General features: G+C 38.4%; 2 protein-coding genes across 5 annotated transcripts; one reads left to right on the top strand and one right to left on the bottom strand.

The window, feature by feature from the left end:
• Positions 1–2,254: 2,254 nt before the first annotated feature.
• Positions 2,255–6,403, top strand: slc25a10 (solute carrier family 25 member 10). 2 transcript variants are annotated; one of them, XM_017425340.3, is made up of 11 exons: positions 2,255–2,519; positions 3,360–3,479; positions 3,561–3,675; positions 3,751–3,799; positions 3,948–3,989; positions 4,100–4,143; positions 4,394–4,461; positions 4,566–4,658; positions 4,751–4,828; positions 5,337–5,393; positions 5,498–6,403. In XM_017425340.3, exons 1-11 carry the CDS (start codon positions 2,385–2,387, stop codon positions 5,597–5,599), a joined length of 903 nt encoding a protein of 300 aa, XP_017280829.1. In that variant the 5' UTR covers positions 2,255–2,384; the 3' UTR covers positions 5,600–6,403. The 2 variants fall into 2 exon arrangements, with proteins under 2 accessions (XP_017280829.1, XP_017280828.1); XM_017425339.3 differs by having other exon boundaries at positions 4,391–4,461.
• Positions 6,404–32,653: 26,250 nt separating this feature from the next.
• gcgra (glucagon receptor a) lies at positions 32,654–70,444 on the bottom strand. 3 transcript variants are annotated; one of them, XM_025007860.2, is made up of 15 exons: positions 70,313–70,444; positions 68,001–68,119; positions 43,334–43,483; positions 42,873–42,969; positions 41,448–41,555; positions 41,233–41,336; positions 41,010–41,104; positions 40,715–40,901; positions 40,163–40,322; positions 39,978–40,038; positions 38,928–38,997; positions 36,262–36,350; positions 36,032–36,176; positions 34,893–34,934; positions 32,654–34,812 (listed from the first exon to the last, which is right to left on the bottom strand). In XM_025007860.2, the coding sequence occupies exons 3-15, from the start codon at positions 43,385–43,387 to the stop codon at positions 34,450–34,452; spliced, it is 1,575 nt and encodes a 524-aa protein (XP_024863628.1). In that variant the 5' UTR covers positions 43,388–43,483; positions 68,001–68,119; positions 70,313–70,444; the 3' UTR covers positions 32,654–34,449. The 3 variants fall into 3 exon arrangements, with proteins under 3 accessions (XP_024863628.1, XP_024863629.1, XP_017280954.1); XM_025007861.2 differs by lacking the exon at positions 70,313–70,444 and having other exon boundaries at positions 36,128–36,176; positions 68,001–68,216; XM_017425465.3 differs by lacking the exon at positions 70,313–70,444 and having other exon boundaries at positions 41,242–41,336; positions 68,001–68,215.
• Positions 70,445–72,089: the final 1,645 nt, after the last annotated feature.

The following is a 72,089-nucleotide window of genomic DNA, read 5'->3' as shown; positions in this document are numbered from 1 at the left end:
ATTTAAACTTGTCTTTTTAAAATTAATTTTTACCCTTAACAGCTGTTTTCTGAGTAACTATTTGGGAGAAAAGCTATTAAAATGGCTCTTTTTGCTGAATTGTAATGAAACAAAAGCAGCTTTAAGGGTGTTATCTTTTCACTCTTTCCAACTATTTTATGATGCTCCTCATTAGAGATCAGTAAACACTGTTAAATGTTTTACATCTTTGATTTAATTAAATTTGAACGCCTAAGCCTGAGTGCACACATTAAATTACAGCCGTGTTCGTGACGAGTTCTGCATGGTTTTCAAATCGCCACCAGGCGGTGTGTGTGCTCCACATTTAGACGGACAAAATGTGGCTGAAATGTTTAGATTCAGTTCGTGTGGGTGATCCAAAGAAACAGGAACCTTTGAAACTGGATTGATTTATTATGAACTCCTTTCAACTTTTTAAGATTCAGCAAAATAGTTTTTTAACTTAAAAGACATTAAATAATTATGTTTGCCTTTGGTGCCACACATTGGCCCACAGCTTCATTAGAGGTGGATGTTTTTTTATTTTTATTTTGGCTGTAATGTGTAAGGAACGTGAAGAAAGCATCACAGTTTAATTAAATCATGAAACGTCATAATAAATGTAAAAAATATAAGTAAATATTTTAAGTTTTAAAGATAGTATCTATTAAAAGGCAACAACTGCATTACAAATTCATCCATAACATTTTAAATAGCATAAATTTAAACTCAGAATAGCTTAAAATAATGGATAATAAAAAAATATTTTAGATAACTTATTCAGGATGTTAATGAAGGAAGATGAGGAGGAGGAAGATGAAGACCAGAGGGAGGATGGTTAAAAATAAAGCTGACAGTTATTTAAAAACATTAAATTGAATTTTCTGCTAAGTATAAATTTTAAAGTGTACATCCTCCTCCTTCAGACAATAAAACGTCTTCCTCCTGTTAAGTCAGTATAATTTTATGGCCACAGTTTAACTAGTATTACAGGGTCAAACAGGTGTTATTAATAAAAAGTAACAGTGCTCCTTTCAGATTCCTCCCAGTCTGTGAATTCATTTACATCTTTAGTTTGGTTTGACTTTACCTGGAGTGACAGGAGGAGGCCCCCAGCAACACGCCATGTCACTGAGCTCCAACCAAATGCTGAATAAGTGAAAAGAACCGAAGCAGGAGCGAAACTCGAGAAGACAAGAACCTCGAACGACATCAAAAACTTTTCAGAGAAACACGTATCACAGTCAATCCATTTCCTCGCAACCGAGAAAACTCAGAGGAGTTCAGCCGTGGTGAGAGGTGCTCTGACCGCCTGCTGTGATGGAGATGATGGTTTCACACTGATCTGTAGCATCACTCCGGAGAGCGGCGAGAAAGAATTATAAATTACAACAAATACAACACATGAATGTAGGATTTATTCTCCTTTTTATCATAACTATCTCTGCTTTGAGTTTGATTATTCCCAGTTAACAAATTAAGGTTTGGCCTTTCTTTCATCAGACTGTTGCAAAAATTCAGGACTGAATCATTACCTTCAGCTTTGTCAGCTGCAGATCAACTACTAAAGTTTGGTCATAAGGTTTACTCTACATCAAGTATTCTCTCAAAGGGAGGATTTATTTCCACCCCCATGTTGTTGGCATAAGTTTTAGCCAAAAGTCTTGATAAAATGAGTTTATATGATATCTACAGGACAGAAAGTGAATTCTGCAGCCTCTTGATCCTGCATATCTGAAGCGTTTGCTCACATCTTGGTTTGCTCGGACTCGGGGAAGGTGTCCAGTTACTGTTTCTATCATCTGTCAAGAATCCCCCTCCCTCCCAGGATACTCCTTAGTAAGCACACACACACACACACACACACACACACACACACACACACACACACACACACACACACACACACACACACACACTGCAATCTCAGGCTGCCCATTCATACTTTATTGCAGCACTCATTTCAGTCAGAAAAAAGTCACCAAACAAGTAGAAACTTCTGCTAAAAACATCTCTTAATACAAATGCATGCTTTAAAAATAATTAAAAATTAAGTCTTGCTTGAATTTAAGAACCTTACGACCTTTTTTACAACACAGGTGGTGCTTTAATTTTGACACATACTCTTTAAACTTTATTCCCAGGATGCTGGCACGCTGTATTCACAAAACTATAACAGCAGCCGAGCTATTTTTGTACGAGTCACATAGTCTCCCTCCCACAAACCAGCTGCACTCCTTTTCTTGGCTCAGAAACGTTGAGTAAGGACCGAGGCGGCTAAACTCGGCCATGTGATTCTTCCAAAGTGTCCATCTTTTAATCAAAAATCAGATTTCTGTAAAGATGAGCTGACACTGATTTCGCCTACCTGCACTATATTTATCATGAACAGCAACGTCTCACCTGCTGGAGTTTGTTTCTCCTACAACATGCAGGAAAATCGTATTTCTCGCTGGTATTTTGGTGGAGTCTCTTCTAGCGCAGCTGCTTGCTTAACCCACCCTCTGGATTTGATTAAGGTAAGGTAACAATAATGGCAGCTGTACTTTTTCAACGCACTTCTTTTGCCATCACAAGATTAAAAAATGGATGTTTGTGGGCCTCACTGATATGTGCTGGTGTTTTGGACAGAAGCATTTGGAAAATGATTTTAAAAAATGTAAATAGTATTACATTGTTTTGCCAAGGACTGTTTAAGCGCAATATATTTTTCCATTTATTTTCAAAATTTGCTGGATGATGTGTGAACGCAGTAAATACAGGAGGAGGCAGTCTCAGGAAAGAAAAATCAAACCTTTTATTAAGTTTACGAAGGCAAACAAATGTAAGCTAATGAATCTGACAGAAGAAGTGAGCTTATGTGCTTAGAAAGGTGATTACTGAACAACAACACATGTGCTGATTACTAACAAAACAGGTGGAGTGTGAGGAGCTGGAAGGAAGGACAATGAAAGACACCTAGTGGGAACGATGACACAAACAAAATCAAGAAGATAACTAAATGACCAAAAACTCAAAAATATAAAAACCAAATCAAGTATTTAACCTAAAATCAAAAATGAACAGACTGTGACAGCAATATCTCTACATTAGATGGATTATAATAAATGTTACATGTGGAGGTTTAAAGTTTCATCAATTAAAAACAAAAACAAACCAAAATCAGTTTCATGGGCTGGTATTGCTCAGTTGCAGCATTTTTTATTAAAAACTCTTTCAAGCTGTTTTGTTTCATTAACAGATTCTGGCGCCTGTTTAGGGCTGGGTCAGTGTTTTTCTTGTGAACTAACACCTGTACAGATGTGCAGCGGCTGTCGGTTCAGGTGCGACGGCCTCTCTGTCCTGTCTGTCATTTCCAGGTGCACTTACAGACGCAGCAGGAGGTGAGGCTGAGGATGATCGGGATGACCGTGAACGTGGTGAGAAGAGAAGGTTATCTGGCGCTCTACAGCGGCCTCAGTGCTTCCCTCTGCCGCCAGGTACAAAACACAGACTCAGACATGTTTTATTGCACCTTCCTCATACATTCATGTTTTCATTTGTTTGTTTTCCCCCCGTAGATGACATATTCTCTGTCACGGTTTGCCATTTATGAGACAATCAGGGACAGAATAAACAGAGAAAACAAAACTTTAATGCCTTTCTATCAGAAAGTCCTGCTTGGTGCATTCGGAGGTATGAACTATGACACATTTTAACCCTACTCAGTTTACTCAAAATGTTTATTTTGGGATGTATTTTCTGCACCAGGGTTTGCCGGAGGTTTAATTGGGACCCCAGCTGACTTGGTGAACGTCCGGTGAGCTAACAGGATTCATTTATGAAAGACATTCAGCCCATCTTAAATGTGCCATTCAACTTTAACTCAGAACCAAGATAGTCACTGTGAGGATAATTCCTGCTGACGCCGACTTGGTTTTAAAATCTTTCACTCTCCCATCATGCAGAATGCAAAACGATGTCAAGCTGCCGGCAGAGCTCAGAAGAAAGTAAGAACCTGTCAAAGTAGGACTACATCCTGTATCCTCCATAATTACAGACAATTACACAGCTTTTCATGTAAAAAAGCCACATTATTGGACGTTCTTTTAACCCACAGCTACGCTCATGTGCTTGATGGACTGCTACGTGTTTGGAAGGAAGGTGAGATAATTTGTCATTAAAGGTAAAGTGGTTTCCTTTCTTTTGTTCCTTCGCAGGAAGAGTTCTGCTAAAAATGAACAAAAAGTGATTTGTTTTCAGAGCTCTAAAAGATGAGCTGTTGCTAGGAAAAGAAAATCTGAATCATATGAGATATTTGGCCAAAAGAAAATCAGTGAATGATTATTTTTGGTTTTAAACTTTTAAGGTTTCTAATATTATCTAAGGATGTTCTCTGTTTCTGATATAGAAGGAATCTTTAAATTATTCTCTGGAGCTACTATGGCTTCAGTTCGAGGAGCTCTGGTTTCTATCGGACAGGTAAAGTCCAGTTTCACCTTTTTCAGCAGACTGCAGCATCACAACCTGCTGCTGTACCACAACACTGTGTGTATAAATACACTGTGTGTACTTTGACTCTGCAGCTGTCCTGTTATGACCAGTCCAAACAGCTGGTTCTGGCCACAGGTTATTTCACTGATAACATCCTTACTCACTTTCTGGCCAGTGTGTTCGCGGTAAGTGACTTCTATTTGTCACAATATGTATTTAAAATAAAAGAAAAAATGATAAAAATAAGCCTCCTCCTCCGTTTTGTTTCTCTTCTCAGGGCGGTTGTGCGATAATCCTGTGTCAACCACTTGATGTTGTCAAAACAAGAATAATGAACTCAAAGCTGGAATACAGAGTGAGTTTTTTTTGTCCAAATCATCCCATCATTTGTTATTCTGCTACAGTTTATTGTTGGAGGTTCACTGACCCTGGTTATAATGAGGAATATTATGGTATTATTATTATTATTTTTTGTGCATTTTTGAACAGTTTCTTTTATAACATTTGAGTATTTGCAGTTTGTTTTGTTTAAGGTTGTATGTATGTTGGTAACATAATGTAACAAACTCACAAGGGTTAATACATTTTCAGCTTTATTTGGACTTTAAAACTGTTTGTTAGACTGTAATTTTGTCCCACAAACTGTTTAATTAAACAACTGAAAGTGCAGTTTTGCCATGTCACACATTAAGTCAGATTGTAATGTTTGTTTAGTTTAGTTTTCTGTGAGGCTCAGTTAAGTTAAAGCGAATCAGTGGCTTCTCTTCTCATCGCTCTAACATGAATGTTTTATGTATTCGCTCTGGGTTCAGTTATTCAGCTTGTCAGGCCTCTTGTGTATTCCTTCTGTGTTTTTGTTACAGAGCGTGCTTCACTGTCTGACAGAAACAGCAAAGCTTGGCCCGAAGGCTTTCTACAAGGTAAATGTCATCCTTGATGCTCATAACACAAAGACACGCCGTCCTGCGTTCCTTTCCTTCGGTCACTACCGCGATTCTTTAATAAGGACTCCATTCCTGTCCAGGGTCTCGTTCCTGCAGCCATTCGCCTCATCCCCCAAACAGTCTTCACTTTCATATTCCTTGAGCAGCTGAAGCAGCATTTTGGTCTGGTGGTCGTCACCTAAGAACGTCGGAGGAAGGCCTCGCTCGACAAGCTGTGGCTCCTGTTGTCATCGCCGGCCTGCTGCTGTTGGACTGCTTGTTCTGTTCTTACTCAGAAAATGGATTTAAGGTCAAAGGGAGGCAAATGGCGTCCAAGACGAGTCACATTAACTTCATCCATGACACAAAATGAAAGGAACTTCTGCACAGATTTTCAAAACAAGACACAAAAATAAGTGTTTTCGACATTACAGATTCAGATTTTAAAAAAAATTTCAACCACAGTGTCTTTTCACCTGTCATTTAACCTAAGGAATTGCAGTCCAAATGTAGATTAATGAACTAAAAAGGAAACTGTCTCTCGATTTTATATCAGTTTATGCATTATGTCTCCTCCTTTCAGGACCTTCTTTTCCCTCTGGGGGACAGTGTTACACTCCTACACTGTCAGAGTCAGCTCAGTTTTAGACGCCTCGTAAAGTCTTCCATCATTCAGGCACAAACCATAACCAGGATGGGTTAACTAGTGTGGATTAAAATCTCCAAGACAGGAGAATGTGCTTCCACAAGGACAATGAGAAGGATTGTTTTAAAAAACAAAAAGAGTCTTTCCAGTGAGAAGAGTTGGCTTGTAGGTTTGTGGCTTCATGTTCTTTACTTTCAGGTATTATTCCCTCGTAGCATGATGTTCAATCCATCAGCTCTAAGAAAAACTAACATTTTATCCACGTTTGCTGGTTTCCTTACTGCATGGAGAAGTGGCAGCATTTGAGTCATGACTCATTCTGACTTCATGTTTAGTATAAAATAAAAATATTCCTGATGTACTGTCGTTCAGTTGACTAAATCTAAGAAATATCTTTGCTTTTGTGTGCGAATAAGACAAATGTGCCTAAGAATATCTCTAAATCAGGTCTTTTAGCAGACAAACAGAACTTTTTAGTTGTCAAATATTGCTCATATTATTTATAGATAATGATGATGTTACCTAATTGGGTTAAACGTGTCAAAAAGTCATCTTATTAGAGTCATCATCTGTGGTTGTTTTGGAGCAGAAACCGCAGCGTGACGGTATACTGCTGGTCGGTAATGACAGATAATGTATCATATAGGAGGCGTATATCTGAGTCCGACTGTCTTTTTATAGAATACATCCTGATTTAGATGTTTTCTCCTAATCACCTGGTCGCCACAGAGAGACAGGGCTGAAAACATCTATCAGGGATCCAGTTATTAACTTCACTGATGCTCGTTCAGTCCAGACACAAATTCATTCCCTTTCTCCGTTTATTTCAATTAAATTTTGGAAGGTTATTAACTATCAACATGACAAAATATTAGCCTGTCTAATGTGATATGAGCTGTGCAGTTCCAGTGCTTGAAGTTTGTGCTGACAACTGTTTGATTAAAAGACAACAAAACATGAAAACAACAAACACCCTGATTGAAAATTTCAGGCAAAAACATTAGGAACATTTTTTGGGTGACTGTTGTTCTTTAATGGAAAATCAGCAGGACAGAAAGAACAAGAAGATTAAAGGAGCAAAAAGTCAAACTTTTATTTAATTTTTTGATTTACTTTAATTCATCCCCCCAAAAAGGAAAATTTGAAGAAAAGCAAAAATCTTTTTAAAATTTTGAAACTAAACCCTCCCACTGAGTTTTACTCTGACATTTCTTTAAAAATAACGAGACTGGTAGAAATGTAATCCTTTTCAAACTCGAATAGCTTTATACTATGAATGTATATAAATAATTACTCCTTATGATCATGAGAATATCTCATGTTTGTTCAAAGCAGGTCTTTTTTGTTTTTGTAAAAATGTGCATCCATCATTGAAGAAACCTGTTTTCTCTGATTTTCTCTGAGCAGAAACAACAAATTCTGACTTTCAAGATGATCTGCTACGCTTCTGCAATGAAAACTCAGTAAAATGAAATCCTCCTGAGATCCACTCTCTCTCTCTCTCTGCCACCCTCAGAGACTGTGTGGGCCGTCTTTATGAACCTGTCTTATTAACCCACTCTCCGTCTCTGCAGGATTTCTGAACCGAGTCCTTTCATCACCTGCACCTTGGCTGCTCCGAGAAGGTTGCGCTGAAATTTTTAGGAGCTGCAAAACCGCTTTTACAAAGTGTTTTAAACGGCCCTCGTGACACCAAATGAGTACAACAAGGAAGCCATAAATCTGAGAAATTACATCTGAAAGGGAAAACAACCAGAATTGCAGATCCCAGGGTTTTTCTTAACAGAGAAGGCTGTTGCCAGCTTTTCACTGTGTGGTAACGGTGCTGATGTCCCTGGTTTGGAATGAAGACAGGGTTGAAAGAATGAGCGATGGGTTTACATTATGGAAAAGTTTGTGGGATGGAGAGTGGGAGCCAGGCTTTTCTCTTGAGGTCTGATTGTGGATGTAAGCCTACATGTTCCCCCCTCTCTGCTCCAGTCCTGCAGCAACCCTTTTTGCAGCCAGCCAGAACCTTTATTTTCACACAAACAGGAGCTAGAGATGTCATAAAAACATGCATAAGGGTGATAATGAGCTGGCAAACCAGAACAGCAGCTTTATTTCACTTTTTGTTCCAGAGGCTAGCAGGCACAAGAAAAATCAGAAACATCTCAACTTTTGTTTTTTTATTCTTTCGCAAAACCAACCTGATCAGGGCATCTGTTCCGTAGATGTAATTAGTCCAAACTACAAGCCGAAGGTGGTAAATTGTGTGCCCCAGTTTAGTGCGCACCGGTGGCGTAGCCAAAAAAAGAGTCTACAGGTGGGTCTGACAGACAGTGGGAGGGCCACCAAATTTAAAACAGCTTGTAAAATACTTGGAACAACATTTATATGTATGTTGACTCTGTTTCCTGCAAGAGTAGTTCCCAAACTATTCAGCTGATCCACAAAACCACGGTGTCAGAAGCAAATCAAGCGTGCGTTGGTCAAACCAAAGATTCAGAAGTAAAAAATAGATGCTGAATTGAATTCTGGGTACTTTTCTTAAACGTCATCACTGCAGACTCCCAAAATTTCAGCTCACGATAAATAAAAAGTTATTTTTGTCACTCAGCGGGGTTCCCAAACCCAACTTTGAGAACCACTGGTTTATGGGAATATACCTCAACAGTCCTTACAATTAAGACCATCTGCTGCTGAATTATGACACTAAACTGTTTGCAGAATATCGAAAATGTGCAATAAATTATAATATAGAGCCAGTTATTAAACAATATGAGGTTCCAAAGTCAAACTTGAACCCAGCAAAGTAGTATTTAAGTTATTTGTTAAGATTATTTAATTGGTAGCTTATATATATATACATATATATATATATTTATTATTATTATTAAAGTGTCATAAAAGAGAGGATAAAGAAAATATAGCCTATTTGACTCAGTAGGCATTACTAAAAAAGTGGTATAAACTCTCATAAAGATGCTGCTGCTCTTTGTCAGCTGCTAATAATAAACAGATCACATTATCTGATTTAAATTCTTTTGTATGATTAATTTTCTCACCTTCAGAAGATTCATGCTAACAGATGATTTTTTTCCTGTTTCTGTCATCCAGCTGTCTCAGACAGGTCAGCTGAAACTCTCCACATCTAGAACGACAACAGCTGCAACAGCGAAAGCGTGTTTTCTTCTTCTCCAGCAGCCTTAAAAGGTTGATTTTTTTCTCATCAGAACAACTTAATCTTTGCTTTAATTTTAGCTGCTTTTGGCACAGGAAGCGAGCCTGTGATAGCCGTGGAGTTAGCATCCATTATGATGCTTAACAACATCAGGAGGTGTTAACAGAGAACAGTCATCAGTTTGCTTTTCAGCCTCATTCAGGGCTGCACTGAATAAATGACAGTGAACTCATTTCCCTTTAGTTTTGTATTAGAAAAAAAACAACATTTCCGCAGTTATAGAAAGTGAAAATGAGTTGTTGAAAAACTTGGAACTACTGTATCATTAACATTGCGGTGAGGCGCAGGGATAAATCTTTTATTCTGTAACTTAAGTCTGTGGGAGAAAAAAACCATTAGCAGCTGTTGTTTCATGACTGGATAAAAAGTGTTAAATTAAAATGTTAAATGACCCGAACAGCGCTACCGTCTGATACATGGTTTTAGACATGAATTGCTTACAGATGTTTCATTCTGGCATCCAGCTTTTACTGAAACAGCTCCGGAGGAAATATTGTACATCTGACTTTTAATCCCATCACCTAATCACTACAAACACGGGAAGTTTTACAAAAGAAATAGCTGTTGAACTTGGAGCTTTTTTCCATCATCATTAATCATCTTGCTGGAGTGTTTGAGGCTTCCACGTTGGTTCCTGTTTCTGGCTCCTTCTGAAAAGAGCAGCTCTGATCTCTGCGTACTCTGGCAGCCCTCAGCTCAGCTCGGATGCTTATCTTTGCTACCTTTACAAAACATTTCCCCCCTAAAAAAATGTCTTCAGATCTGTGCAGTAAAGCGATCTGAAAGCTCAATAAAACACAGTGGTTTTAGGGACATGTTTAACTTGACATATCAATTGACAAACGATTGTTTAAATGTTGATTTTATCCTCATCCTGCAAACGTTTCTGTTATGAATCACAGTCTTTCTTTACCACCATGATGCTGAAATAGCAAGTGAACCAGTTCCTAACCAATTTTTGGAAACAATCCTATAGATTTTTAGACAGATGGGTTCCTTGTTTCAGACAGTATTTCACTTACACTGGCATGCTGCGTGAAAAATAACCCTACTCAGACTCGATTTCTGACAGGTATTCCATCATGGAGAATATTTTCTAAACCTGCTTTATTCTGAGGGTTGTGTGAGGACGGAGCCCCTGCCAGCCTGCACATGGGTGGAGCCCAGCCTTGAAGGATTTGGGAGGTAATGTGGTGGGTCTTTATTAACTTTTTGAAGCATTTTTTTCAGAGTAATGTTTAAGAAAGGGGGCAGGCTATCTATATTAAAGTGTTTGTGACATTTTTATGAAGTGAGAATCAGCGAGTGAATCGAACTGGGGGGGATGCACGAACACAACCCGGCTGCAGCTGAGAAATGCTCCCTGACAGAGGTAATAGGATGACTCATTGTTGTGACCCGGCGCTAATGGGCCAAACAAAAGCAGGACAAACTTCTGTGAACACTGACGAAGAAGAATGTATTAAATCGCAATGAGACCAAAATAAAACTCCAAATTAAATATTTGCAATATGAGGTGAGATGAAAATCGGTGGTGGATTGTTTACTAAAACATAAATGATGCCAGTCTGAGTCGAGCTGACAGAACGTTTGCTGTGCGTTTCAGACAGTCATCATCACTCGTCATGTTTGTACACCTCAAAAACAATATTTTGTGCTTCGAGTCAAGTCTCGACCAATTAAAATGACATACTGAGTAATCTGGAGTCGTTCCCGAGTTTTTCTTTTATTTGCAGAAAATTGCGGCTTTTTCTGCCGTATTTTACCACAAGCTGGCACGCCAAAGGTCTGTAACATTTACAAGAGAGGTAAAAATCTAATTTCACTGGTGGTAACTTGTTTCTGGTTCTGTGAGACGTGCCAAGAGGTAAGTGAAAATAAACTCAGCAATGTTTCCCTTGGTTTAAATGTTGTTTGTGGCAAAACTTGCTTGACAATAAACCCAAATAGATTTCTAAAATTAAAGCACTTTTCTCCGCTTCTGCCTGCCTCTAAATAAGTTTTATGTTTTGCATAGATGTGCCTGCAGATTGTTCTTTAACCATTAACACATAAGAACAGTCAGATATTGCTTTGTGGTCCTATTATAAAACAATTGCTTTCATTTCCTTACCTTTCATGTTTTACCCCTGTGGCCAAATTGACTTGATTTAAAAGAAACACTAGATTCACACACCAATGCATATTTAAGATAATGAGAATAACACCTGGCATTATAGTTCAAATGTTCCAGTGGGTGCACGCTGGAGCAGCTTGCTACTGATGTCTTTAAGTTTGTTATTACAAACCTAATATTGCGCCTCTATTAAAGAGCGGAAGAACAGAGTTAGCAGAATATTGTTTTGCTCACATTTTGGCCTCTGAGGCGGATGTCAGTCATTAGCAGAGCCGTGCGTTACTGACGGGCGGCTGAACATTTTCTGCCAAAAATGTGACAAGTCAACAGGTCAGATCGCATGTTGCACTGCGGCACGATCGGCGGGAACAACATGTTCAAATGTTGAATTATTCTGCATCCATTAGATTCAGACTTGTTTTTACACAGCATCGAAACACAATTTCTATCATAACCTACCAGCTGTAACACCTTTTCTTTAAAGCAGAAACAGAATCTGAGTACGTTATTAGCTTTCATGTTGTGTGCAGCTTTGTACAACTTTATACTTTTATACAAATTAAAATTGTACATCTAAATGACACCCAGTAAGCATTAAGGTATTGTATTATTTTTCAAAGAAAGCACATTTAGCCAGGGAATTTAGCCAGTTTCTGTTGCAAGTTAGGGTTTATTTATTTTTAGATATTTGTTGAGGATATTTCTGTTTATTTAGTCTCACTTTTCTCCCTTTACGTCCGTCCTTCATCTCCTCCTCAGCCTCATCTCCTAGATTTGTCTGGTTTTACTGTTCGCTCCCAGTTTTCCTGTTCTGTTCTCCTGGTGTAGTATTTAGGTTTTTGCTGCCTTGTCAGCCTTTTGCTTGAATTTAGATTCAGTTGTCCACCTCTGAGTCCACTCTTTTGGTCTGTGAAACATGTCAAATATACCCAGTGGTTTAATTACATGATCACCCACTGCCATAATAGGAAAAAAAAAAAAATTTTTTATTTTACAATTTATTTTTGTGATGCATCACCCTGCGTTGCATCTGCCGATAAATATAAAATGAAATTTTCCACTTCTGACCGGAACAAAAATCTAAGACAAGCAACTCGTGAAACTTTAAAGCTAACGTCAGGTAACTTCTGCTTACAGAGAACATCACTGCTGATGTGAATTTGCCGTTTACAGCAACGTGAAAGCCAACCTCTTGTTTCAGGGTTACAGAAATGAGGTAACTTTCCGCTGTAAATCCTTAAATCTCACAGCTGAGATAGTTCCAAATCTCCAAAGCCCCAAAGTGCCATGGCTGTATTTTTGTTTTCATCACCGTTTTAAGTGGTAGTTACTTCAGACACATAAATTCATGCTCCCTAACACCATTTTAAAATCGTCTTTAATGGTGAAATTAAGAGCTGATTTGGGAGAAACTGAGCTGCTTGCAACTTAATATTGTAAGAATTAAAAAAGCTAATAGCTGACAACGAACAGGCTTAGTCTGAGGTGTTTCTCAGATAACGTCAGAAGGAGATAATAAACCTGTTGAGGAGAAGCTGGACTCCAATCCTCGCCCACTGTCATCTGGGATCGACTCCAAACTCTGTGAGACCGAATCCACTTTTATTGCACTATTAGAGCTTTTACGAAACAAAATATCCAAGTCCTTATTTTCTCATCGTCAGCTCATGCTTTCAGTTAAACACGGCTGTTTATGCCAATAACAGGCGATTATATCTTTTAGGAACTAAAATTAGCCAAATGCTTGATTTGTATTTATTTAAGTTTACAAAGTGATTCATTACTGCATTTGGTTTATAATTCAGCACCAGCGTCTCATGTTTGATAGTTTAACTAATGAAGCGCGCTTTGTGTTGTAGCCAGATGTGGCCAAAAAAGGTGAAGGAATGTGGTGCCGGCTGAGTGCATGTTTCCTACCATGGGTGCTTGATGACAGTCATTCAGATCCAGGAGTGGCTGGAACGGAGGATACGTGTGATTGCTTCTGCTGCTGAAGCATCAGCCTCTGTCATCAGCGGGGTTACTCGTCTTTATGCTTGCTGGCTCTCGGATGAAAATGTCTCAGGGGGAGAGAACAGAGCAGGGTAAATGATGCACAGAAATGACACTTGTGAGATATGACGGGGGCTCTGAATGGAAATACTGCTGCTGCTTATCAGGTACAGCCAGTGGAACATGATTACTACCGACTGGCAGCCTAACAAGGTAATTTAAACACTGCCACCCGGATGCAATCTCATTGCGATTTTGCCTTTAGGCAGCATCTAACGGCTTCAGAGCCTCCAGTGAAAACACTCCTCGTCATCACATAAATGAGCCCATTAATCCCGGCCGGGAGAGGACGACAAACCTCTTACGTCTCTAATTGATTAATTATCTCTGTTGAGACTCACAAAGGACGTTCAAACAGAGCTGAGTAAAAAGCATAAAAAATAAAAAAAGCACCAAAAACATAAACAGAAGCCATTTTGCCTGCAGGTCTTATCTCTCTGCTCCGACTTGTGAATAGGACGCTGTTTCCCCAATATCCAGCCAAATAAAGAACAGAATCTATCCACAAAGAGCGTGTGAAGCAAATGTAACCTACTGGCCGCCTATTTCCAGCTTTCAGCAATGAATAATCATTTCCAGCAGGAGCCACAAGTTTTGTTTTTTTTTTCCTTTTTTGTGTGTGGTTATAGAAGCCGCTGGCACAGGCAGGACTTTTCACCTTTCATGGCATGAACACGGCATGTTGGAGCAGCCAAAACGACTTCCTTCAATTATTCACTGACATGCAGGTGGCTCATGCTAACACAGCTGACATTTACAAGGTTACTACCTCATGGGCTTTTTTTTGGAAATGTAACAACAGACAAGCAAAGATATCAAATGTAGTTTATTGTACACATCAAAGTAGATATCACAATGATTGTGATATTTATCTATTTTTAATTGAGAGGTTACTTACATTGATTAGGTCTTTACAAGTGCAGCTCAAAGGTTTTTGTTTTAAGCGTTTTAAGACACAGAGCACCTCACATGGTTGATGCACTTCCACAGGAGAAGCCTAATGCTGATAATAAAACACGTCCATGAAAAATATTTTTAATCACAATTTTCACATTTTTTTGCAGCAGGAAGAAGCCCATCTACTTGCCAGTAATCTTTCCCCTGCTGCTGTTTTCATCACCGTCTTTAGAGCGCCCCTGTTGTTTTTAATAGGCCCTGGGCACACCCAGTCACAAAAACGACCTCAGCACGGCTACAAGATTAATTACACTGTAGCAGCACCTTTCTCACCTCCGCATTCCCCCCCAGAGCCTCTCACCACGCATGGCACGGAATGAAAATAAAATGGAAACATGCATAATCAGGCCGAGCCTTTAGCTGACAGGATAATCATCCTGTCAGGGATAATGTCGATACCATGGCAAGGCCGGCGCTGGAAAACAAGCCCAGAGAAAATACAGCTCCAGTATCCATCCAGCCATTAAGGCAGAGAGGGGTTTGTAAGGGGTCTTAAGTGGAGGTGGGACAGGAACTGCAGAAAGCACATCAATTGACCTTCATATAATGAAATTCAGATAAGAAAGGCTGAGTGGTTTTGCAGGTTATCGTGGAAAAATAAAAGGTCACCTATAAAAGTGCTGTTCTGATGTTAGAGGCTGAACAGCCTCTTTGGTTGGGTGTGTAGAGCTTTTAAAATAAATTACATGTAATTTAAAATGTTATGTAAAATGGCTGTTTGTAAAATGGTAAATTAATTATATTATGTTCTGTTTATTATTATCATTATTATTATATGAATGCAGCTTTCATACTATTGTTTTGTTTGTCATTTTTCCTCATGTCGAGTTACTGCTGCGTACTTTATGCTATTTTATCAAAATGTCCATCTCATTCAAGAGGTGTGTGCTTTTGCTACATTTAGCATTTAGCTAGTGTTTTGCAACTTTTATTTAGTTTTTTGCTCCTTCTAGCTTTAGCTCCTGTTTTAGCTAACATGTTGCTTTCTTTAGGATTTAGTTAACATTCTGTTTCTTTTAGCTTTAATGACTCAGTTTCAGCTTTTCAGCTTATTTCAGCAGTCATTCATGCAGCATTTTCAAAGACAATTTATTTATTTTTAAGTAACTACCCATTTTATTCCAAAATGGGTAGTTTTAAATTTGAAAACATATCAAAATAAAAAAACAGCCAGGCAGCATTTTACAGAATTGTATTCCTGACAATGTCTTATTAAAACTCAGTTAAATAATAATATTTAATGTTTTAAATGCTCATCATCTGCTGGAAAACAAAGTTCTTACAATCTGTTATCATAAGACGTTACAGGCAACAAACGCTGCATTTTGAGATGTTTTCTACTTTTAGAATAAAAAAAAATGGAAATAGGTTAGTTTAATTGTGTTATTATAATATATTTAAAAATACACTTGTGAAAAAGTTTATGTTTTTTATGGATTCTGTGGTTTTTAAAGGAAGAATTGATCTGTTTCTGCGAGTGCTTGCTTTTATAACACCAAGGTGATCTCTGCCACCACTGGGACAATCATTAGAATCAATATTTGTATTTGAATAACTCCTAAAACATGTCGCTGAACAACTGTTCACCACGTCTTTGTGTCGGTCCTTCTTGTAGCGCTCAGTGTCGAAGGGAAGCTCTCTGGCCTGGAGCACCTTGTGGCGCTCTGTTGCGGCTGGATCTAATTTAAAGTGACTAAGAGCTGATCATGACCGATCGCACCACCGAGGTTAACATGCTAGACCTAAATGTAAGAGACATCTGCTCTTATAGTTGATGATGAGTTAGAAATCTTAGTTGTTTATCTGTTTCCAGGTCCAAGCACACCTCCAAGAAGTGACTATTTATACGCCTGCCTAATGACTGAAAACACGTTTAGACAAATTGTCATTTATATGGAATTTTAATCAATAAAAGGAATTAAAAAACAGTCTAGTGAACAAACTGCATTATAACAAATTAACAGTCGTGCTTTTATTTGTTTCAGCTCAACAAATAGCACATTACTGAAGCTGTATTCAGTATTTTACACCTTCTTTATTATAACTTAATTAGATTTAGGAAGTTGCCGATTCACACAGTTTTTATTTTTTGGTCAAAATATATTTCACTAAAGACAAAAGAAACAAAACGTCCAATTACTTCGCTTCCAGTTGTGACAGTGATGAAGCTCGACACTTCAGCAATGACAAGCGATGCTGACCTAAACCAATTAGCAACCCCAGAAGCTGTTTTTCTATAGAGAAGATGTATCATACATCATGAACAACTCGGCATTTCTGCTGCTAAATTTGTAATTTAGAAAAAGAAGAAAAAAATCAAGTTCCAAAACCGAGCTGTCAAATAGCAATATTTTAAGTTTAAACACCCATAAACCTTCAGGGTTTAGAGAAGTTTATGTTCTGAATGCCCGATGACATTTTTTATTTTAGGAAAATGAGAATAGCTGTTGTATTGAGAACACTGATAAGTCTCACTTCAGCTTTTAACCAGGAACTACCTCATAAAACCAGTGTCCTCATCCTGTCTTAGCATCTTCTTGTCAGTGGCAGTTTATAATGTACAAAACTTGTTAATAAAAAATGAAACTAAATATTGTTCGTCAAAGGAAGACATATCGTGCCAAAGTTTTCAGCAAAGTGATGAGTTACTACAAGGAGTATGTACTGAAGATGGACTCAGGTGCTACTACACTAAGATTTAGCTCAATACATGTAGAAGTGATGAGTTGTAGCCACTTTTCTGCACATTTTTAGCTGTGGCAGCCATCTTGAATTGTATTGACATTAAAAGTTAATCAGCAGGTATACATCCAATGATTGATGTTTGAGTTTTATGGTTTTATATTTTACTAACAAACAGACAGACAAATAAACATACACAAATAGACACAGGCGTTTACATTATTACCCTCCGCCATGACAGTTGGGTGTCACTGAACACAGAAACTTAACTATTTCGATTTTACACGTTTTTTCTCTTTATCACATTTATATTGGTTGTCTTAGACATCTGAAGAAATAATGTTGATAATAAGCAGATGGTATAGAATGATATACATTTAATATAAATTTTACTCTTATAAATAACTTAAACAACTTGAAGAGGAAACTTGAAGGCATTGTCAAAGTTGCCAAAGACACGAGGCAGCTGGGAACAAGGTGCAGTTGTCTTTACCAAGAATTTTATTTTTCTCAGCTGTTGAGCTGGTGGGAAAATCGATTGAATCTTTGAACTCACTGCATCTTTTATCTTTAGTGTAAATGCCAGTTTTTCAAGCAGTTTTCATTCCTTTCTTTATGAATTTGGCCTCCTGGCATCAGGCTGGAAAATGTAATCGATGAGACAGTCGAGACTGGGTGGTGATGTCAATTATTCATCGTGCTCAGAAACGACAGAATCTGAAGTCAGTTCTGCTAAGAAGTTTCCATCACAGGTGGCCGTACTGTTGTCACTGGAAATTAAGGTTCATGTGAAGGACTTAAAATCTGGAAAACTACTTTAACTTTGAAAAAAACTGATATGTGAAGCTCGAGAAATGTAAATACTCCAACTGGGCTGAGCAAAGAAAGATTTCATCTCCTACTTTTAGAAAAATGTTAAATGCACAAACCCTTCTGAATCGCACTTCAACCATCTGAACTGTACTGTATGTTTGTAAACCATAAAGACTCAGATGTGATTCAGCCTGCCTCCACTTTAAATGGATAGATTCCTCCGACATGAAGCCAATCTTCCAATTTCCAGAGATTTACTCCAAATCATTCACCTGAACACATCGTGTCTGCCAGCCCATATCTTTCAAATGTTTGCACAAGTGTGTGTGTCTTTCTGTTCATATGTCTAAACCTGATTTTATTGTTTTATCAGTCAGCATGTACTTACGGGACAAGATTGTGCCTTACAAATTGCTGTATAAACGACACATACTTAGACTTGCAGAAACCAACACAAACTGCAGCATGCACATGTATAGAAGCAGTTTTTTCTTGTTGTTTATTGCAGCAACATAAACTGAAGACTTAGGTTGGCTGACACAGTCACGACAGAAACCTTTTACATTTCGCTCTCCCTCACTTGCCATGTTTGATCAGCTGCCGGACATTATCCTGCTCTGCCTTTTTCATGCCACACATCTTGGACAGGCGGCTCAACCATTTCCACTCAGTCCGCAGCGAGGTGTGAACTGAGCCGGTTTCTGTGCCAGGGCTGACTTATTACAACCTGCCTTCCAAAGATAACTGCTGTTGTTTCCTCTCTCCTCTTGTCGAGCACTCATCACCACAACACTCCTACACACCTTGAAGCCAAGCTGAAGCTTTGAACTCTCCCGGTGTCAGCGCTCGGTGGAATACGGCTGACGGGAAATTGGTATTTTGTCAGGACGGGAATTCCTGGGAGAAAACTATGTCAGGCAGAAAATGAAATGCAAAAATACATTCAGAACAGGAACTTAATAGCACAATGTTGCAGAAATATGACCTTGTTTTTATCAAAGATAACAAGGTTATTTTATTTCTTGCCTTCTGCTGTTTTGTTTGTCACTAAAACATGCATTTTTAACTTTTAATACTTTTCAAACATGTTGCTACTTATGCAAACCACAGTTAGCTGCCAAAATTAACTGTTTGCACCAAACAGTCACTGAACTGTTTTGAGGAGATGTCTCTAAATCACTGGTTTCCAAACTTTTTGCCTTATGATCTAAAAAGTTATTGCAACAAACCTTCTGATGTCAGTTTAAAAATAGAAACTTTGCTAAAAGCCTCATTAAATGAAGACACAATGACAACACAAGCAGTCTTACATTACCCTTTTTATTAACTTATTACTAGTAATTTTACTCCTTGTAACAATTCTGGTGAAAATATGTCATAAGTAATTATTTCTGAACTTTAAATTGACACGTGGAGATTATTTAAGACCTTCCACTTGATATTATTGACTAATCTAAGACCAGAAAAATAGTGATGTTAATAAAAAATGTAACATTACTGTCAGTTAAATTAAATATAATCATCAATCTTTGGTTGTCATCTTCAGTATTTTTGCTGATTAGTGCAGACATAAAGTGCAGTTTTAAATTTTTTAAGCCAACAAAAAAAATAAAAAACATTATTCATAAGAGCACGTTAAGAGCACTGCAGAAAGAGAAAATGTCATTCTGGTTCTTCCTCTGAGTAAAACTGCAAACCTGTGCAGAGAACAATAAGAAGTAACTGTGTTTTAAAACAGGATTAAAATTTGAGAGAACTGCAAGGAACTAAAACTGTTTCTGAGTAATACTTTAAATTTCTCAATCCATCATTCTGCAAAGGAATGTTTTTTTCTTCTAATATATGATCTAATTTTTAATTATTATAAAATACATTTCTGACATATTCACTTTATGAGCTGTTTAACTGTACTCTTAACTGAAAAATAGATTAACTATCTGTTTTAATAATCATTAAAACAGAAAGTCAGACCTCATTAACAATGCAAACAAGCATTAAAGGTCATATTTAAGGGAACAGACGTTTAATATAAATACTTTCCATCCTGTGTGTCTCACAACATTTCATCCCAGATGGTTTTGCCTTGAAGAATTAAGATAAACGACCATTTTTATGAGAATATCACATCGGTTTCCAGGCTCCTGTGGTATAACGGGGAAAATGAAGCCCTCAGAAGCTCACTCAAACACACTCAGTCTCCTTTTGATTCAGCATTTGTTTTGTTTTAATTTGTTGCAATTAAGGCTCATAATACTTTAGCTTTTCCTGCCACATTAAAATGCAATTAAAAATGTCAGAAAATTAGAATTTCGGTGGTTAACTGTTAATAATAGTAAGCGACAACAACCCATTGTTAAGCTATAAACATTATGAGTCTAGATAGTGTTAATGATACACTAAGCATGTTCAACAGCAAGACTTCCTGAAGTCGTTTTTAAAAAGTAATTAGCATCACTCTGACAAACATTAACACAACAGAGCTTTAAATCAGAAACATTTCACTTCTCAGAGTGTCCATGATCTAAACGGAAGAGATTTTTGTCCCCAGTTCAAAAAATGAGGAACTCAAAATGTTTTTCAGATTATAGTGCATAGAAACAGCTAAATTACACTTTATATGTGAAGTGTTTTTGCACATGTTGTTCGTACTTTCTTTCATTGAACAACACAGCAACACTGATGAATAAACATCAGTTGTAAATAGCAAACACATAAACTTGAAAAGTTGTAACAAGAAAGAAGAAAATTTCCCTTTGAATCAGTTCAAATTATTCACAGGTTCACAACAGAAGTCAAATCAAGGCACAAAAAGCAAAAATTATATCAAATTAGATGAAATCCAATTCAGGTAAAAACAGATACAGATTCACCTCTAACTGCGTGCAGTCAGTTTAATACAATTATAATACAATACAGTCAGATTCAGCATATTGTAAAATGTCAATCTGTATGCATCAGAATCAGGACAGGAAGACATGAGTTTCAGCCAGCCGAAGTTTGAGAGGACTGAACTGCCTACTAATGCACATTCAGATTCAATTCAACTAGAATATATGCTTAAAGTGTAAATTCAGTATTAATTTATAATACTTAATAAAAGAGGGGTTCAGGAATTCCAGCTTTCTTCTGTACAGCCCCCTTTCTTCTTTTAAAAAAGTTAAAATAATTGAAAATTTGACTTCAAGCCCTCTTTGATTGACAGATGTGGGCTTTTCCTTTATTATTTCTTTGTTAAAGTGAAAATAAATGGTCTGCAGTTAATGCTGGAGTGCGGCTTTTGAATGTTGAAGCTGCTACTGAAGACCCAAGACTTGTTTATGTGTGCAGTCTTCACACATACTCATTTCAGGCGTCAACTGTCTTACTTTTCATTCACGTTTACCCTAAATCCAAATGCCAGGCCTCTCCACCGTTGAGTATTGAATCCTGCCTTAACCCCTCATCGGATGCAGATGGCATAATTATCATCATTTATGGCTTCAGTTAAGCCTTTCAGCGAAAGAACCAGAAGACTGTTTGTGGTTTGAGATTTATTTGAGGTATTTCAGGGTATTTTGCAGCTGGTTCTGATTAGGTTTTCTGGATTGTCAGCCGTAAAGCCAGCTTGCTTTGGCTTTTGTTTTAAGCCTGTAAGGCCATTTGAGTCATGCACCAATGCCCTGTTTTCTGTCGTTTTGACAGGGGATAAGGTGTCTGAACAGATTCAACCTTTAAGCAGCATAGCTGAAGGGACAGGGCTTCACAACACAGATGGACATTCAACCAAAACATAGAAAAAAGCAATTCAGCAGTTTTTGAATGTGAATATTGTCCAGCGGTTGAGTCAGTCACCTGGGCCCAGATTATTGAAGGGTTGACAAAACAAAAAGGTTCCAATTTATTTAAGTGCCTATAAAAGACAAATCTTTAAATAAAATTGATGCTATTATTTTAAAAGTCTTTTAAGCTTTCTTTATATGAGCATAAAATGTTTCCTGGTTTGTGTCGACTGGACTCACAGTAGTTTGTTTTGTGAAATTGTAAAACCTTTGTGATGTTTAAGCTGAATGTGCTTTTTTTTTTTTATTTTCACGAGGGAAACTCAGTAATAACTGAAGCACAGTGAGTGACTATGAGTGGGGAAACTTCTGTTTTTCAGGTTTTGGGGAGGATCGACCGACTCGAAACTGTGCAGAGTGGAAACACTTGGCCTCGGCGCAGAATAATTCCACCACATCCATACAGGTGGGCGGTAACTGGAAACACCCAAGTGAGAGAAGGGATACACAGTGCAGGTCTAATTCTGTTTCCAATTAAGCTGTCTGTTTTCATCCTATCAGTTTTTCTGGACCCTATAAACAGCACAACCTTATACAGACGACAGAAACTCTGCTTGATGAGGACTTCATCAAATATGAAGGCTAAGGGGTGTTAATGGTTTATTAATTTGGTTTAATTTATTGATTAGTGTTACATTCATTTTGTTTTATGAAGCCAATTCATAAGCATCTCTTCTACTGTCATCTAAAGGTCAGTTCTGATTAAGAGACACAAAGCACATGCAAATGAAGCCTCCTTTGAGCCTTTGTAAAATCTCATTTCTACTAATTAGGATCCTGGTTGTATTCCAGACAGTAAAGTGTGAGTGGCCTTCTCTCATATTTGGTTCACTGGCTAGTCCATCAAAAGAAGTAACACATTGCTGAAATAGGATAGATTGTGTTCAGAGACATTCAAGTGAAACATTGTGCTTCCTGTTCCTGTTGCTCTATTAACATGGTGTGAAGTAACAAATAAAAAAGTGTGAGTGTTCTTGGATTGCGAAGGTGCCTGACTGCCGTATGGTGATGATGGATAACCTGTCCTTAAATCCATCACAACAACTCACAGGAACTGTAAGACCCATGCTGAGTAAATAAATGGGTGCCTGTTCAGAATGGATGTTGTAATCAACAAGGTCCTTATGTAAGCTGAGACTCGATGTTCGCTTTTACTCAGAGGGTGAAAACCACGAAATCCCCTCAGCTCAAACGGCACATTCTTTTTCCTCCAACAGACATCTTTCTCCAGTTTTGTTTTCCAGAGCCTTGACACGTACAGACACGAGGACAAGTGATGAGGAAGATATTTCTTTTCCATATTTATCAGGAGACGTGGTGCCTAATAAATGTGCGCTGCATCACTGCTGCTCAAGCTTCATTGATTGTGCTGAATTCCAATTACATCCCCAATCAATCTTCAATCTGAACTCTTGCCATAAAAAAAAAAATAAATAAATAAAAAATTCTCATCTGGCAAAACAGTAGTTTTGGCTTTGGTTCAGACTTTTCTTTGAAACACGTGATAGTTGAGCATAATGAATGAATACATTATGTACAAATACTTAGAATATTGCTGGATAAAAGCAAACCAGTAAAAAAAAAAATCCTCCCAGCCAAGCAAACAAAAACAACTTTTGTCCAACCTGTCTCTAGTCCATTTACTTCTCTCAAGGTTAGATACACATTCACTTATTTATTCTTTACAACAGATAAGATAGTAAGTGGGTTATTGCAACCACCCCATCTATTTCCAAATGCTGGCATTAAAACAGTGAATGTCTCAGTTCAGCATGTTAATACCACCCTCAGAGAGGCTAGCTGCTGAGAGAGGAGTCTGTTCGGGGGATATGACTTTGTGGTTTGCTCTATAATCAGCAGACAGATATTCAGTGATTATATAGATTAGAATTACAGTCTCTGAGAGTAATAGTTTTTGCATTAAGAATCTCATATCTTCCCTCGCTGGATAAAACATTTGAAGCCACGCATGACATTTTAAAGAAACTTTACCTTGACACAGATAAAAACTTGATTTTTTTTTCAGTAGACACATTCGGGTCTGATCGCTCAGGACACAATCAGAGGTGGTTTGGGAAGCATTCAGTGAGCTCGGTTAAAGCTGAACACAGCTACCTGCTGATTTAAAAGGCTTTTTTATCAGGATAATATCACAGTGGCTTTTTGGTGAGTGCCTCCTACAGAGTACATTTTATTTTGACTGTTGTTGGAGGTCATTGCACCTTATCATAAAATGCTCGTTGTCAATGCCATTACATTACTACAATCGAGCTTTTTTGTTAGTGTGTCATAAAAACAGTTATTGTGTGCACAGTAATGTGTAGAAAGCAGCTCAAAGCCTGCTACTGATTCTGATCATCTGTTTTTTGTGTGTGAGATCTTTATACACATTTTATTTGTATTTATAAAATAATATTTAGAGCTATCAACTTGTGATTGAATCAACCAGGATGGTTGTTAGTTTTTCCATTTTTTAGAGTGCAAAGTGAACTTTTTTTTTTACTTTTACAGTTTTTCCAATAATTTCCACAGCACTTTAAGTCCTTCCCAAGGTCTTTCTGGATTACCTCATGTGTGACTGATCCTCAGGGGAGCAGTAAATAGATCACGTTTGACCTGAAACAAAGTAAGTGACCTGTAAAGCATCACAGTTAGGCTTCCACTGCCTGCAACACTCTCCTGCCCAGGTGGAGACCCCAGCCGAAGGGATTTAGTGCACTCATGGGACATGGTTCATGTGGAATGAATTAACGGGCAAAGATAAAGTCAAATGTTTCTCTTACTCAAAAACAACCCTTCTTTGCTGATCGATAGACAAGCAAAATCCCAAAAGTAGTAATTTGTGCCAATTTCTTTGCTTACATTTCCTACCTGGGGGAGTTCACTGTTTTGTTCTGCATCTGTACTCACCAAGCTGCTGAGTTAACGAATGCATACAGAGCTGCGGTTTTAATCTCCTGGCAGCTTCTGTTCACTGGACCTGACTCTTCCTCAGTGTGAAGCAGCTGCAGGAAGTGGATATCCCTGCAGCCGAAGTGTTGGGGGACAGCTTCACTGAGTGCAACAAGGCCATGAAATGCTAACTTCTCACTAAGGCCATCACTTTGGTCATGAAACCTTAAACAGGAAGTTAAATTTGGTCCTTCAGGCAAAGTCTGGAGTAAGAAGGTTGTAGTATGGTCAGAGAGTTCAATTAGGAAGGTCACACAAGTGTCAAGCTGTCTGCTTCTGGTCAAAAGGCTTATTGATCTCAGAAGTCAAGAAAATCCATTCAAGCCAAAGTGTTATTGCTCAGATTGTGGTTTTATCTCATAATGATTTGTCCTTCTATATCCAATACAGAGCTTTTAATGACGTAATCCAATTAACTCTTAGTTAGTTCTTATTCGTTTCCTCCACAGCGTTGACTTAAATAGGTTGCTAAGCTAACACATCATGCCTTTATGCTCGTATGAAACATAAATTCAGGGTTTATATATTTTATATATCATTATATATGCCAACAAAAATCTAGGCAACACAGGGCTTTAACTACTTATCACAAAATAAACCAAGTGACTGTATTATACTCAGAGGGTAAATGAGTTTTGCAGTCTTAACCTCAGGATGTTATGATTTTTAAAGTTTTAACAAGACTCAGGTTGCTGACCCCAGAGACCTGGGACAGATAAAGGCTTTAATGAAAAACGTGTGATAAACTGCAAAGAGTAGACTCAGAAGCTGGTCAGACAAGAGAGATATTTTGCTAACATCTTCAGCAGGATGGATGCAGATAGGTCAAAGTCCAGGAATTAATACAAATGGTTTACTTGTCTTGTGTGTGTTTCCAGACACACAAAGAGTGTGGGTTCTAGGAGGAGGAGGACACAAGGAGAAGAGCTACTGTCGCACCAATCCACATGAGTGGAGGTGATTTTAATCATCTGGTGATGAGCAGTTGTCCAGCTCAGCCTTTTCTGTTGGGTGGTGTTGATATTAGATGCACGTGTCAGTAGAAACCAGAATGATCACATAAAGAGGCAGAACTCAGAGCAGCAGGGCCTGCACACTATAATAATCATAATAAAAGGAAATGAGGAAAAAAGGAATGAAATGAGGAAAAAAGGGGAGAAGATTGAGACTGGCATCCTGATGCAACAGTTACAGAAACTGGATCTTTATTCAAACCAAAATTATAAGTTTTTACTCTCTTTTAAAGTTTGAATAGTTGCTATTTTTACTTAAACATCACATACATTTTGTGTTTTATCTCTTTTAGGCCTAATTTACATTTCTTCCACACAAACCTTTTGCAGCTCCGATGACATATTATGTAGACAAAATTAAATTGCTGTTGCTTTTTTTCCAATTTGGGCCAATTTTTAAAGTCTTTTTTACGAGATGTTAAATTTTACAACCTACTTTGCACTGCATTTTGTTAGTATTTAATTCATTACGTTTTTGCAATTCAACAACTATTAAAGGCTGTCTTCTGAAAGGCTTTGAATCTTCTGGTGAAAAGGCACATAAGGGTGCGTTTTTCAATATTTAATTTAATTTATTCCTCTCTGACAGGAATTTTAAAGTGGTTTTTTTTACATCTTATTTCTCTGGCAGTCAGTTTTCTGTATTTGTAATCAAAGTTTGTGTAGGTGGCTTTGTGAAGACATTAAAAATGCATGTCAGGTTTTAACACGTAGATTTTCACTCAGGTTTGCACTCTCACTAATGTGACTTCATTATTCTGGTGCAAATATAGAATTTATTCAGGTAAGCTACAGCCATACTTAAAAAAAAAAAAAAACAACAACATCCTTGTAGGTCATCAGAAACCAGTTGGTGTCCTCTGATTCCTGCAGCAGATGAAGTGGGCAGATATTTGACTCTTTCTTTTGGCAGAAAGTTGTGATTTTGTGAGACACGTTTAATCAAAAACGGCATTCAGGAAATAGCTGAAGACTAAAAGAATGAATCGTCTTTATTACCATCGCCTTCACTTTAAATTGTTGTGCTGACAGATTCATATTGTAACCGGAGAGAGAATAAAAACTTTATGTCAGGGAAGCTGACATGAAAACAGCCCATAAAGTCTAAAGTTCAAATGGCAACTAGATTCATCCCAATTATAAATCCAGACAGGAAAATGTATTAAATATCAACCTAACATTAAATTAGTTTCATCACCAATTATATCGTACAGATTTGTTTACTGTAAGTTGAACATTATTTTGTAAAAAGTCAAGATGATGAATAAATCCAGGGAAAGAAAATTTGCCCTCTTGCTTCGATTTTAGGGTTGAGGGTGAGAAAATTTCCCAAACCGTTCACAGAGGACCAACGTGTCTGCTGAATTTATTATTGCTTTAAGTCAACATAGATGTAAGCCAGAAGGCCTCTTTTGCAGTGAGGCAAAGTAAAAACAGCTCCTTATGCTCATCTGTTTGTTGTTTAGCAGTCATGCCTGTGAGTGCCAGGAAGGAAAAAGAAAAGAAAGAGAAAGTGCCGTATGTTTGAAACGTTTCTCTCATCTTAAAACATCTTGTAAACATTAAAACTGCCCACTTTTAGCTGCGCTCATTGGATTAATTCAAGTGGAGAAAGTGTTGTTTTATGTCACAGTTCCAGGTGAAGCAGTCAGGTTCGGTGGATTGGTCCGGCTCGAGGAGCACTTTTAAAACCAGTTTCTCTCTTCAGATCAGATGATACATCTGATACCCTGCAGCCTCCACTGAGAGACAGAAAGGACAAATGGACAAATCTTGTAACAGCTCCTGTTGCTGCTTTTTGCTTCGATGCAACACAGCGAGTGGTTTATACGGACAATAAACAAAAAAAGGTCACTCGGGACAGAGCTGTGCAGCAGAATGAGCCTCAGTGAGCGCCCTGACAATATCAGGAAGCTTTTTGTCACAACCAACTTTTCAACCTTTCAGACATTTCAGCCTAAAATAAAATTTGATGTTTTGGTCGTTTGGGATCTTTTTTTTATTATTTCTTTTTACCTGTCCACACACCTCTTTTGGCTTTGTTCTCTTTTTATCTGTCAAAACATGAGCTTGGAGTGTTTGCTGAATGCCAGTGTTTCCACTCAGCAGCACAAATCTGTCTGTCAAAAGAAACCGTTTCTCAAAGCTCTTCAGGCTGAAACAAATAAACCTTCTGCAGCTTGTCAGAATTTGTTTCCACTTTCTGAAACAGATGCACTGATGTAAGATGCTGTAAGGCATATTACAAATGCCAGATAAGATAGATTAATACATTATCAAATTAAAACAATCATTTATCCCACACATCAAAGCCAATTAATCAGGGAGTGACTTTAAAAAAAAACACCATTTGCTCACAAGTCATCTGCAAAATGTTACAGTTGATTGACCATTGATTGGTCACACTATTTGTACTTTAAACACAATAAAAATGAGATACCAGCTTCTAAATTATATCAGGATAGAAAGCAATTGAAGGAACCAATTTGAGCAGGTGTAAAATTGCCTTGCTTTCACTGTCAGGGCTTTTGAAGGTATTACAAAACCATTTATATCTAATTTTTTATTTAGAACTGCAAAAGTGTCTGGCTGTCCTTTTTTATTTTAATCTGATATGGAAAAGGCAAGCAAGCCAAGAGCAGGAACAAAGTGTTCGAAAAATAGATAATAAAAAATAATAATAAAACTAGCTAATTTGACATCAGCACTGCTGTGCAGCTCATTAATTTCAGCTTGGCAGAAAAGTTTAAAGTTCACATTTGGGGTAATATATTTGCTTTACGGTAGAGTTTGTTGACTTAGAAAACTGCTTAGAGAAGCAGAAAACAGAGAAACAACTTGCATTGGCTTTTTTTCAGATGTAAACAAATAAAATCCTCGACTGCACAACGTCACTAATTAACACATTACAGTGTGTCCTCTCTGTTTAATCTATGTTGTATCAGCAGTATGATCCATAACACATCTTAAACACCATCATGTGAGTCATTTTGTGCTCTTTGTGTAACATGATGCTGCTTGACTGAATTTACTTAATTAAATGTCATATTTCTCACTTTATTTAAATGATATCTCTTTAAACTTTCTGACCATTGTGTTTACAAGTTTAAAAATCTACCTAAAATCTGGAAAGATGAATGTTCAAATTAGCAATTTACACATAAAAAATGTTTAAAACATTATGGCTGTTTGGATCTTTAGTAAATCGATTATAACTATATGAAATATGTTGATCATGGATATTAGTGTTTTAAAAATTGGTCATGCCTTCTGTAAATGTGTCAAAACTGTTGATTGTTGCTTTACTTGTTCTTTTTATTACCCAAAAAGTTTCACCAAAAGAACCCCATTCCATTCTAGCAATAACCAGCAGCATGAAACCAATTATATGGTGCAAAGGTGGAGCAACAAAGTCCTTTCTGCTCCCCTTCTTCTCTTTTCTGTCAGAAGGGGCAGAGTCAATCATAAACGTGGAGTAAAAGGTAAAAGTAGCTTGGAAGCAAAAAGCCCAGAAGTTGGTAGATGGATACCATCAGTTGTGCAAACATCCGTAACATTTTTGTTGTCGGCGCTGCTCCAGTAGCCTCTACATCAGCAGCTTGTGCAGCAACAGGCAGATGAAAAGCAGGTGACGAGCCGTGGAGACGGTAGTTTTTCTGAGCTTGTGTGTGTTAAAGATGTTGTGTCACGGTGGAAAAAAACAAAACAACTTTCCTGTGTGTGAAAATGGAGGTCATCTCTGATCAGTGCAGAGAAACAAATCTATTCATAAAAGCATCCCCACTGCTCATTAGTATGCTCATGTACTAAACACAGGCTGGAAACAGTTCGTGTTTTAATCCGAGAGAAGCTCAGTAATCCAACTCTGAACTTACGCACAGCAGTGTCAGTCACTCCGCCTCACTGCTTCCGCTATAAAACACCACACGGTCGGGCATATTGAATTTGTTCATCTTATTCTGTATTTCAATCTGATTGCACGTTCGGTTGATTTAATTTGTCATGCTCATGACAGGATAGTGGAGGGGTGTTGACAGACTTTCAGGCCTTACAGAAGGGCATCTCTCAGATGTGTCTGAGCGTGCATGTAAGATGAGAGAGTCTTCTTCATATTACACGTGGGCGTCGTAGCTTCGGTAAATTGGCTTTGACCCAGTCTGTGTGTACTCATGGGACTCTGCTCGGCTTTAGAGACACAAATAAGGCTAATGAGCTCTAACGACCTGACTGATGATGCCCAGACATTAACCAAACCCTTGAATCTGAGCTTTGTCTCTCCTGACCTGCCTTCTGTGAAACAAGGGAAATAATGCTAATTTTGCTGAGCAGTGAGCCAAATTTGAAACATGGGGAAAGTGTTTTGCATAAAACAACCAGTTTGTTGTTGTTTTTTTGCCAAAAAAATAAGGTTAAAAGTATTTGCAGTTCTAAGTTGCTATTATGCAGAAACAAAAGTTTTTATTTAACATTATGTTTTTTTTGTGAAAGTTGTAAAATGGAATGAGTCACATGTTACTGGTCAAGATGTAAAACCCAAAAACTTATAGTGGTTCAAGTGAACACTTCTTTGTTTGTACCTTCTTTTAAAAAATAATTAGCCCAAAGATTATTATTAGTGCAAAACGATGCTTTATAGAAACAACCAAACTGGAACAGATATGCACAGCAAGCTGCCAAGTTCACGATATTCTAATGCATCTTTTGGCCCGAAGCTGTTGTGAGACCAAACAGTGAGTGGTTTTGTTTTCCTGCGTATCCTCGTAACCTGAGAGACAATGATCTGGTCCAAGCAAAAAAAAAAATTCACATATTTTGTTTTTGTGAAACTATCAGTCACAAAACTCAGTCAATGCAGGAGGAACGGTGTGATGAATGGGAGCTGTCTGCAGAGGAGGATTTATGTGGCAGTAGAAGGCATCAATTGATTTGCTGATAATCAATAGCTAAACTGAATTAACAGAGTTTAGAGAAGTGTCAAGATATTGTTTCTAAAATACTGTCACAGTAAAACTTTCCTTTCTTTCCTTCAAATATTTGAGAACTGTAAGAGAAATGTGGCAAAAGAAAAACTGATACCAAAAGAAAAAACAAGAGTCAAGAGTATAACCACTAACTGCTGTTTTTATAACATTAATATATTTGTCAGTTTCTTATGTTTCAGGTCAAACAGTGGCATGCTGAACTGTAGGAAGAAGAATTGTTTTAAGTAAATTTTTCCATTTCAGATGCGCATTTTAATTTACGAAGCTTATGTGAAATAAAACGACGCAGCAACTTTCTCAAAAGTGCAAATTAAATATACAGTTATCAGTCTTTGCAAATCAGGAAGAGCACAATAACTCGTTACGATCCACAAATAATGTCTCTGTAATACTGTGACGTAAAAAGCAGTGTACACACTCACACACTCACACACTCACATGCTGTAATGGTGTGCCCTGTGTCCGGGCGTCTTGGTGAAACCTTTGAACATTAAATATTCATTGACTGGATACTGTTCCTCTCCAGCTGTGCCACACAGAAGATCCAGGGAGGCGATGAGAGCGCGAGAGCCACACATGCCTGTCAGAGAGCTGAAGGTTGAAAATAACTCACCAGCTTTATGGCCCATTCACACATAATCAGTTTGTTCACATCAGGACACCGGCTCAGTTGTTCCCAGGCCTCGGGGAGAAAACACATACATTGACCTTTCCCCTTGGTACATTTACTTACATTTTATTATACCCTGTTATTTGCTTTAATGATAGCCTGGGTTGTCTCTTGCTTTAAAACAATTCCATTAAACGTCACGCTATTGTGGAAAACAGAAAAAAATGTGAAATTTGGGTAAATAAGGAGAGATTTTCTGCCAGGTTTTTTTTTTTTTTGTCTATGTGTCATCTTCAGAAACATGGTTGCTTCGAAAACTCAGCTACACAAACAAAAAGTCAAACCACATTTCACCAGAGTTCAACATTTGCCTTTTTTTACATTCGATAAAAAACTGCTGAAGAAGCAGCCAAGAAGCTTCCTTTGCAGATCTGTGGGCTGAAAAGACAACATCTCAATAGCCTGTTGAAGTTCTAATCACCGACAGAGATGAGTGAATTTATATTCTAACTTCAAACCAGTATTAATTGCCAGTTTCTTGTCACTTAATGAGCTGAATTATCCACTCTGTGTTAAAATTACAGGCTTTGTTTTCCCTACAGCTAACATCCGAGTGCTGAAGGAGCATTTTGTTCTTTTTTTTTTCTTTTTTCCCACCCAGATATGAAAGAATATTTTCCAGACTCTGTCTTCCCTATTAGGCTTTGAATTTTCCACAGTAAGCACTGACCACCGTACAGTCCAGGGTGCACTACAAAAGAAGAGGTTTTAGCAACTTGCTGTTTAATTTAATTTAAAGTTTTTAACTGTTTTGTCTCCAACAGCCACGTGCAGAAACAATGTAAAAAGACAAAAAAAGGAGAGGATGTAAATGTAGAAATAAGTATTCCTTTTACTTCTAAGTTAGTGACAATTTTGCAAAGCTAAAGTCCTCCTAATTCACCGCACAGAAGCAACTGCAAGGTAAAGTCATGTTCCACATACACTGAAATTTATTCGTTCACCATTTGCACAAAGAGGATATAATACATGATGAACTGTTTACACCTGAATTCAGTCACTGATCGGATCTGTTCTTCACACAGAAAACACTGTACATAACCACCTTTAGGAGAAAAGTAAAAGGAACATACTGGTTTGAAAGAATACATTCATCCAGAACTGCTTTGGTCCAGGAAGGGGAGTGACCTAAAGTTCAAATATGTATACGGTCACAAGTCATTAAAATACAGATTTCACGTTAAAAGTAGCAATATAATCATCTTTTACTGAAGTTTTTCTTTTAGACTCAATGCATACCATATTTCTGTGTTACTGCGCGAGTATGCAAGCGTTCCCTCCACTCCTCTGTGTGCTTCATGGTCCCAGCACAATTATTGGGTGGGTATACTTGTACTATTACAACCCTCAGTAGACGTTGATGGAAAATAGCTTTCACCTGCATATTTCTTTTTTTTTTTTTTCTTTACCCACTGAACAGCAGCAACTGGATGAAGCACAGCAATTATCTGACATGACAAAAATACTGCTGTTGTGCTCTAATTTGCTCTGATGAGCATCAGGACTTCATAATAAACAGCAGAACCATTTATTTTTCTGCATGTCCTATATTGGCAGGACATCCGGGAATATCATGAAGTGCTAAATTATTTAAGCTGAAGAGAGAATGATCTGTAATGACCTTTGACTTCTGTGTCGGACTGGTTTTTATCTCATCCTCTTACCTTTTGGCCTTTGATAGTAAAGCATTTTACTGTAAAACTTCCACAAATACTAAAACCGCATGCATTCATACCTCGAAAGTATACACACGCCGCACATTCACTAAAAGGCATAAAGGAATTTGACTGCAGCCCAATGAAATCATCACATACACTCAAATATATATACACAACATTTACCAATTATAAATTAACAGTGTGCAAATAGTCAAACATACAAAATCAAGTTCAGTTAGTTCTGGTCAATTTTTTTAGCTCAAAAGCCCGATTAATGCAGGTGGCTAACCTTTATTTATTCACAACCTAATGTACCTCTAACTTTATCATTTTAACACTTATTCGAGAAGTTTTGTTCTTCTTTCAGGCTGCTGTCGAGTTTTGTTCAGTGTTTATTGTGGACTCAGCACATGGCTGCATATTAAACACCGTCCACAGAGAGGCCCAGTGGTGTGCAGTCATTAGTAGAATCTGTCTGACCTTTTGGCAGCATTAGCAAAATGTTGGCGCTGATTTGACGGCACTTTATGGCACGCACTCTGAGCGGCTGATTCACCACAGCTCAGTAAATCGGCACGTCAGCACTGTAACATGACGAAAGCAGTCTGTTTCAGAGGCGCTGCAACAGGTTCGGGATTTCTGCACAAATGCATTTTCATTCTTCATGTCCATTTGTCACCACGTTTAACAATCAGAACTGGAGCCCTCAGCAGCACTCATTTGACCTAAATAAATAATGCTTTTATTCAAAACATAAAGTCAAGCTTTGGTTATTTTAGCTTATTTCCATTCATAATCATACCTTGACCTAATTTCAAACTCTATATTTAAGCCAGCTGCCTATTTCCCATGAATAATAACACTGTGGTCACCTTACTGTATATGAGGTACAGATAACAGAATGGTTTTTACTCTCTTTGTACATTTTCATTAAGATCAGTAAAGACAAGGAAACAGTTTGAACATACCAGAGAAAAGTATACACTGTAAAAAAAGAAGCTTTGTTTTCTGTCTCTGTCCCCTTTTTTTAACAGTTTGTTTGGTCTTCATTCGTGTGAACAGTCCAATGTCCAGTTAACTCTCTGTACCACACAACACACATTTGTTAGACAGCAAACATTAAATCAGAGGCGTTGAGTTTATATTTGTTTCTTTTGTTGCTATTTGTGGTCTTATGTGTTGTTGTTGCAGCTTTTAATGGCTTATCTGCATCAAGACGAGTTGTTCAGTGGGCAGCGGCTTCACATGGTGTGATGTCAAACGTCTGGAGAGAAATCCACTCACAAGACTCACAGCACAGGGTTGATGCATGGCACAGTGCTGTCACAGAACTGACCGCTGCGTCCTCCTTCACTGAGATCTGCTCCCACTCAGTCAGCCCACCTCTTTACATCCAACCAAAGCTGTCAGTCAGAGCCACGGCCGAGCTCAAAGGCAGCTTCCTTCTTCAGGTTCTCGCTCCGTTTGTCATTCAAAGGTGGCTCTCCACGTTGTCTGTGCGTGCCTCGTAGCACTGCATCTTATCCGTGAGGCTGATGTCCTCCATCAGGGTGCAGTTGCTGGTTCCCTCGTTCCGCTGGGAGGTGCAGTTGCCTCCGCCCTTGCTGTGGACCAAACCGTTGTGGCAGCCGGCCACAAGCATGTGTGTCTCCTCGGGGCTGCAGACCGGGGCGGAGGATTTAGTGATGTCCGAAAGGTGAGAGAGCTGAGAGATGTGGTTCAGCAGGCTGCCCGTCTTCGTGTTGGGAGTATTGCTGTAGGTGTGGCGGTATTCCTCCTCAATGTTCCTCCCCAGTTTCCAGCGCTTCCACTTCTTCAGGATCTCAGACTGAACCTTTGGAGAGTGCAAAACAAAAGCAGTGATGATGGACAAATCTGTGGATGACAACATTCTGTGCAGCTGAGGTCACTCACTTCTTTGTTGATAAAACAGTACAAGATGGCCACCAGGAGACCCTGAGAAGAAAATCAACATTAAATTAGTCTTCACTATTATCTTAAAGCAGAGGTAATATGCAAGAAACATTTACTTTTTTAAACAGAAAATGAAAACTCAGAGTTTGTTTAGTAAATCTTGAAGTTCAAACTCAAAAAGAGGGATTTGTTTTGGTGCTTAAACCTTTTTTTAGACCAAGAAAATCACTTTTCATAAATTTTTCCTTCACATTTATGTGACTAAGAACAACAGGCCTCTTCTGCCTGCTGCACTTGTGTCATTTTTGCTAAATGTGATCTGTTTTTGTTTTTCTCCAGATTAGTTGGATGGCAGCACTGCTCCAGAATATCTGTGACAACTTTCTGAGTATGTAAAAAAAAAAATACAGAAACAAAACAAAAACAATTTGCTGCACCGTTCTGTGGATTGCAGTGAGAGTGACATTACTGAGGTGGGGTTGATCAGAGGACAGAGGACTGAGGACTGAGGACTGAGGACAGAGGGAAATGTATTCACAGGAAAGAAAGCAAGAGGAGACTGGAGCTGCAGAAACTCTCACACTGAGCTGACATAAAACAAACACACAGAGATAATATGAGTCTTCCACTTCACCACATGAGTGCAGAGGTGATAAAATGTTGATAAATGCTAAAAGCATTCTTTAACTACAAGATTAAACAGATTAAAACCTGTTTTTTCATGAAAGGCAAAGAGAAAAAATGAATCTGACAACAAAATGTGCATTAGAGTAACGGCTATGTTTTAGTAAAATGTCGCACAGCTGAACTTTTAAAAAAAATATATATATTTTTTTGCTTTAGGGATCCTCTTTGCATCATCTTCTCTCTTGCTCTGTTTGTGTGACTCATCTGTCATCTTGGTCCCCAAAGCTTAAAGGTCCCTGCCATCGTGTCACAGTGTGACACAGTTGTTAACAGTCTGTTTGAATAATTTCAGTGTTTTGATGTAATCCCTTCTGACACGGACTAAAAAAAAAAAAAACACCTCCAAGTTAGGAATCGGTGTTTTCAGATCCCAGATAACGATCACTAAGTGTAGAAATGGTTGGAGGTTTGTATGCAAAGAAACAACAGAATAATTGTTTTCATGATCCAACCTGGAAGGAGGAGAAGAAGAGGTTAATGAAGAGTTTTGTGAGGTGTAAATTAATGGTTTGCTTGGTGGACTCGTCTGTCACAAAGCTAAAGACCACCTGATGGATGCCCAGAAGAGGGATCAGGGTTAAAGTTGATTTTGCCAACCTGAGAACAAAAAAGAGAAAGAAGTTGCAAGAAAGAAAGAACAAGAAATGTCTGCATAAGAATGCTATCCGAGATGAAAACTCACCTAAATTTATAATCCGTATATCTCATTTGATGCGCTCGAAGTTTTGAGACAAGAATTTTAATAATATGGATAAAGATGAGGAAGTTGATCTGCAAAAGACAGAGAGATATTTGTTAAAGTTTTACAAAAATCTTTTTTAAAGGTTCAACATTATTGTCAAGAAACATTTGCTGCTATGCTAATAAAACAAAGATGTATAAAGCTTCTTTTATTGGTCAAAGGTAGAGTTAATATTACATATTTTTCCTTGTGCAACACTTGTTTTCACATAAGATAATTACACAGACTTTTCATTCTAAAAGCTTCTTCTCCTGTTTTTTGCATTTTTTTTTACTAGATTGTGCATTTTTCTTCTTACTTGCAACCCAGTCTGATGGTTAAATGTAAAATAGCTCCAAAAGACAACACAGAATTGCTGAAAGTCACATCTGTGTTTGTTTGCTGTTTCCCAGCTTATTTGTTTACTTTCTGCCTGATGCAAAAAAATATATGCACTGAAATGACATGAGGTTGTTAGCAGTTACATACCATAAAGAGGAGTATTTTTTTGTTTTGTTCGTGGCGGTGATCTGAACTGAGCAGATCTCAGATGTGTTTTACTGAAACTGTGCTGGAGTGCTGCCATCTTCGGCAGAGGAACTGGATTTTTCCAGAAGCCATGAAGTTACTTAATATCCCCTATTCACATTCCAACGCCCCATCATCTGATAAAAGGATTTAGTTTTGATTAAATGCTTTTTGTCTGTGGGACTCTGTCTGTAATTGTGTTGTACTATCTACCGTTAAGAAATAATAACTCATTTTTATCCGAAATCTTGAATTTTGAGATTTACGTGATCTGAAAACAACACTACACAACATCCTACCAAGGAAATATTATTAACTATGTGGAGAAAAAGAAGACTTTACAAAAGCAAATCTAAATGACTTCTTTTAAGATGCAAAATGAACAAAAGCATCAAGAATTAAAAAGTCCAAAATGGACTTTAACTCCAGCTTCAGATGATTCAAACTTTGTTCAGCCTTTAATAAAATGATAGGAAGCCAAGAAAGAACCTAAAGAAAGCTTGAAAAGGTTCATGACCTAAAGCAAACGATGTGATCTTTAAAACTGACAGAGGCAGAGGAACATCACGAAGACGCGTGGCGCCCAGACGCACCGGGACTCTCAAGTTTATTGATGATGTGACAGAAAGCAAGAAGCAGCTGCTTGAAATCTGCAGCGTTCAGGAGTAAACTTTCTGCTCGCATCCAGTCAGATGCAGCAAAACTGATGGGATAGTGCTTCACGGCACACACAGACAATGACCCAAAACATACAGCCCTAAGAGTTTCTCAGGACAAAGCAGTGGAAAAACTCTACAGTGGTTTGGAAAAAACATGATGAATCCAAATCAGCTCGAGATGCAAAAGCGAAGACTTGAAGATCCACAAAGAAAAACAACAAAAGCATAAAAGAGGCACGTTTTCCATAATGACTTTAGGCTTTAGACTTCTGTCAGTTATTACATTATTTTAAAGTAAATATTTAATATGAGCCTTTAGTTTGTGGTTATGACAACCCTGAAATAGAATGTTCACATATCAAAGAGTGAATCTTAAACAGTAAATCTTAAAATTAAAACAGAGAGTCTTCAGTTTTCCCTCATATTTAATACAAAATGACTACTGATTGACTACTTTTAGTGATCATCTTAATAAACAAAAGGTCAACTCCTTATGAAATTAACCCCCTTTCTATTTTAATCTGCATCTATTAAAAGTATGAATAGTAGAAAAGCATTCTCACACCAGCTGGCTGGCATTTCAAGAAACAGCAGGCATTCTTCTAATGAAAATCCTTCATGATGTAACCTTTATGGTTTTAATTTTTCAGGGCTTAAGTTAAAGAAAATGTGCCAGACCTAATTAGGACATTTAACATTTTTTTGTTTTTTTTAATTTCACATCAGTGTCTGTTCAGCGCCGCAGTGTATGAATAAAACTGTGTAACTTCATTTAATCATTGTTTAAAACACAACCTGAGCTATGATCATGACAAATATCAGAATAAATTTATCCTAACTGTAATCTGACTGCAGGACAGATCTAGACTATTTTAGCTGCACATTTTTTTAAATAAAAGAATTACTCGTGTTTTAAACTCCTTTCTACCTTGAACAGTTGTCTGCTCAGATGTGAACTTTGAAAATGCTGGGATCCGAACAACAAGGGGAACCAAATGAGGACCAGCCCTCCTATTCCTCAAAAACAAATCAAACACAGGAATTCCTGCGGGATACCGGCCACTTAGCAGGACGATTAATGCATAGAAACTGCCAGGATGTCTGGCTTCACGTAGGAGCGACAACCAATCGGAGCTAAATACATGTTCTGAACTGAGAGAGCACATGTGAACGCTAACCCCACGTGAGTCCTGACATGCTTCCAAGACACTGGATGTGAAGCAGGACCAGCCTTTTTGCACTTTATGAATAAATGAAGCATGTTTAATACTGCATAGAGTACGATTTGGTGCAAACAAGCTTCAGTAAAGTGGAAAGATGCCAGTTGCACATGTGGAAATTTCAGGGGAATGCACTTTTTGACTGCCAAAGTTTGATCAAAACAAAAACAAAAAAAATAATAAATTCAACAAGAGAGTGACAATGAAAGGGCAGATTTACCACAACAGCAACAAGAATGGGTGCGCGGATTATCCACCAGTAATTCATGTTTATATTTTGCTCCCAACACCTGAAAAGGAAAAACATTAAAGAATATATCAGCCAGAGGACACCAGTAATATTTCCTGTACTTAACATGCCTTTAAACAAGGCTGTTTTGCTGCTGCTTCTACAAGAGAAGTCTTTTCTCTGTTAGATTGATAAGAGGGGGATGTACAACGCCGCTGCAGGTTTTACATTTTTTACATAACAACTCTGGCTTAGCATTTGAGCAGTGTGGCTTTAAATACTTATAAACCGGAGGAGTGTGTAAGAAGGTTGTACAATGTTAACATAAAATATTTAGAGCAGTTTTTAGCAGCTGCTGACCATGTTTGGCAACCTGAAGAAAACAGGAATCTAATACAAACTCAACACAGCCACAAACAGCTAAACATTATAACTAAAAACTGGGAATTTACCAACAATATTTTAATTTTTGTTTTATTGTAATACTAAAGGTAGAGCAATCGGTTAATTAAGATGAAGCCATTTTTAAAAACAGGCAAATGTATGGGCAGCACAGTGATGTCAGTCTGCTTGCTGTGACAGAGGAGCCTTTAATAATAAACCAACCGTTTATATTATTCTTATAATTAAAATCGTTTAGAGTCTCTAGGTCCTAACTTAAATTAGTGCCTTGATGACATCATCATTAGTGGCCTGTAGTCTTTTAATCATCGCAGATAAGAGCTAAAGGCTGGGTAATAAAAAAACTGTTGTTTTTCTTTTCTTCTTTTTTTTTAAATCAGTCAGAATCTATTATTTTTATCATTTGTTCTGAGCCTGATGCCATTCCAAATTTTTATTATTTTAAGTATTGAAGCAATTTTTTTTCATTCATCTTTTTTTTTCTTAATTTCTAGTTTGTTCACTGTGATCTAAATGATTACTCAAAAGTTTTAATTATGATCCTGCTGCCTGATTTCTACAAAAAAAAACTGCACTGGCCGCTCAATAACTCAATACGACTTAGTAAAAAATGTTTTTATAATGAAGAGGAACACTTACATGTGATCTTCAGAAATATGTTTAGCGAAGACCCAAGGCATGAGGAATATTAAAGGTGTTCCTGAAAGAAAATATGAATTTTTTTCACACTACTGTTTTGCATTTCTCAAGCACAAAAACTAGAATATAGCACTTAATTTCTATGACTCCCCTGATTCGAAACACACAACAAAAAGCCATCTCACCCCAGCCGATGCAAAAGTAGATTTTGAAGTAGTTCCTCTCTGTGAACACTGTGATGACCAGCAGGTTGTGGAGGTAGATGCCTTCCACCAGCAGCCAGTAGCTGTTAGCCATGATGCTGTAGTGCATCATCACCACCGCGACGCGACAGCTAATTGATGTCTGTAAGAGAGCAGGAAGATGACTTTTACAAAACCCAGCAAGCAGAGAGATGTTAAGTACGTTTCAGCTGAACTTGGTCCGATCAGCACCGGAGCAGATGAGATTTCCCTCAGGCTTCAAGCCGGCAGCAGTCAGATTGTACAAAAGCAGCAACTTTGAACCCAGAAACGGCCAGCTGTGGCACAAATAAAGACAGGGATCTTCCCTTTGTGCACGACTAGCTGTTGGAGCTTTTACCCTATGGGATAACGAAATCCATTTTCTTTTAATGCTTTAGTTCCATTTTTGCACTTTAATTTTCTGAAGCACAGAACTGAGTAAAGAAGATAATACGGGACAATCTGATTGAGGATGTTTTATTAACCAGTGTAAGGATCACTGTCAATACTCACTACATTGTTGTCCAGCAGCTCCATCGGGGGTGACGCACTGGGAAATGCCTGAACCTGGTCCCTGCTGAGGTGCTGTGATGTGTGGTTGGCCTCCAGCAGAGCATCTTTGATCAGGATTGACAGGGCTCGCAGGATGAAGGAGGCAAACAGATTCATGTGGATGTTGTTCCTCATGCAGTGCAGTTTCCTGGCAAATGCAGTGCAAGATGGTTCTAAAACCTTATCTGATTTGCATATTTGCAAGATACTAAAGGTATTACAACACTTTTCAAATACCAAGCCAGGATTTGTTTACCTGAAGAATATAAGAATGCCAAGAGCCAATACCAAAGCCACCAGGGATAAGGAATAACCCACTGTGTACATGATCCGAATATGTTCCAAGTAGTGCTGCAAATTCAAACATATATATAAACAATAAAGATATTAGATCTTTTGTTCCTTCATTTAAAAAGAAATTATGTCAAAATGCAATCCTTTCGCCAAAACATGCATCTTTTTGTCCGTTTTTCACTTGCCTTTCTTACCTGACTTGGATCACGAGGATCACACTCGCTGGTATTCTTCATTGACACCCACAGCCCGCTGGCGTTACACTCCTGGTACACCATGCCGTGTTGGACTGCATGTGCGCACAACACAAGCTTTTAATGGAAAGTGCAGCCATCACGACAGCGGCGCTACTCTGCAGTAACAAACCCGGTACAGCTCTACAGACTCACACGTCTCTAACCTTTATGGTGCCATGGTAGATACCACGGGCATGCCACACTGACTGTAGTGTTGGGGAGTCCATCAGGCCAGCAGGCATAATTGTCAAATATCCTGTTGCATACAAGACCTGAGATTGAAAAAAAGAAAAACAAGAGTAAAATTAAAACTAGCATTCCTTAAAGGAATCCATATCACCTGCTGCCTTGCATGCCAAAGTTTGAAACAAACATCTCACATGATCTTTGTGCACTTGGAGTATTTGCTGGGGATGACTCTCAGCTACCAACACATCTAACTTTAGTTATAGCCATTTTGTGTTTGCTAAGGCAACTTTTTAATTTGACTGACTCCAAAAGATAATCAGTTGTAGAAGTACGCCCAATGATTACTTAATGAGAGTTTCTTTAAAATCTGCCCAGTGGTTCATGAGCTATTTTGCTAACACAACAGACAAATAAACACACAGTCGTTACAATTAGCCTGACCAGTTTGTCTCAGTTACTCTGAGTGTTTTAATAGAGTCACACATCTTTGAAGTGATCTCTGCTGGAAGTCATTGGGAATTTTCTGCACTTTCATATTGAAATCGCTGATCTTTATCTCTACTTTCCCCCATTTCATTATGCCTCTCATCAGCATTGATTGTTACAGCGCATGGGCTGCTGGATGTTCAGGTGGACAAAGCGACGGGTCCCATGTCCTCCTCAGCTGCCAGCGTGCTTTCACACTAATGGACCAGCAGGAAATGTATATGAAATCTGCAGACTCGAAGAGTTGAGAGGTGAGATTTTGCACAAAGTGTGGGAAGCAATTTTTTTTTTAAAAGACAGAGAGGACCTGCTCGCTTGTTTTATGCCAACAGTAGTGAACATGCACACAGATAATGAAACTGAAGGGCAGAATTCACCCTGTAGTTAAACAATTTCTCTATGAGGCATCACTTTTCACGTTGCACACGAGCAGCAGGACAGCGCATTGCTGCAAACATATTACTGGAAGCAATGGCAAGCCTTGTGGTTTTATCATTGTGTGAACAGGGAGCCTCTCTGTTATATGATGACCAAACTATAACTCACTTTGCTGTAACTGTCCAGCAAGATAATATTAAATACAAATCATTTTACAAATCTGTAAGACATTACGTTTAAATATCTCTTATGTGCACATATAACTTTCTCAGGAGTGCTGAATAGTTTAGGAATCATAGCCTCTTGTTCTTCTTACTTTTCAATTATATTTTAATGAAAACACAAATCTTAACTATTGAGTGCTTTGCATCAGCTTTTTTGTGCAAATGAGATGTTTTTTGTCTGTGAGAAGAAACCGGAGTACCCAGAGAAATCCCACACATACACAGGAAAAATGTGCAAACTCCACACAGGCTCCAACAACATTGCTAACAACTTCAGCTACAAAAAAATATATCCAAATATGTTCAGCTCACCGGTGCTGGGTGGATACTGACTGTTGTTATGCTCGCACTCTTCCATGTACTGTTTCCAGTCCTCCTTCAGCTTGTCCAATGTAGCAGCAGGAGACACCTGAGGAGGAGATGGTGACGCCCAGAGGACGTAATACGATAAAAATATTATAAAAACAGAATAATGCATTCTGATACAACAAGAAGGTCTGGTATTTGTGGATGTTCTGATGTTGTCTGATTATATTTTAGATGAAATATTCAGAATGAGAACCTCAGACAAGCCATTTTAGCAAACTGGCATGTACTTGTTTCAGTTCAACAGAGAAGAAGTAAACAACCATTCTTCATGGTGGGTAAAGGCCACAGACTAAGTGCAGTTCACACATCATTTGCTTGGAGGATTTTGAACTTTAGAAAAACTGTGTGCCTTCCTGCCTTCATCTGTATGTACATGTTTGTATGAGTGAGCTCTTAGGACACACCTGGATGCTGCAGGAGACAATGAGCACTGCCAGAAAGAGGAACAGCCCTGACATCCCTTATTCCTGCTGGTGGTGCTGGAGGAGGGGAGACTGCAGGATGGGGAGGGGTTTTCACCTCATAAGGGGGCTTATCTACACTCGCCACACAGCCTGAATGACACAGAGACACACAATCCATCAAGGTTCGTTGAAAACATATTAACTTGGCTCAGCTTTTAGTCACAAGATGACCAAAACAGGAAAAAGGCTGGGTCACATCTATCACAGCGCAATTATCCCAAATATAGACAGAAGGCAAACGGAGCAAGTAAAGGAAAGAGAAACGTTCAGTGCCTGTTTTAGTTGTGCCCAAACAGGCCATTGTTTCAGAAAAGACAGACCAGTCCTACTTTTATCTTCACTTGAACAAAGCAAACACATGGTTAAAGAAGGTGTGAGACTGAACGATGTAGCAAGATATTCATAGAACTCCTCCAGGATGTGCTGTTTCTTCATCAGTGATCCAGAAGCGATGCAGTCCCTCCGTTGGCTGCACTTTCACGTTAAAACCAATCAGATTTTTGGTTCAGCGTGTGTCCGTGTGTGCCAAAAGGTCACTCACCTGGCTATCGACTGCAGCGAACTCCCAGCGGATCTGACCGAAGCCGGAGAACGGAACGAAATCTGAAACGTTTCTGCAAAAAACACCTTGAGCATGGAAACATTTTTGGCTAAAACGTTTCAAATTCCATTCTGTTCCGAGTCTTGTGGCGGGTAGGAGGACGGGGCTGTGTGGCTGTGTTATGGTTACTGACGAGCAGGTATTTAGTCAAGAGATAAGACCACAGAAGATGGACAGAATGTGATCCACATGTGGTTGAGAAAGCCCACGTTCACACCCTTCAGTCTGCTTTTTAACTGAACATGTCAACAAGACTCTAAAATCTAAAACGAGCCAGGAGGTCACATTTTAAATGCACACAATGTATGTTCTACTGAAAGTATAACTTGATTACATCTGAACCAAAGAGCCGGACTTTCTAAATGACCTGTTCAGCGTAATAACCATTAGATGCACTTAGCATTAGCAGACAGACTGATTGCAGAGATTGCCTGAGGGGTCTGAGCTACTCTTGTCTGGTCTAACATCGGGTCAGGACCGGTCCAGATCAGATGGCAGCACTGACTCTTGTACATTTAACACCGTCAGACACAAGAACTGATTTCACTCTCATTTTTAAAGCAACAGCATCAGCTTTAAAACAAACAAAACAAAAATTTTGTTTTTTTTCATTTAAACGTTCAACCATTTATTTCAGGTCATAAAATCGAGTGTTTGTCAGCAGCAGCTTTCAAAAATGTTTTGTGAATCACTGAATTAATTAAAGGCCTATCATTCCTTGAAGGAATGTATATTGCCAAGTTTTAAACTAAGATCATTTTATGTTAAGAAATGATAATGTTGTAGCCTTTTTGGTCAAACCTTGAAAACAATGTTCCACACAATTTCATACAAAAGCTCGTGTTTGTGCGCACCACAGTTTATTCACAGGAGAGACTCCAAGACGCACATGAGAGAGCATCCTTTACCTTGCTGCACAAACTGTTCCACCACGTGTGACGGTGTTCTGGGGGTTTCCCTCCTTCACACTCGTCTCGCTAAAACACTCAGACTAATTTCCTCCAGCAGCTCGCTGTGCACCACTTTCTGCAACTTAGCACCGCGGAGGAACAACAATGAACCAAACTGACCCCCGCAGGAGGGGGTTACGAAAGGATGGGAAGCAGAGTGTGAGAGCCACAGACGGAGAAAGAAAATGGCTTTCTCAACCTGACCTTTGACCTCATGACTGGGTCCCATGCGGCCTTTGCAAGTATTTAATCTGTCATATGAAATGGGATCATCTTGCACAACCGATTGTGATTCAAAACAACGTGTAAAAAGTAATCTTTTAGATCACTTTGTTTCTTTCTCTTATGGACAAATCACAGCAACCTGACTGACTAAGTCTCTGCTCCAGGAAGTATCCTGTAGCTTTTTCTGCTGCCTTGACCTCAGGTGTGACGGCAGCTGAGGGTCAAACAGGCAGATGCTGAGCTGACCTCTTGGGTTGTTTGAGTGTGTTTCTTTACCCCTCTCTTCTGAACTAAATGAGTAGGCAGCTACTTGTTAACACAATGCCTGTACGGACATTAATTTTTATTTGTATATAAAACAAAACAAACAAACAAAAAATAAATCAAGCATGAGTGAATGATGCAAATGTCCCAAACTGCTCTCTGTTCAAGTGCATGTTGAATGGCTCAGTACAATAGCCACTAACAATTACTGTTGTTTTTTTGGAGAGTGCTTACCTTTAATTTGATTACACTGTCTCACAAATATCTTTACAAAAGGATAGAATGCACGGATAAATGTGGTGCAAGGACTAAAAACAAACCTCTTGGAAAAAACCACGACTGCGGAGCCCAGAAAACGTCCCTGAGCGGCAATCGATCATTCACTTTCCAAAACACGAGGCGTTAGTGAGACTTAAGGCAAAGCTTTCCTGCATCATCCATCTTTACTGGATCTGATCGAGCCTGTAAGTGTTTTCTAAATAGTGGAAAATACTTTACAGTTGTTTTAGAAAACAAAGCAGAGCTGATGATCCTAAAAGCAGAGAGCGTAGTCAGGTCAGGCTACGTTCCTGCTCCTCAAACTTTGACTGAATTATCTGATGCTAACCCTCCATGCTCATACCTCAGGGTTGTAGATGTGAAGCTGAGCGTGGCACACACACACACACACACACACACACACACACACGTATCTGATCGTAAGGTTAGGAAGAGTTCAGGACAGACGAAGGGTCGTGCTGCAACACGCTTTTCAACTTATGACTCAGAAAGTAATTATTGGATGTTCATCTATAACTGATTAACTTTGGAGTCAACTCAATTCAATATGGCCACCACAGATAATGGACATTAGCCAGCATAGAAATGGCTCTAACTCAGCCAGTTTTATAGATATTAAACTAAAACTCGGTATGTTATCAACCGAGTGCCATTCACAAGACTTACTCCGAGCACTAACAGACTTTCTGAGAGAGCACAATATTGCATGAGAATGCACATAATGTCCTTTATAATGTCCTTTGCAAAGTTTGACCACCTCAACATAAGATGAAAAACAGTGGACAATATGCATCACTTCAAGGAATGCTAATTGCTAATGGGCCTTTAATTTTGTAGGTGCTTTTAATCAGACTGAATAAGACGTGAAGATCATGTTGGCGGGGCTGATTTTCCACTTTAGAGATATTCTGATCAGGGGTTGTTGGGGATTAAATCAACTGATCGTGGAACGATTGACTCCTTCTGAGCTGCAGCTGCAAACAACAAACTACGAGCAGATTTATTGGGCCAGCAGATAATACCGTAATAAACTGGCTCCTCCAGTGTCACCCGAGCAGGATGAACATAGAACTAATTGGTAAATAGATCAAGCTTCCTTCTAAATGTCTTCTTTCTCTTTGAGCAACATTTCCGATGAAAAATCCCACAGAGAGTACACCGAGAACTGCACGAGAGGCACACTGGAGCTGACGTCTTCAGAGGGTCATTCATGGCAAAGTTACGGTTAAGATCAACAAATCCGTCCTGGCAGGAAGCTTCCTGCCCTACTTTAGTGAACCACGTAGCTTTAAATATTTAATAAAAGCAGGCCGGCTCTTTATTTATTTCATTTACAAAGACGGCACCGAGCTAAAACGCAGCAGCTGGGTTCACACACACAGAGTTCCCCCGGCAAACTGGCTCACTGAAATATCAAAAAAAATAAGCCAAGAAGCAAGAACCGCTGTGCAGAAACCAGATGGTAGATGGAGGCAACAAAACGTCCCCAGTCTGTAAATCGAATGAATACTTAAGTTTCAAAGCAGATCTGCTGTTACACTTGAGTTTTATTTAAAAGTATTTTTAAGGGACACATTTGCTCTATAGCAGAGAATCTTCCAGTAATAAATAAAAGCTAACCGGTCATAGATTTTATGAAAAGGCACAGAAATATGGGTGCGTAAAAGAAGAACAAACACTGAGCAGTCACTGTCTCCATGATTAAACATGACATGCTGTGCATTGATTAGTTAACAGTCTGTTTCTTGGGAATAGTCGATAACCTAATAAATATTCGAGGAACATCTTCTTCATGCCTGCTTTAATCTGAAAATGATGAGTGACCCGTGTTGGTCCCGACCAAAGGGTCCAGGATGGAAGCAGGTGAAGGAAACTGTTCAGTTTCTGTTTGAGAAGTTAAATAAAATCTCCCAATGAGACACAAGATGACACAAAGTAGGTTAAAAATGACCAGGAAGATGTGCAGAATGACAACAAAAACATAGAAAATGACCAGAACTTAACATAAAATAAAAGTAAATTGCGGACGATTATGTTTTTGCCTGCAGCTGTGTGTGTGTTTGTCTGTCTGGAGCCAAAATATCTTATAGATAATAACCTAAACTCTGGTGTGGTAGTAGTTTAAAAGTCTAGCATGAAATGAAAATGTCACTTGTTTAAAAAAATCTTCTTTCCAAACCAGAAACTAATATTTTTCTGATATGTGAAAATTAATTACTCTACAAATAGATAAAAATAAATAACATAAAAGCTTCACAATCAGTCAGTCTGGAAGCTTTTTATCCGACCTGATGGGTTAGTTTGATTATTCTCTAACTGCTGCACGGCACGGTGTTTAGAAAATGTGTTGAGATTTGGCTCAACTTTCACCTCACATTTACACAAACTCCACATTTTACGATTTTCTTTTTGTTTTTTGTGAAAAAGCTCTTGTGGTAGTTCCTTTTTTTTGTAACAGCTTGCTCTCATTTGAAAGTTTTTATATGAATTTGTTCTCCAGACTTGGAAGTCTAATATCTGTCTGCTAGAATCAGCTGTATATTATACAGCAGTGTTCTGTTGAAATATTACAAACTTACTTTTATATAGAGACTTGTAGTGATTTCTTAAAGTATTTTTTATTGCAGCTGGTCATGCTGTCCCATATTTATGATATATTAACATTACAGGGCTTTATTTTGTGTAGCATACAGGAACAATGAGTTACGGAGGTATTGTTAAACTGAAAAACAAATAAATTAGCTCCGTTCTGATGACAGCAGCTGTTCGGACCTCTGATCTCTTCTGTTTGTCGCTGATCGTGTCACGATCTGCAAAGCAGCTCAGACTGTGACCCATCTTTGAAGCGAGGATACGAACTGCAACCCCACGCCTGGATGCACCAAGGCCTCCTTTGTGGGCTGATTATTTGCAAATTTTTTTTGCAAGCGCTTCCTATTCAAAGGGCCTCGCGAAATGAACGTAGGCGGGAAACAATGACAAACGCTTGAGTAACACTCGAGATGCACCTGTATTGTGTGTGAGTGCGCGGATGACGCCTTCGTGTGTGTGATTTTGCGTGGGATGTGGATGCAGCTTCATAACCTCTTTTATCAGGCGTGTTGGGCCTACAAACCACGGCTGCTGGGGAGCAACACCAACCCCCACGGAGAACCTTCAGTCCTCACATCCTACATTGTTTCTGCTCAAAAAGACGCCGTGTTTTTTTGGTAGATGATCCTAACAGAGGCTGAACCCAGATGATAAACTGGGCTTGAGTGTTTTGTACAGCAGAAATCACAAACAACTCATTTGTACATTTTGTGGCAAATAGATACATGAGTATGTTTAACAACTATGAATATGGTCATACGAATGAGTCTTTATTTCTCCACTAGCCAGATTTTCACTTTTTGTGGTTCTGCATTTTACATTCATAAATATCAAAAACAGAAACTGTCAATTAACTTGAGCTGTGATTGTATTTTAATTAAGCAGGTAAGTGTATTTATAGTAACATGTTGTGGGTTAGAATAGTTTGAATCAAAGTCCTCGGCCATCGGCAGATTTAAGGGTTTTCATCCATGAGAGGAAGCAGAAAACTCAATTGCCACTCGAGTCTTGTATTTATATTTTGAGGCACGGTACTTGTGCTCAAGGGTTTCTGTGGTAAGCATCTTCATTCTTTCCTACATTACAGAGAAACCTGTACATTTGCAGCGCCGCATACTGTATGTGAGAACGTTACCTTATACTCAGTCTGTATGTACGTACAAAGATTGTTCACTTACTGAGTCAACTTGCATAAAAATATTGGTAATTGTTTTAGACCAGTTGCCCTTCCTGATGTAACGTGGGCTCAAACCTTCAACCTCGGGATTATAAGAGCAAACGCTGACCACCGGGCAACCGCTGCCCCACTGAGCAGCACTTGAGGTAGGAGTTGTAATACATGATGGGACGTTTCATGTCACTAAACTAAAGCAAAAAACATAAAAATGACTTGTGCATCATTATTGCTAAATTCAGTTAAGTGAAGCATTAAAATTGAGGCCAATGCAGTTCATGACCTGAACAAATCCAGCCTCCAAGATCCAGTCAAGAGCTGTGGGCGCAGCTGGGCAGGAAATGCCAACCAGCGAGCGAAGTCAGCACATAGAGCAGAAAACTAGCAAAGCATTTCAAAAAGGTATCTCTCAGGAACAAATGGGTGTTATCGCAGTAATAATTCATTCTGTGACATTCACATCAGTCAAATTTAGATTTGGTATAAACAAGCAACAAAATCACCTGTCAGCACTTGGAAGTCAGTGTGACAAGCCAAACACGCACTTTCTCTGCTGTCTGGGAACAGAAAACAGTTCTTTACTGCAACATTTACTAAAAGCATTATCTCTGACAAAGCTAGATTGTGAGACGATTCAGTCTGTTCTGTTAAAAGCTTTTTATTTGAATGAATGAAAAAAACCATTGACCGTGTTCCAACAGAGGAGTGATTCTCTGATAACACAAATCTTAAGATTGGAAGAAAAACAGGAGCATCTTTTTGTCTTTGGCGAAGTTTCCAGTTTAAGGGCGTGCTCTGATGCAGTAATACGAACCAAGACCACATGATAAAACTTTTTAATTAAGCCCCGGGAGAGCTAGATTTTAGTTTTAGAATTTGTTTTTTTTCTGTAAATAATCCAAACGCAAAATAAAAATAGTTCCTGTCAGCTGGGGGAAAAAAATGGAAAAGCCACAAAGCAGTTCTGAAAGCTTTAAAGATTCACAATCATGAGCAGGAAATCGTTTGGACAAATAACTGCCATCAATCCACCACATTAAATAGAGCGAGAACTGGTGCTTTAAAAAGTATCTCTCCCCCACCCCCAACAGGTTTCTTCTGTTTTTGCTTCCAAAAACTCCACTTTTGTCTCCTCAGTCCTTAGATTATTCTCCCCAAAAGTCTCGGGGATCATCAAAAGCAATTAATTTTTCACTTTATTCCCTTAATTATCCTTTGAAAAGCGCTTTGTTTTTTTTTATTTAACTTTGTGTAATATTTAAATTTGTTTGATGATTCTGAAACATTTTGGTGTTACGAAAACGCAATGAGAAAAAAAATGTTTAAGAAGGTAACTACTTTTTCTCTGCATTGTAAATCAGCCAACAAATAACAAATACAAAAGAAAAACACAAAGCGACAAGTGAAAGATACAAAAAGGCACGCAGTGAAGACATAAAATAGTTTATTTTGACTCAATTTAGTGCACCCCCAACAAAAAGACCCTTTTTCATCTTAGCCTTTGTTCTGTTAAAATGTTTATGGGATAACTTGCTGAAATATGAAAGCATCCAGCCTGCTTTACCTTGTTCCCACGGAGCACTGCTGGATGTTAGGCTCTTATGGACGCAGCCAGGCAGTGTTTACGCTCCGTAATCCCCTGAGCTCCGCTGCGCTGCTCTGTCACTCCGCCATCAGGCTGGACTCTGTCACACATTGAAGGAGTCCGCGGAGGTTTATATAAGGTGGCAGAACTGCACATTTGGGACCCCAAACATAGATATGCTGAATATCTTAAACCTTATTTAGCCAAGCAGAGCAGTTTAAAAAAAGAAATGCATCCATCATTAATGAAGAAGAAGCTGCCGGCCTATCCTGAGGCTGCAAAGCAGAGTTGTAACGTCTGAAGAGTCGGTGGGGAAAAGGAGGAGTTTGAAAAAAGGTTAATGTTTATGACTGAGAAAACACTACAGGATGAGGTAAACAGATGAGCAAAGATGGTATGAACTCATATGTTCAATCTAGTTGTGGGTTTTCCCTCCATAAACACACTAAACAACCCCTCCTGTGCAGGGAAATTATACTTCAGGGACATTACAGAATCCCCATAGAAGCTTTTAACAGTCTCTTACAAACTATGCTAATTGAATCACTACAGCAATCGAGAGGACAGGGCTGGCATTGTTTATGCTACAAATACCCTAAAGAAACTGAACCTACATTGAATTTAACCAACTAACAAGCAACGCCTGTACAACCTTGGGACAAATGTTTATTTTTTTTTTTGGGGAATGCTCTTTAACTCTATCAACTCATGAGCAATCCAAAACTATTTAAAAAGGAGTTATGCCCTTTCAGTCTAAGATAAATTACATTGATTAAAAAAAACTCTCAGGTCAGCAGTTATTCTTAAACAAAAACTCATCAGTATTATTCAAATTATAATTCAAGAAATGATAATACTTTCTCTTAATTTGGTGATAGAGGAGCTATGAAAAGATTAATCTGGTCGACATCTTTGTCCTGCAGCGACTGAAGCAGAGCTCTTTGCTCTCAAACAACAAAAAGGTTTAAATGTATATGCTGTCTGAGAACTTCTGTGTTCCCTCTTGTGGAAACTTCTTGGTAAAAGACATATGACTCTGGCAGGTATGCGAACAGCTACATGGATCTGGTTGTTTATGTAAGGCCCAATTCACAGTCGATCATCGGCTTGACTCATTCGCGAGGGCTGCGGGACATAAATTTATCAGTCTGTGAGACTCTTCCAGATCCAGCCACTATTAACCACATGCAGCCTATGTTTGTGTCCACTGACAACATGTGGGCAGCAATAAAACTCCCACTCAAAAGGTGGCGCCAAACACACAACAGACAAGGAGAACCATGAACCCAAGACACAAAACGTGAGTTGATTTACTGATGAGAAATTACTTAAACTTTTTTCTTCTATCTATTGTTTCCAAATAAACTTTTGACAGACCTGTGAACTGCTGCCACCTATTAGGCTGAAAGTGAACTGGAGTCCCGTGAGTCAAACGCTGCCCCAGAAATGGTATCTTTATTGGCACGTCAGCAGGGTCCCAACGGCTCGGCACACGAAGAAGTCTGGGTGGTTAAAAGTCAGCTGTGCCACTGGCTTTGTTTACACTGAATGCATACCTGCATTTCAGAATTGCATACGAATATATCTGAAAAATACTGGAGTAAAAATTTCAAACTGCACAATTTGATGTAGTTCAGGATGACATTTTTTATGTTTAATTTCATATTTTGTAGTGAGTACCTGTAACAGGCACTATATTCTGCTCATTTTATTAAGGTAATAATTGATGAGGATAAAACGATAAAATAATAGTTGTTTTTGGCCTTTAATTTTCAGGAAACAGCCGTGACTTATTACTTTACTCACACAGATTTATGCAGCTGGTTTCTTTTAAACCTTCAGGTCATTATAATGATTCATTCAGAGAGTGACGTAGTGATGTACCGTATATGTCTGTGTGTCACTTTATTCAGACCTGACTGTACCGTTATCCCAGATGGAGAAACGGCAAATCCTTTCAAGAACTGATAAGTTCACTATCTTTGTCCAAAACAGAGAGCAGCATTCCAGCCAGTTAATGATGAATTATCACCTGAAGAATAAGAATATAATCCTAAGTGATGCAGATTTTGTTGCTAAAGTAAATAAAGGCGATTTGTCTCAGTTTTGCTCGGCTCCAACAGCTCCTGCTCCTCCTTTCCTTCATGACTGTTCTACATTTTCTTACCACAACCCCCCCACCTCCCATTTGAACATTATCATTTGTAATCTGAATGAACTAAAGTCCTCTCTGGGAAAGCAAAACAGCTTATCTGCAGCTCCATCTTCTCAGACGTGCACACATTACACTCTGCCAGTCTCTCTGCTCTCAAGCACATGCGTGCACTGTAACGCCCACGTAAACACACTTGCAGCAGAATGACACGCTTACATTAGAAACCTAAACTTTAATTCAATTGCTCTGTTGTGCCCCCCAGAATTAATTACTGCTTTTCATGCTGACTCATGTTTAGTTCCATCTGATGGTTCATTTTTTTTAAATGTTTCTTTACTCTTTATGGGGTGGCATGTAAGGCAGCTGCTGTTTTCTCTTTTGAGCTGCAGAGTCACCTCGACACGCCTCAAGCATCAATTAGACTTCCTTAAAGAGCTGAAGGTTAACTTATCACAGCTGACCTCACTTATGAATGAATTAACTGCAAACAGTCCAGGCTGCAGAAACAAACTCAGTCTGATTTACACTGAAATCAAAAGTAAAATGAACAAATGCTGCCTGAATTGGGACTGAATTTTGTCAACCACTTATTTGGATGAGTGCCAGTCAGCTAATTATGTAGGAAGGACTTTATTGTTTCTGTTACATTGGAGATAAAGTTAATAGGCTATAAAAGTCGTGCTCTGCTTCTCCTCAGCGAGGGCTGACATCCTCTGTGGAGTATCAACATCTCAGTAAGTCATGAGAAAATGTGACGCAAAGCAAACAAGATCTCAAACCGTCACACAGCATCAAGCAGCAGGTTTAGAGAGAAAAGTTCAGCAGCTCTGTAGTTGTTGAGGTAATAAAGGTCAGTGTAAATAAATTTAGAGTCTGTAGATTTATTCTGTGTTCTCATAATGTATACCTGTCAGATAACACTCCACTGTACAGAACGTACCAGAAAACCCTTCAGACTCTGTGGGTCACAGCTCATCACTGGAACAAGGAGCCATGAACATATTGCTCCTGTTTACTAATATATTTTATACTTTCCTTTGGCCTTCTTGGTCTATGGAAACATTATTAATCAATAAACTGACACTAATCAGGCAGTGACAGAAAGTAAACTTCACAAACATTCCTTTCAAACCAACTAATCTACTTAATTTGTTCTCACTTCTTAGTTTGTGTCTTCAGTTAAAATAAAGAAATCCCTTTTTCTGTGGAAATGCAGCATAAATGCTGACTGCTTGATGATTTTTCTGAGTTTAGCTGATAAAGCTGAAACTGAGCTGTTAAAACCAAAAGAAACAGAACCAGCTAAAATGATCAAAAGGCTAGCTAGAAGCTAAAAGTAGCACAGGAACACAAAAATAGAGCAAGTATGCCGAAGCAGCAATGTATTTATAAGGAACTGAAATGATCTCAATGTATGGGAAATTTTTATTTTAAATCAAGGTAAATATTTTGAAAAGTATAAAAGTTACAAAAACAAGAAGTCAAAGCACCCATCTCCTAAATGAGCTGGATCATTTGATATATGAATGTCTAAAAATAGCACAAATTATGCAGAAATACTTGTATAAAAATAAATAAATCAAAAACAGGAAAGAGTAGCTTGACTCGACATTCACATAATTAAAGTCTTTTTCCATATCTGTTTTCATGTACTACACCCAAAAAATGTAAAAGAAAACAGTGATAACAATTTAAATCACTGAACAACAAGATCACGTATAACTTTTAAGCAGAGAAAAAATAGAAGTTTCACTGATCTGAATCATCTAACCTAAAACTTGTTTAAATAAATGTTGCGGCATGTTTTGATAATAAAGTAGAATAGAAATGAAAACACAAACCCTCACAAACCAAATAAATTTATCATGTTTTTTCACATGACTATGATGAAAATGATCCAAAATAACACAGGAAGTGTGAATAAAACATGTTTGAAATGATAATTTAATGTGTAAAAACCTGATCTATGCACTTAAAGTCTTTGTGATTTTCCTGTCAGTGAAGAAATTATTTAATGTAAAGTGTTTCGCTTCAAATTATCTGAATTTTTTTTTTTTTTTCTGAAAATGAAACTTTGAATGGATACCATTTCACCATGTTTTAGATCTTTAGTGGTTCACAGGCCTTCAGAGAGCATAACCTGACTCTACGGCAGCAGAACGTTAGTGTGGTGAGGATTTGATGCGTTTAGACAATAAAAACCTGACTTAAAGATGAAAGGTGGGCAAAAATATTGGCAGCTCCATGAAGACTACCTGGTGAGACGGGACCAAGCTGCAGAGCGGAGCTGTGAATCAAGTCATTCTGCTGATGGCTGAGGCAGTCGTGACAGAAAAATAAATGCCCTGAAAATAAACTGCTGTGCTCAGTTCTGCAAGCTGGTAGAGAGCACAAAAAATGACTTGGTTCAACTGAGAGGACTTTTTATCTGTCTTCTCTATGAACTCTCCATAGAAAAAAAATGGTAATCAAAACAAAGCAAAAAAATAACTTCAAAAAAAACAGTACTCCTATTTGTCATTCTTTAACAATTTGTGTCAAAAGAGTGGGACAGTATAAATGTCTTCCTAAAAATATGCACTTCTGTGAACCTACAACACAAGTAAAACCTTTTTTGGTCACAGCACCAAAAAAATGGTAGTTTAACATCTTATTATGTCTGTTGTTCTGTGATGGTGTTCACATATTGTGATTATAAGAGATAAAACCATTAAAAAGCCAAATCTGGCAACTGAACTAGACTTTTTTTTACCTAAAGTTGACGACTCATGAGACATGAGACAATTGTGATTCATGTGACAGAACATGAGTTCAAGTTCATTGAACTCATGTGTTTTGCAAGATGATCTGCAGATTATTGATCATTTTTTGCCTTTCAAAAGTGACAAAAATGCAAATTTTGTAACATTTTTAATTTAGTTCACTTCAGTTTCTTCCTATCACGTCACAGAAACAACACAAAAAGCAAATAGGCTTAATTTAGATCCAACTCAAATCAAACGATGTCAGAATCAAATCCAAATTTAATTCAACTATAACACACCTCGACACAATCAGGTTCAGCAAATTATAAAACATCAGTCTGTAAAATGTTGTATAAGGAAGCCAACAAATCGCATCTTAGATTCATTTTCCACCCTGAGAATGCATTTGGTGACAATGAAGAGAAATATCTCAATTTTGAGCAGAAAATACTATATTTTATAATATTATACTGTAAAATGCCACTGGGTCCTGACCTTATAAGAAAATGAAGATATAAACACGTTGAAGCCCTGTACTTTTTTGTTTTTATGTTTATCTAATTTAACAGTTTGAAAATGAGACAACATCGAAATTATCTGTACATCTTTATGCATGGCTGATTGAATCAGATTGTACATTTTAGATTTCTAGGAATTTTTTCTAAAGGCACTGAAATACTGGAGCGAAGTGTGGCCTTAACATCCACCCAAATCTCAACAGTATACAGAAGAAGAAGTAATTAATCTGATGAGTTAAAGGGTTTGTCCCACAAACTGCAGCTCATTAAGGAGTGTGTGCCTATGTTTTTTTTTGTTCTTATCTTTATATAACATGAGACAATAGACATGTTTCACAGAACCAACATATAAACATACGGGTGCTTCCTGTCTTCTAGCAAAAGCTCACAGCCGCCTTTTTGTGTGTGTTTGAGTGTGTGTTACATGTGCAAAGAGGTCAATGTCTCCTGTTGTGTACACAGCATGTGGAGCCCCATGTCCAGCCCCTCCCCTCGGGTCACTAACACACTGACATCAGCAGTCTCTTCGGTGACGCAGGAGGGCATGTTGATTTTCAACTGCTGCTAACAATCCCTGCCACTGAGAACCGAGGAGAAAGGCTTCATTCATGCAAAGGTAGCGCAGACAAAAACATATCGCTGGGGGACATTAGTCTGACACCGTCTCCAATATGGATCCTGCAGTTTACATCCAGAATTTATTCTGAACCATTTCCTTGTTACAAACCAAACAGCCGACGGCACAGCAAGGCTGCTGACTGCAGCAATAACTCAAGGACATTTGTCCGTCTCTTTAAAAGTCATGTTGCTCACAGCACAAAATATACCCCCTCAAACAAAAAGTTCTGCTGAAAGTTTTGGAGTAAAGTTCAGATGCACAGATGGAACATAACATATCACTTCAATTACAAAACAACACTAAAAATAGTTTAGTTGGGGTTAACATTGATTGCCTTATTTTACATTTTTAATATTTAAAACGTAGCTTTAAGACAATTAGATATGTGAGTTTGTTAAATACCATGTAATTACTTATAAAAGCCATTTATAATATTGTTCTTGCACTGAATTTTCACTTTATTGCTTTTTAAATGTGGAATTTAACCTTTCAAAGACTGGAAAAAAGTGAAGTGAGATTTATTTATATTGCACTTTTCAGCAGCAAGGCGATCCAAAAGGCATTATGTAACTTTGTACTCTGACACTATTTACTAGTTTTGGATGCCTAGTATAAAAAAATCGATTCAGGGCTCCTAAAATGTTGTTTCCATGAGCATGCAAGGTTGAAACAATAAAAATACTTTTGCGCATTCACCAAAAGCTGTTCTGGTGTGGACGGCCCCTGACTTTAACAATATTATTTTAGTTTAAGTACCACTTTATTTGCAAGTCATATGATTGTCATATTGCATTGATCTTTTAAACGATAAAGCTCCTTTATCACTGCTTGATTGTTGAAATTATGAGGCCAGTCTGACTGTGCGCCTCTCTATGTGTTGCTAAAGTTTTAGTTTTTTACTTAGAATTTCAGAAAACATCACAAATCCTTCTGGCCACTATAGTGTTTAGTTTAGGACACTTAAAATCTAAGATTTGCTCTTGTAATCTTGTTTAAACTTGCAGAATAGCTGAGGACAGTAAAGTTACTCTCAAAGTGACCTGCAGTGATCACACTCCGCTTTGTCATAACTTCTGTCACTCAGTTTGCAGGCGATAGAGTTTGCTGAGCTTTGTCTTATTTTAGTTTAGCGTACTATAAGTCTTATTTGCCAGTTTGAGCAGTAACAGTTTTAAAGGCAACAGACGCTCGTTGTTTGAGTCCAGGAGTTTTGTGATTTTGTGTCATTGCCATTGAACACACAACACCAATAATGAACACTCCTATCAGCTCAATAATTTACATAATTTAGCATATATTCCCCATAAAACGGTGCTTGTTTGTGCGACATATTGGTTTTGTATATGAAGAAAAACTCCTGTCTCTCACAGTGGTGGAATTACTCCCAAGGGCTCTGTACGCTACAGTAATTCATCCTGAATGAAACGAGTAAAAATGCATCTCGGGTCTGAATTGTGTTACTGCTTCTTCTTTTCACAGCTCATATCTTCTTGTAAATGCATCCTGGAGGAAAAAGAAAACTGAGACTTCCACTGCGGTTTGCGCACATTAACGTTGAGAGCCATCAGCCTCACGAAAACCCACAGCCCTGTTGGGTGCGAGAGCTGTAACAGATACTTTCCAGAGATCATTCACCCTGGAAGTGTTTGTGTTTACTATAACAAGTTGTTCACATGTAAAACTGAAGACGCAGTTAATGATTTCTCTATATGCCACAACTCTCTGCCTTCACTTACAATTAATTTAAAATTCTCAAAAGTAAACATTCAAAACGACAGCTGTAGTTCCTGTTTATATACGTAAAGCCTCCCCCAAAAATGAAACAGACAGAGGAGCTGAATGTAAAGATCCCTTGTTTGTGGATGGAGATAAATTGTCATGTGGATGGTGTGTGACACAAAGCCCATAGTTAATCAATGGTTGGACTGTTTCCAGCCTAGTTGCCTCTGAGATAGAGCGAGCGAGTATTGCTTGTGCTCTGTGCTGTGAAAAATGGGCTGTATTAGGGAGCAAAAGGCACCACACTTGACCCTGAACCCACATAGATTGTGAGGGAAGAGGAGTATTTTTAGAGCCTCGCCAATGAAAATTTGAGCAAACAGAAAATGGCTCAATAGTTCTGCCCCCTCCAGGGTTTCCAAAGCAGTTCAAAGAAACCTACAGCCTTTTTGTGCTCTTTGATCGTTTCACATCCCTTGCTGCTGGTATTGATTCCCCTGTATGATCAATCATTCAGCCTCTATGCTGCATGAAAATGTCTCTGTGCTGAGGAGGAACTTTCAGGTGTGTTTTCTCCGCCAACAAATGAGACATGAGCTTGACAAATCATTTAACTTCCACCTTTTAAACTTGCAGATCTGCTCCACAGCGTGACCCGTAGTGACCGGTGAAGAGCCGTACGGCCCCTGATCAGTCAACGCTGCAGCGTGTAGGTTGGTCATTAGTGGGTAATCATATAAGCCACGCTGAGTCTGATTGCAATTCATCTTGGAAGCAGGACAGCACAAGTGATGCGTTTCCATCATCACAACCCACTGACATCTTCCAGGACTCAGAGTTCGTTCCAGTCGTGACCTCCATGACATGAGGACACACGTCTCTAAGCTCTGATTGAATTTAATGGATATGTTGATTTTCTTAACAGAGCTATTTACCAGAGACCCTAAGAAGTTACATTAAGTATTAACACATGTGGGATATTATCAGGCTACATCTGTTGAGCTCAAATAACTTTGGCTTTCCACTCTTACTCCTGCTGTTGACAGCTTAAAACATAAATATGACTTCAACACAATGGACTTTTTGGTAGATAAAACTGATCCTTTGGCAAAATCCAAAATGACAAAAGAGTCACTGAAGTTGAAGTTTTAATAACAAGTTTTAGATATGGTTAAGTAGGAGAAAGCCAACGTCTTGTTTCATCCTGACAGCTGTCCTTTTCAATTCAAAGACATTCATGTGTTAAAGAGTTTCAGTCATGACATCATGTCCTGGCTAGCTTTTGTGAAACAGCAAATTTTCTCATTCAACATTTCTTTTCATGTGTCATTTAAAAGATCATTATGTGAGTGGGCTTCCGGGGTTTTACTTTTAATATTCTCAGACAAATCTGCTTCTACAATAGCCTCAGAAAACCTGAGACCAGCACAAGAATCAAATCACCCTTATTACTATTCCTTTAAAACGTTTTGTCCTGTATCTCGAAGCGTTGAAATAAAATATGCAAATTAAACATCAAAACATGCAGCTCTGTTGGGAATAGAGTGCTATGACTTTTGGTAGGGGTTCATCATGCAATGTAGACAAAATTCACAAACATCTGATTGAAAAAACGATGGCAATGAGTTTTTTTCTATGGTTTTTACACAATCAGTTTAAGTTTTGTGATTTCTGGAGATTTTTTTTCCACGAAATGTTCAAAACTTTGCAAACAAACTCCTACTTCTCTGACTCTCAGAACTTTTTTGGTAGCTGTACAAATAATGCATCAAAACATGAGGAACTTGGAACTTATACTTTTCTCTCAAATTCCCCCCAGAATACTGAAATTTCACGCCCATGCTTCCACAGACTTCAGTTACATTTTAGCTCAAGATATTCTCTTCAAAACTGGAACTGGAAACTATCTTTCTTTAACTTGTCAAATCTCCTACATAAAACATTGTAAAAGCATAAAAATCCACACATATGACCATCAGAGTCTTCTGCTGCTCACAGTTCAAGAAGTTGTAAGAGTTGATTTATAGTTTTTGCACAGGAACTGTTTGAAGTTTAATCAGTTTCTGTCTGCTCTGTAGGTGTGTGGTTACCATGGTGACTAAATTTTAACAATTTTTAAATCTTTTTCATCTTTGTGCTTCTTACAAATCAAAATGTGGGCATTGTTTCTCAGCTCATATTATCACAGAACTGATGTTGGAACTTTGGGCAGCAGCTGCGTTGGCGCTCTTCAGAACCTCTTCAGAAAATTTTTAGCCACTTTAATACAGCTAAACTTTGTAAGCACACTTTTTCTCTTTTTAAAACTTGTTTCAGCAACTTTCTTTCTGTTTAAACATATCCAATCTTATCTGTCCTGCCGTTGTTACAGACATGTCCAAACTAATCACAACCCTTATGACCCTGCTCATCTTTTTTTCAGGCTTCTGGAAAATATAAATCAATAACAGCTGTTGGTCCTTACAATAACTGAGGGGGGAAAAAATCCTTATTTGAATTACAGATTTTAGTTTTTATTAGACAACCTGTTGCTTTGAGTTGTAGCGGTCTGGTCACTGTCAGAATGAGACTCGTGACAGAGAGACGGCCGACACTCTGCAGGAGCCGCCAGGGACTCTGCAACTGTTGGAATAATATTAACACTCGGTGGAAATTTGTGAAAATCAGCAAGTTCTGCTGACAGGCGTCCATTTTTCTAACATGCATTGTGGGTAGTTTGTAATATTTCTTGGAGAAATGCAACTTTAACTGCACAATGTTTAAAGGTTTTAAAGAGAAGACATGACACAGACAGACACCTTTTTTTAAAAAAAAGCTTGCATCAGCTACTTAAACTCTCAAATGAAAATGTCTTCTTTTGCAGAAAGGCTGTGAGCATTCACTATCTTACTGTTGTAGATAACTCTTTGAACAAAATCTGTGTATAAAAAAACAAGATATAAATTAATAAGCCAAAGGCCAGTCTGAGTAAAGTTAAAACCAAAGTGGATTTTGTCCACCTTAAAACATCTCCTGTCTCAAAGGTTTCACAGTTTTCACTTAATTTGATAAACCTTTACATCACTGTTAGCTTTGAAAACATTGATTTAGGAACAGCTGTAGCAGTTAGTAGTAGCACTTCCAGCAGAAGACAAGACATGTAATGATAAAATTCTTGAGATTAGAGTTGTTTTAAGACAGCAGCAATCTACTTGCTCAAACCAGCTGTTGGCTCATCAACCCGGTCAGAATTAAACTCTGTTTCCAAACTGAAGTTGTTCAAAGAGATATCCACAGCAGGTAAGACATTAACTGTTCATAACCTTTCCAAAAGCTCAATCCCCATTTCAAAAAATCTGAACTGTTGATTTAAGAGATAAATTTTGTGCTGACAGATGTTCTGTATTAAATGTTATTGTTAATAATAATAAAAGATCTAATTGTAAATGCTTTAAAATAACAGATTCATTTTTACTTTTAACACTATCAGGTCCAGACTTCTGTCTTTGAGCTTCACAGGCTTGTGAGACTTATTTATTTATTTGCTCACCAAGTGAAGACAGGAAGGTGTGATTTAAGTCTCTCTGCGTTTGGCTAAGACCCAGAAAGAAACGCGGTGAATCTTCGTGCTGTTTAAAGCTGAAATTTCAAAGCTCTTAGAGGAACAAGAATGATGCCTGTAAAATATGATAATAGGTTTCTTATGTTCCCTGTGTGGGAATTTGGAAAACATTATGACGCAGTCATTTCAGGCCCAAGGCACACGGCAAGTAGAATATAAACACACTGTATATTAAATAAATGTTAAATCTGTTGTTTATCTGTTTTGGTTGGAAACAACAAAAACCAGTCATCACTTCTGAACAGCAATTAAGATACATTTGAGTTTGTCTATGCAACGAGGCACGTTCAGCTTGTCGGAATAATTCATCTTGTTTTCCATGCAGAGGAGACTACATCAACACATTCTCGTGAATTGTTTACCGGGGCAGGAAGGTAAGCTGCTGGCAGCCGCTCAGACCACAGTGAGTGATGGAATGCGCTGCATCGAATCTCTGATCCTGGTCGCGGCGCCGAGCAGAGAGCACAGAAACTACCCAGAGACCAGCAAAGTATGGCTCACGTGGGTAGATGGCGAAATGGTTTCCAGCCAAGACATTAGGCGTGCACATGTGTGACAAAAACACGTTTCTTTCCACGCACTGACCTGCATGGAGAATAAAAAAAGCAAAAATGCTGCAATCTATTTTAACTCTAAGCACTCTGTTGCACTGAAATATGTTTTGTTGCGTGAAAGTGACTAAGAAATTAAATTGTCCTTCACAGGTAAAGGGTTTGTTTCAAAGATTCTGCTGTTAGCACACTATATTGGCTGTACTTGGTAAATTCAATGAAGTCTCATTGGTTTAACGCAGCACAAGCTTTAAAAGTTGTAGAGCAGAACCTCCCATCTGGTTGTGGCTTGAAGCAATGCAGGAGTCGATCTCTATTCGATAAACCTTGGGTGTCTCCTGCTCCTAACAGGAAAGAACTGGTTCTAATTTTTCCCTTTCGATTGTGTTCATAAACAATAAGCGTTAGCGCACGCAAGCTGTAAAAGACAGAAAACAAGTTCCCATATTGGCTTTTTTTTATTAAATTGTTTGGGTTTTAGGAGCATTTCCAGCATTCTGCCCATTTGTTAATCTTTGCTTGATTATTTAAGGTGCATGGAATCAGTTAATTAATTAGCCAGAGCCCGAAACTGCAGGAAAATTGGCCACGCTCATGGTAAAAAGGCCTGTTTTTGCCGGATTGTTATCCAACTGAGGGCAAACACAGAAATTAGCCACCTGCCACAGCCTTTTTGCCGACTTTATTCAAGATCTCCGTCTGAAACACGTGCCAGCTGGTACATGGTGCATGCTGGTTAGTTCTTTGGTGTGAGGCTGTGGACAGTTTTATCTCAGAGGGGTTGTAGCAAAACAAACCAAAAGACAAATGTCTTCAAGTAGAAACAATGACACAACAAGATGCACAGCATGTACTTTTATATCTTCAAATTGGTTTTGAATCATCTTATAGAATTAGAGCCATAGATTAGTTTCCACTTGATGTCAGGAATTACTCCATCCATGGCCAAATTTGGAACAGTCGACTCGGCAGCAAATAATCCCCTCCACAGTTGGCATCTGAGCAGCGAGTGCAAAAACACCAGCAGGTTTTCAGAGAATGAGTATATTTCACTGTTCTTGTTTTACCTCATCCTCCACTTGATTTAGCCTATCGTCTGTTCCCTCCAGTTCAGATAAATACCCCTGAGCATCCAACTGAAAAGACTGTCTGTCTTCCTCATAGTGATTCAGAGTATATTTCACCTTTTTATACGTGTTTCCATGAAGGCAGCTGCAGCCTGTAAAGAGTCTGTGCAGATATTTAATATTAGAAGAAGAACAGTGAGCCAGGTTAGGAAGCAAACTGGACCACAGATAACACAGTTAGCAAAAACGCCATGCCAGGAGGCTAATTTCTGTGTTTACTTTCAGTCACATAACAATTTAAACTGAAACAGGCGCTATTATTTTGACGGGGACAATTGGGATTTCATCGCTGTTCCTTTGCAGTTGCCAATTACAGTTTTCTTGTTTTGACTCTATTTTTCCAAGTCTTAATGACAGACAATTGGAGCCCAGGTTTGAAAATTTTCTTTTTTTTTCAGCTAGCAGAAAGGGTATTTTTTCAGTGAATGGAATTATTTTAAAGCATAATGATGGTAGCTTTAATTAAAAGTTTCACTTGTTGACTATTTCACTTGATTTGTGATTTCAAATTTGACATAAGTGAATAAAACTTTTTTTTTTTATTAACTGAAGGTTGGCAGTGCAGTGTCACAATTTTTTTTAAATTATGAATTATTCTAACATGCAGACTGGTGTGGAAATAAAAATAGGTGAAGAAAATGTTAGTTTAGTCATTTTTTGTTCACTGCTGGACAAATTCTCTTTCACAGGATCGTTACCAGCTACACAAACTCTTGTTAAAGCTTCATCTCTTCATCAGCAGAAAAGTGGACAACAAGTTACAGCAGATCGTTAATCAGAACAAGTCTGACTTGGAGGAACATTTAGGAACTGTCTACAAAATAACCCAACGACAGAAATGTACATGTTCCCTATTCAACTGCTGGGATGATGTTAAGACAAGACAATTATATCTGATTTTAGAGACACTGATGTCAAAAGGATGTTGTTGAATATTGTGGTTGAATTTTGCAACTCGCCCTGAAACCTTCTTTTCTCTTTGTGCTGACTTCTGTTTTCAGTTTCAGTCTGACCTCAGCTCCACGACATAGACACAACAACTGCTGCACATCGGCACCGATGCTACTCCAAATCCAAGCTGCTGAAGTAAGGAAACAGATTTCCCCGACCTCCGTTTTTATTTCTAGGCCTGGCACTTGTCGGCCTCCGTACTAACTCTGGAAAAACGCTGCATTTTTCTGAACTCCCAGCGTGAGTCACTGCAGCGATGCTCCTCTTGGATTTATTTAGAGACGAACAGCCTTAAGGGTGAAGGGTGTAGAATATTCATACACACTTGGTTGAGGATTGTTCTCGTCCATATGAATGCACAGGCATGCCGTATGTGGGTGTGTGTTTGTGGACAAGTTGTCATGAGCACAGGGACACTCAGGGTTACAGTTAGTGGAGCCTGGCAGCAGTATCTCTAGACAGACTCTTATCATTTCTCTGCTGCTATCCGGAGTGACAGCTCTTTGTAGTGGAAACTATTCTTAGCCCTCCTAGGTCCATTGTGAGGGGTTCGATTGAACCGGAGCCCATTGAGCCCCACATGACATCTATGGTCACTTAATGTGGGCTGACACGAACACACACTCGCCCTCATCTCGGGTAGAAATGATCTTTAGCGCCATCTCTTCTGTTTGCTTACTTTTGCCTTGCTCCGATTTAGATTTCTATCATCTTGTGTCTCTTTCTGTTTCCTTTTCAGCTGTTTTGTCAGCGCTACGGCCAACAAGAAGATGAAAAAGGAAATAACAAGAAGCAAGCATGTCCGTTTTTTTTTTTTCTTTCTTTCTTTTCTCCTCCCAATCCACTTTGCTCCATTTTGAGCTCAAAGTCACAAAACTATAAAAGGAATTGAGTCTTAATCTGCTCACTCATGTTTAACCTCAGCCTTATTTACCATAACTGGGCTGATGTCTACCATCTGAGCTCAAATGTGTTTGAATGTGTCAGGAGCATGCATTTTTAGAAAAAAAAACACTAATAAAAGTCAAACTCAATATATATGCCATACCAGTTAGCCATTAAATTGTTATATTTTCTGCTTGAAACAGGTTTATTTTGAAAATAAGACCTGTGTCTCGCAGATATAAACAGAATTAAACAAGAATTGAGAAGGTTCTGCACACCTGAGAATGCAGATTTATTCCTTCTCTGCCATGTGCAGTTCATTTGATTTATTGCTTTCTGAAGGTTTGCAGCAGATTTTCTCAATAATCTACCTGCAGGGAGGATTTCTTCAGTGAAACCTGACATAAATCACCTGCAACTTTGATCAGTTATGTATATGTTGTGCTGTGCATAAAGATTTAAAGACTTTAATTCTACCCTGTCAATAAAAAACAAAACTTACTGACACAGATCAACTTCATCTTTACTTTCTGCTAATTAGGAAATGTCACAAATAAATAAATACTAAGTCAGCTGTATGTTTGAAAATAATCTAATATCAGACCACAGTGCAGAAGCAGATTTTGCATTTTGTAAAAGTACTTCTAAAAACCAGAAAAATCCAACGCAAACTGTGACCAAAAACAAAAGCTGAAGTATCTTGGTGGATAGCCTTTTTTGACAGTAATCAGAGGAGTGGAAAGAGCAGAAAGCACTCCCTCTTTTTTTACATTTTTTGCCCTTTAAAGACACATCAGTCTCAGCCACGTTGACTGAATAAATAAACTTTAGGGTCACATTTATTACCAAATGCAGCCCCTCCCTCAGCATCATCATCATTCAGCATTTTTAATGATGTACATAATGAAACAGCTGAGGAAAGCTCCTCCACCTGACAGCAAAAAGGTTTACTTTATGCATTGCAAAACTTCACTTATGTGCCTTCAGTATGCATTGAAGCACCTTGACCGCCCACTAATGTTTGCAAATCAGCGCTGGGCGAAAACATCCCTCATTCATGGAGTCACCTGTAAGCTCAGATTCTTCACGGAGGAGGTTCAGCTCCGGTGCATCACAGCAGCAGATGTGCTGCTAATGAATAGGCTGTGTGTGTGTGTTTAGCTGTGAAAGTGTTTAACCAAAAAGAGGCACATTTATTGCAATACAAGACAAACAAGGGACTGAGGGCCCACATGTTGTTTTCTCGCCTGCGTGATGCAGCTCAAGTGGTTCTAATTAGGACCAGAAAGACCCCTGGACAATTAAGTCCCTTAACAATTAAATCCTATTTAGTGTTACATATTAAGTGTTTTTTTTCTGCCAATAGTATAGCTGCATCTTATACACAATGCTAAACATTTAAATATGAACAATTAGGTTTTAATGAATTTCATTACTCTTTGTTTGACATGCAATTAAAAGTACAAGGAGTAACATGACATAAGTTATTTGTTTTAATCATTTAATTCTTTCTGCTTTGCCTAGTTTGTAGAGAACAGGAACACTTTACCACATAGAACAAAATGTTTACACCATCACAGATGATTTAAAGACAAATTTTAACCTTTCTTAGAAGCATCTGTGTTTCTTTTATTAAATATATTTATCAGGCTTTTATTTTTACTCCTGATTCAATAAGAACATAAAGCTGCAATCACTTCTTGGACTTGCACAAATAAAAAAACATCAACAATTATCCCCTTCAGTAAGGAATCCTCAGCCTGAGTCCGCTCTGTCAGGAGGAAGAGATAGTCTGCAAAACATCTCATTCCTGCAAAACTGAAACACGCCTCTGTGGCTGGAGCCCCCGGGTAAGAAAAAAAAAAGATGGCTAAGATAACAGAAGTTGATAAGGACACTGACTGTTGTAGCTGGGATTTTAAAAAAACGTTCCCAGAAACATGTCACCTTGTGTCAACAAGCACAGAACTCCACAGATCAGCAGCTGGTGGCGCGCGCGCGTCTCTGAAGTTAACACAAGGGGAGCTGCTGACTAATAATAATACTCATAATAAGATTAATAATTACCGTGGAACTCCGCTGAAGTGTCCGCCAGCTCCTCTCATCCTCGGCTGAAATAATCCAACTTTAAGTTGAGATGATTCCTCAGAACTTCGTCCTGGAGCTGAAGCCTCCGGATCAAACTCCTACAAAAGGCGAGAATAACAATATATGTGTGACTGTGTGCGCGTGTCGGCGCCGGGGACTGTGTGTGTGTGTGTGAGCGTGTGTGTGTGAGTGTGTGTGAGCCGCTCCGCTCCTTGTAACCGTGTGACGTCACTGGATGGGAGGGGAGGAGGAGGAGGAGGGGGTTCTGTAAGGAGGCTTCAACCAGAGGTGGCTCACTTTCATGATTTAAAATAAAATACATTAGAAATTCTGGAAAAATAAAATGACTTAAATCTCCTTCACAGATGTTCACATATGGAACGCACATGTGAAACACGTGTTTCCCACGTGATGTTTGCTACATGTTCATCATGTTCATGTGGTCACAAGTTAAACTCCTGATTGTTCCTCAGAGCAGAGGCGCCACTAAGGGGGGCTGGGGGGTGGGGTGGGGGGGCAATGGACACATCCACACAGCCCTGAGCTTTGGTTTGGTATAGAATTGTAATTTTCCCTATTTTAATATAACTGACCCTTCATAGACATAAAAAGTACTGTTTTTTGAGCAATTAGTAGCTTTTTTTTTAATAAAAAAAATTGCATTCAGAATAACTAAACTAGTCTCTGAACAAGGACAACAGGTCTGAGTTGCACAGAAAAAATATCAATATAGAATTCTAATTACAAATTTGTCCCATTCCGACAGATGATTTGTTTGTTGAAACACTGTGTTTTGAACAAGAATTACTCATTAAAAATAATAAAAAAGCAAAGTATTATGTTCCAATGCCACACCACCCATCCAAACAAACGCATGCAGCGCGTTTAACCGTCGTCTAGGTGGTCATTTTTAGCACAATAAAGGCGCTGTTCCTACCCAGTGGCATTGAAGCATTGTACAGTTAAACATCTGTTGAGGCTGTGGCAAGCAGAGTAAAAGTAAAAGAAACACAACGACACTCGTACAATAATGTCCGCGTGTCTGAATGCAGAGTTTTGGGAGATTATATGCATGTTTTCCATAAATAAACATTTAAATGTGATGTTTTTAATTAGTAATTTCCGCTGTAAAATAAAAACAAATGACCTACATCAGAAGGTGAGTCCTTTACTCTTGTTTTGCTGTGTTTTTCAAAAAGCCTATATACAGTCTGTCAGCAGCATAACAAAAAAGAAATTATATTTGTTTTTGGTTTTGAGTAATCCTTGCTGCGTGGAGGCACTTGTACCATGTGCTGCATGTGTTCCCTTTTTACAAATAAACGTTTAATAGATCGTAAAATTATTAATATAATAGTAAAATCAAGAATCAGACTTATACAGCTGTTGAAAATGGGCTGAAAAAAGGAATTAACTCACTTTACAGGAAGTTATTTGACAGCAGCAGATAAGGAACACGTTCTTTATATTTTATAAAGCCTGAACTTCATGTCATGATGGCAATTGCTAAATGAAATTTTTAAATGTTGCATGCAGCTATTGTACGTATAAAGAAAATATTTAACACAAGGTGCAGTGGCTGAAAAACTAATCCCAAAGTCTTATTCCAGTTTCACACGAGGTGCTGACCAACTTGTTCAACTAATGAGAGAAATCTGATTCAGAAGAAGTGCAGCCCTAACCGCATTTCTTCATTTATTTCCTGATTATCTGCGTGGCAAAGTCCCAAATTTCAGTTTCAGGGAAGCTCTGCCAGTTGTCTGTTCATCGAGACGTTTTTATAAAATGTTTTTGGAGCTTATTTGTTTGAGGTCTCGGTAGACTTGGCTCTCCAAACTTGATTCTGATTTCACAGCTTATTCCCTGAGTGAACCTTGTCCCGCTCCTCCTGGACACTTCATCACGCTGATGCGCTCTCAGCTGTTGTTTTGCAAAACCGCTGCCTGCTTCTGTGGCAAAGCCATGTAGTTTGGCATACTGAGCAGAACTAATGCTTTTACTGGGGCTATATTTGGGGAAGATTTCCTCTCTTTTTTTGTTTTACTGTAAATAAGGCAGAAGTTTGACGTGATCAGCAGTGAAATGCCAAGCTGAAATAATCTGTTTACTCTGAGGGAGTTCATCCCAAACTGGCCTTCTTTTTCGCAATCAATCAATCAGACTGTGGACAGGCTTGTAGCGTGGGGAGAGATGAATGTTTTCACAATGAATCGGAGTGCACTGAACGCTGTCAGCAATCCTAAAATTCATTAGCATTTCTGTGTATAAACAGGGAGACAGATTTGCCTTACCTTTAACCAACTTTTCAGTCATCTCACGGTGAATTAGACTCCAAAAATGTTGTAGTAATTTGCCTCCAAACAGCAGATGTCTGTACGGTGCTGTAAAGACACTTTGAGCAAAACACGGTTTCTTCTTGCAAAACAAACTATTGGACATACTACTGAATGTGAACTTTGCACATAAGAAGGGTTCAAGGACCTTTATTCATGAGTCAATAAACTGTGTACAGCTGAAGTACTAATCATTCACCCTAAAATATAATACTGAACACATTACTTTTCTATTTTTACATAGAATGCTATCTCTTATTTTATTTGCTCACATAGGTGCTATTTTTGACCTTTGACATCTTAACCTTTTTTTTTTTAAAAAAAAGGTCAATCTTGTCTTTTTATTTACTAGAGTGAGTTAAAAAAAAAAAAGTCCAATAGAAGCAGAGGACGGTGTCAGCAGGTCAAATAACTCCACGTACTCGTATTTTTATCTGCCGCACGCTGCAGCAGCTGTTGCTGAAGATGCCGAGCTTTGAGCAGAGCGAGCGAACGGCGGCTCCTGGGACTTTTGTCCTCTTCACGTGAAACAAAAATCTACAGGAATAACTCTGAACTGCTCCCAGCTCTTTTTTTATGGGGCAGCAGTCCCAAATAATCCCTAATAGTCAGGCATCATTACCTCTATATTAAAGTGCTGACATGCATTTAGTTCAGATGCAGCACACACACACAAACACACACACACACACACACCTGTTTCCCCTGAGGCATTCCTTACATGTAATACCATCAGCAACGACTTGGACCATTTATAGGATCTGTCTGACTGTCGAAGCCTGCTGCTTCTTTGATCGTGTCACCATTTGTAAATTAGACATCAACATCTCAGCTGAAAACCAAAAATGTTGGATGATTTATAGTCCTCATTCCGAAAAAAGAAAGAAAAAAGTCACAAAATGAAAAACACATTGCATATGTTCACGTGCAGTGAGCAGCGCTTTGGCTGAAAACAGAAGCAGCTGAAGGGTTTTAACAAAATGACAAAAAACTGGAGACTTAAATCTTATTTCACGTTTTATTGGAACAAAAAATATATATTTAAAAAAAATATTACATATTCTAAAGGATATTGTTTGTGGTCAAACAGGGGGCGTGTTTAGGTTTAAAATAAGCTCTTGCTTAATTTAGATCAATCTAATTTAGATCAATCTAACACCTTGTGACACTATGGTTACTCAGCAGTTTTTGTGTGTGTATGGAAGTGTGTGTGTGTGTGTGTGTGTGTGGTGGAGTATGATGATTACAGGAGGAACCTCCCAAAGCCTCCAACAGAGGGAGCCAGTGGTGTGAAGCCAACTCCCCCTGTAAGGAGGTGAAAGTTTGGGAAAATAGATTAAAATCTGCTGACTTCACAGGTGTTTTCTTCTCTTTTCTCTCAGCTGTCTCTGCAGGCTGCTGCCCTTTTTATTTGCTCTGAATGTACAGTAAAAGGGCACATATTTATCTGCGAGTTTGTGCAAAAGATAAACAGAGGGATTGCCCTTGTGGCAAAAGGAGAAGTAAGCAATAAAAACAGCCCCAATGCATTATTTTACATCAGTAGGAACAGTTTCACTCTGCTGTTAAGGTATTTCTCTAAATTTCCTTCAAAAAGTCCCTGCTGCTCATTGATTGTCTGCTGAAAGCTGCACTTTTAGTCAGCACAGAGGTGCAAAGAAAAGTTGCCAGAGATAATAGGCAGATGAGTGTTTTCTGTTGTGTGTTGAGTTAGGTTTGTCCGTCCTCAGAGACC

Source organism: Kryptolebias marmoratus, linkage group LG12 (assembly GCF_001649575.2).
Source record: "Kryptolebias marmoratus isolate JLee-2015 linkage group LG12, ASM164957v2, whole genome shotgun sequence".
Taxonomy (NCBI): domain Eukaryota; kingdom Metazoa; phylum Chordata; class Actinopteri; order Cyprinodontiformes; family Rivulidae; genus Kryptolebias; species Kryptolebias marmoratus.
Note: the sequence above shows the minus strand (reverse complement) of the source record. Positions and strands in the feature narration are given on the sequence as shown.

Coding starts and splice junctions, on each gene's coding strand:
- slc25a10 (XM_017425339.3), top strand. CDS start 2,385: ATGAACAGCAACGTCTCACCTGCTGGAGTTTGTTTCTCCTACAACATG. Junction 4,144..4,390: donor GCTACGTGTTTGGAAGGAAG/GTGAGATAATTT, acceptor TTTCTGATATAG/AAGGAATCTTTAAATTATTC. Junction 4,829..5,336: donor ACTCAAAGCTGGAATACAGA/GTGAGTTTTTTT, acceptor TTTTTGTTACAG/AGCGTGCTTCACTGTCTGAC.
- gcgra (XM_025007860.2), bottom strand. CDS start 43,387: ATGTCAGGGCTGTTCCTCTTTCTGGCAGTGCTCATTGTCTCCTGCAGC. Junction 41,556..42,872: donor TCAGTATCCACCCAGCACCG/GTGAGCTGAACA, acceptor TTTCAATCTCAG/GTCTTGTATGCAACAGGATA. Junction 36,177..36,261: donor TATACGGATTATAAATTTAG/GTGAGTTTTCAT, acceptor TTTTGTTCTCAG/GTTGGCAAAATCAACTTTAA.